This window comes from Triticum dicoccoides, chromosome 7A (genome assembly GCF_002162155.2).
Source record: "Triticum dicoccoides isolate Atlit2015 ecotype Zavitan chromosome 7A, WEW_v2.0, whole genome shotgun sequence".
In the NCBI taxonomy this organism is placed as follows: Eukaryota; Viridiplantae; Streptophyta; class Magnoliopsida; order Poales; family Poaceae; genus Triticum; species Triticum dicoccoides.
Window position 1 is genome coordinate 34,565,045 of NC_041392.1, and position 55,399 is coordinate 34,620,443.

Below are 55,399 nucleotides of genomic sequence, written 5' to 3' on the forward strand. Positions count from 1 at the left end.
CCCCGCGCCGGCCCTCCTCCACCGAGAGGTACTCCTCCCTCCTTCCTCCTCCTCCCTCCCTCCCTAGTTATAGTTATTAGAGATTAGTTAATTATTTTGAATCCTAGTTAAAAAAAATGTAGGTTCTTAGAATAATGTAGGCATTTTAGTTGAATTTGTAGGTGTTTTAGTTAAATTTGTAGGTGTTTTAGTTAAAAATGCAGGTTTTTAGAATAATTTAGGTTATGCATGATCTAACCCTTGCTTGGACAGATTAGGTATGAACCCTAGTTAATTCGTATGAACCCTAGGTTTCTAAATTTAGCTAGGTTTTAAAGTTAGGATAGAAATTTAGCTAGGTTTTTAATTAGGTGTAGTTAATAGAATTTAGGTGTTTTAAGTATATTTAAAAGAGTTTTAGATGTTTTAGTTGTTTTAGGTGTAGTTAAAAGAATTTTAGGTGTTTTAGTTGTTTTAGGTGTAGTTAACAGAATTCTAGGTTATTTTTTAGTTAAAGCAATTGTTGTTATTTTTTTAGTTAAAGCAATTTTTCCTGTTAATATGCAAATTTGCAGCGGACATGTCATGCATATTTTGAATATGTCACATTTTGGACATGTCATATTTTTCCGAGTGGCCTATGTTTTGCCAGAAATGTCAATTCGTTTACGTTCTGGCAAATTTCAGGTGCTCGATATGTCCTGTTTTTAGCAAAGGTCATGCCAAATTTTGCTAAATGTTTATTAATTTTGTTTTCATAATTAAGCATTTTGTTCTCGACGTCGACGATGCCTATCCCGCATCCTCGTCGTCGACTCGGCGGAGGACTCCTGGTTGAGCCAAGGGGCCATGTCTGGGACTGGGCTCCGCCGGGCTGGCACTGGGTTGTGCTACCTTCTGGTGAGCGCAGCTTAGTGAGGAGCCAGCCCGTCGTCGACCCGGAGCTTCTTTGGTGGCGGTCACGTGGGCCTGCATCGGTGGAGAGGCTTGAGTCCCCCGCGCAGGTGGTACAGCACCGTGTCATGGAGGAGAACGCGCACGTCCAACGCTACTTGGTTGCGTTGGCGAACGGCCGGTTCTCCAATACCTGGCAGATTCTTTGGGGATCTCACCGGAGCTATGATCCATTGATGGTTCCTTCTCTTTGGGTGTCCACCGCGGCCCACTGAACCTAGAGGAGCTATTATTCGAGATGTATTAGTGATATTATATGATGATCTTTGCTACAAACTACTATATATGTATTCGATGATGGATTATTAATTACCTATTAGTTATTTGCTTATTGAATGCAAAAGATGAGCGCGGTTTGTGCTACAAACTACTATATATGTATTCATGATGGATTATATGATGATCTTTGCTACAAACTACTACAAACTACAAATTTTAGGTGTTTTAGTTGTTATATGATGATCTTTGCTACAAACTACTATATATGTATTCGATGATGGATTATTAATTACCTATTAGGAAATGTCTGGCGACGAAAGGGAATTCGCTATGTGCGACTACTGCAAAGATGAGCGCGGTCTGTGCGACATGCCTCACTTGGTAGAAGGTCGGCGCTTCAGCATCAAGCTCCAAGAGACCTTCAATGTTGAAACGGTACGCAACGATGACAAGTGTTTTTTGTTATTTTTTGCACGACTTCTCTGCTTCTTCAACGTGTAATTTCCGTCTTTTACAATTCGACTAGCTTATCCCATGCCATGCAAGACGCTATGTCTGGGAGCAGATGGGTTTTGAAGATCATGAAAGAATGGAGACAAAGATAATTCAACTAAGGACCCATCATGGTTATGATTTTGCTGTAAATCTATACAATTCTGTGAACTCATCCAATTTTGGTTGCCTGAATTGGGAAGCCCTTTGCAAGGTGTAACACCCCATATGTAACTTTTCCCAATTTGGCATTATATCCATCTTGTTCGTCATCAATTCGTAGTGGTTTCATCTTTTCGGTTTCCTATTTGGGTTTTGTTTTGTTTCTCATTGCTTTGTTTTTGTCTTGTCTTGTCATTAATTGTTGCATCATGGCCTCCTCACATGTTGCATTATGCTTGGTGTGAGTTCATACGTGTTGTGTTGTTGCATGCTTCATGCATTTGATCTTGCATCATCACCTCCATCTTCTATCCATTCCTTGCTTTCATTTTTGAAAGATCATATATCCTCACCCCATTAATGCCCATCTCTTCCTCATAAATCTACCTGTTCTAAACCCCCCTGCTAATTTCCATCAAATTTTAAGTTGTTTTGGTTAGGTTTTAAAATAGCTCAAGTTTGATCTATATTCACACTTGACTTATTTTCTTACCTCTAAAAATATCGAAGACAATTTATTCAAATAGAGCACTATCTCAGGTTCATGAGAATATATTTTATTTTTATTGTGCCCCTTTCCTTTGACCCTGGCCTTTTCAGTTTATTTTTCGTTTGAAGAAAATAGCAAAGAAAAGAAAATGGCTCACCTCTGCTTACCTGGGCCAGCCTCCCTGCACGCAAGCCGCCGTAGCCCAGCAGCAGCATACCGCCCCCCAGCCGCATGGGCCTCCTTCCTCACGGACCGGCCCACCTGCGTTCCAGCAGGCCCAGACCACGCGCGCCCTAACCCTCGTTCCCCATCTCTCCTTCCTCTCCCTCTCATCCTCCCTCCAGCGCTGCCAGAGAGAAGCAAAGCGCACGCCCTGCCCGATCCCATCTCCCTCTCGATCTCTTCCCTACTCGCTGCCTCTCCTTCCCTCGTCCTCCTCCCAACACTTGCACGCAGAGGAGCAGCATCCCATTCCCCTGATCCCCTTGTCACTACCTTGGCCTCCGGCCATGGCGCCCACACCGACCACCCTGCAGGCCGGTGCCCTTGCCGGAGCCACCTTGCCTCGCCTCCTCCTGCAGGTCCCGATGACACACGCCCCGACGCGACCGCCCTTGGCTCGCCTGCCTTACCTCGCGCGACCCGCATGGCCGCCGGTCATTGAGGCCACCATGCTGGCCTACAGTTTCGCGCACACCGCCGCTGCCCTCCTCTGCTCCGCCTCCGTTGCACCAAGGAACCCCGACCATCTCCTACTCCTCGCCGACCTTCGCTGTGTGCGCCGCCGCTTCACTGCTTCAGGCCAAGGCCGACGCCGGCCACTGCTTCTAGCCGCGGCTCGGCCATGCACCAACAACCAGTAGCTCAAGTTGCCTCCATTCATCTCCGGTGACCTCCTGAGGCAGAGCCGTGCAAACCCCAATGCACCCGTGGGCGTCAAGTACCTCTGCCGAAGACTCCCACCGAAGACACGTGAACGACTACTACATGAACGAGCACCACGACGACCCTCGAAGAGTTCGGATTTGTCAAGTTCATCTACGTGTGTACGACTACATACCCGGGATTCATCTAGTACCTCTACGGGAGACCCGAACGTCTACGAATGATGCACGACGCCCGGAGCCCTCGGATCCATCAAGTTTGACTACCTTCGTGTGTACCACTACCGTCACCCCGAAGACGTTGGAGTCATCAAGTACCTCTCTGAATGAACGTGAACGACTACCGTCGCAAGAACGGGACCGGAAAGTCCGAAGACCCCAAGTACCACGACACCGATAACATGGACATCTACGGAAACTCGGGCAACGATAAACATGTACCGCTACCGTCGTCGAGATCGCGAGAACCTCTACCGTCGACCCTAGAGCATGCGAGAACGACTACTTCCCCTACCGCCGTCACGAGAACTGTCCCGTTTGCACGCTTCGAAGGTATAACCCCGAGACGAGCGCCCGGGAATGAATGCTTGTGATGTATGAGATGCTCGTGCTTGCTCCGTGCTCGAATTGTCGGTACACGTTGCCCCTCTTTTGCCTTGTCACCGTGGTCAACCCGTGGGACACCCGGTATCCGGGATCACCCCCCGTAACTCTTGCATGTTTCACGCACTCACACTTGTCCTTTGCACTAGCATCTCATTTGAGTAGCCGGATCACCGGAATGTTGCCATGGTAACATTTCCATTTCGTCACCGTGGCACCCTTTCTTTCCACCACGGTGACAAATGCTTCATAATGCTCTTGTCAACTTTTAATAAACAATTGCATAAACTTGTCCATGTCATCCGCATCATAATAACAACAATTAAAATGTTTAAATTGTTGTTTGCTTTTAAATTACTAATGCATATGGGGATTTACCGGATTTGTTGTTTGTTATATCCGGCCCCATTTAAATTGCTTAGTTAGATAGTTTCTTTTATGCTTCACCTCTTGCCATGTTAACCAACATTTAATATTGTTGAGTACCTAAACGAGATCGAACTAAATAATCAAATGTGGTGTTTCGGCAATATGCAACTCGTTGCATATTGAGCTCCACTTAATTTGTAGAATTGTTTGTTGCATATTGCCATGCCTATTTAAACCGGACATGCATCATACTTGGTTGTGCATCATCCCATGTTTATGTGGTGGTTGGTTACCATGTTGTTTGCTTTCTTTCCGGTGTTGCTTCTTCGGGTTAGTTCCGATAACGTCGTGTTGTGAGGATCCATTCGACTTCGTCCGTTTGTCTTCTTCATGGACTCATTCTTCTTCCTTGCGGGATCTCAGGCAAGATGACCATACCCTCGAAATCACTTCTATCTTTGCTTGCTAGTTGCTCGCTCTTTTGCTATGCCTATGCTGCGATACCTACCACTTGCTTATCATGCCTCCCACATTGTTAAGCCAAGCCTCTAACCCACCTTGTCCTAGCAAACCGTTGTTTGGCTATGTTACCGCTTTGCTCAGCCCCTCTTATAGCATTGTTAGTTGCAGGTGAAGATTGGAGTTTGTTACTTGTTGGAACATGGATATTTTGTTGGGATATCACAACATCTCTTATTTAATTAATGCATCTATATACTTGGTAAAGGGTGGAAGGCTCGGCCTTATGCCTGGTGTTTTGTTCCACTCTTGCCGCCCTAGTTTCCGTCATATCGGTGTTATGTTCCCGGATTTTGCGTTCCTTACACGGTTGGGTTATAATGGGAACCCCTTGATAGTTCGCTTTGAATAAAACTCCTCCAGCAAGGCACAACCTTGGTTTTACCATTTGCTTCACCACCACCTACTTTTCCCTTGGGAGTCGCGCTCCTGAGGGTCATCTTATTTTAACCCCCCCCCCCCCGGGCCAGTGCTCCTCTAAGTGTTGGTCCGAACCAAGTAGACTGCGGGGCCACCTCGGGGCAACTTGAGGGTTGGTTTTACTCGTAGGATGTCTCATCTGAGTGTGCCCTGAGAACGAGATATGTGCAGCTCCTATCGGGATTTGTCGGCACATTCGGGCGGCTTTGCTGGACTTGTTTTACCATTGTCGAGGATGTCTTGTAACCGGAATGCCGAGTCTGATCGGATGGTCTTGGGAGAAGGAATATCCTTCGTTAACCGCGAGAGCTTGTGATGGGCTAAGTTGGGACACCCCTGCAGGGATTGAACTTTCGAAAGTCGTGCCCGCGGTTATGGATAGATGGGAATTTGTTAATGTCCAGTTTTAGAAAACCTAAACCCTAACTTAAATAAAACACATCAACCGCGTGTGTAACCGTGATGGTCTCTTTCCGGCGGAGTCCGGGAAGTGAACACGGTGTTGGAGTAATGCTTGATGTAGGTTGTTCTAGGATCACTTCTTGTTCATAGTTTCTCGAACGTGATTTGCCTTCTCTTCTCGCTCTCATTTGCGTATGTTAGCCACCATATATGCTAGTGCTTGCTGCAGCTTCACCTCACATACCTTTTTCCCTGCCTATAAGCTTAAATAGTCTTGATCGCGAGGGTTTCAGATTGTTGAGTCCCCGTGACTCACAGATACTTCCAAAACCAGTTTGCAGGTGCCGTTGAAACCGTACAGGTGACGCAACCGAGCTCACGGAGGAGCTCGATGAAGATCGTATTCGTTATATTGTTCCGTTTTTCAGTTGATCAGTAGTGGAGCCCAGTTGGGACGATCGGGGATCTATGTAGCTTTTGGGGTAGTCTTCTTTTATTTTGGTTCCGTAGTCGGACCTTGATTGTATCTGGATGATGTAATGCTTTATTCATGTATTGTGTGAAGTGACTATTGTAAGCCAACTATGTACCTCTTATTCCCTTATTCATTACATGGGTTGTTGTGAAGATTACCTCACTTGCGACATTGCTTTCAATGCGGTTATGTCTCTAAGTCATGCTTCGACACGTGGGAGATATAGCCGCATCGAGGGCGTTACACAAGGCGTATGATTTTCATGAGGGTATGCTTCTCACCTTCGATCTTGGTGATCCTGACATCGACGGAAATGATATGACCATTTGGGTCCTTGTTGACACGCTTCCAGTTCTACCGCTATGTGAGTTTCTTAAACATATTTACTACGTAATTTATATTGTTTATTTCAAAATATTTGACAGTTTATTTCCATCGACAACTTATTTTCATTCTTCAAAAAATGTATGGAAAATGCTAGAGAGAACCTACTACTATAATGATGAAGCACAATTAACTTATAAGGAGCAAGATGGTCTTATTGCATTTTTTACTGATATTGAGAATTACAATAGCTATTATCAAACTCCTCCACATTATGGTCAATACGTGCCACTAGTGCACGTGTTGAACTACGGTAACATCAATGGAGATATCATGGTAAGATTTTCTACTATTACGACATCCGTGCATCTTTTGCATAAATTTTTCTAAAACTAAACTATGTTGCTAACTACAAAGTTATTACTATGTTTTTGAACAGAAAAATCCCGATGGATTGTGTACCTCATCTGATGTTGACGAGAGGTCGCGTTAATGTTATGAGCTTACGGTCACCACGGCCAGGCCAGCCGCAGTATCCACATCACTCCTGTCCATACCGGATTTCTAAAAGCATGGAAGCCATGATAATAGATGATTTCAAAAAATGTTTGAACCATCGTAGAGAGCTACTTGGAAGCAACATTGTGCGTAGGCCAAGACTTGGAGACAAGATGATCTCCATTCTTTATTATGGAGAGTCAATTTTCCTTAATGCAGCGTCAATGTCTATCTTGTTTTATGATATTTTACCTAAGAGAGGGTAGAGTAGGTCCTATGAGAGGAGTAGGTCGTAGATAGAATGTGTTATTATGTGCTACAATGTGTTAGAGTTGATGATGAGGAGGAGTTGTGATTATGACTAGTGACCAACTTGTTATATGATGTCTCATTGACGAACATTGTTTGATGGTGATGACAAGTGGTAATGAATATGCTATTTAAACAGACTAGTTCATGATGAGTTATTATTGTATAAAAGATATATCAGTTTAAACATGTACAACGCCAAAATGCTAAAAAAAGCATGTTAGCAGTAGCGCGGGTCTGAAAACGCACTACTAGTACTTGAACTTACCAGTAGCGCTGGCCTAAAAACGCGCTACTGTTACAAAATAGTTGTAGCGCCGTAGCAGTAGCACTGGTGCCCGCGCTACTGGTAGCTCAAAAACCAGCGCTACTGGTAAGCATTTTCCTAGTAGTGAAAAAAAGAAATATTGTTTCAACATGTTGATACTAATGACACATAGAATGAAGAGTTATGATAACTTACACAAAATCGTAGATCCATCTAGTGTACAGGAGGGTCTGTGAACAGTACTCCCTCGTCACATGCCAGCATACGCACGGCGGTGTTGAAGCAATCATTGTCCATGGGCTGGTCCATGTTAAGTATGCACTAAAGTTTCTTAAGACTTAAGCCCATTGTCTCGGGTGTCGAGCTCCGGACCCATATCTTCCTAAAAATTGGACGATAAGAAGAACAATAATATACATCCGCACATTAAATATTGATACATGATACTTACTTCAAACAACCGGCATCATCGATCGACATGACGTAGTTGCAGAGGCCGGCAAGTAATTCACGTTGGTCCGTGGGTATGATAGTGATTGGGGCAGGACGTTTGTGTTTTACTACGTCAGATGGATTCTCCAGGATCTCGAGATCAGAATTAGCTAAAGTTTCTTCATCATCAGGTTGATGGTATATGGGACCTCCTTTTAGCTTATTCAGCTCTGAATCGAGGAAAAAGACAGCTAATTTTTATCGAAAATGTTTCATATCCTCCTACAAAATATATATATAAACAATTTATATAAAATTTTGAGATAAAATAACGAGATAATGTATAAAAATGAAATACCTGGGTGAACTGGTCTGACAGTCCATGTGATGTCCAGTATTCCATATAGTTTAGCATAAACAGTCCATATGATACGCTAAAATATTATAAAATAATGCTTTAGAATATCACACAGATAAATCAAATGAACAAACCATTGCAACTGATCTTTCACATACAAGCGTGTTTATTGATGAAATTTTGCACAACTATACTACTAGTATTCTATATACGCAGGTACACAAAATTTCAGATTTTTTGGAGCCGTAAGAATCATTTTTTAGGTGTACGCGTCCCTGATTTAAGACAATGCAAGTGCTGGAATCAGAAGCTTTTGTGTCGGCGCGTGGACCGACTGACTAATTAGTGCTGTGCCGCACCGTGCAAATGTTCCATTGTTCCGCGGATTAGTTGGACGGGGACACACCACGTTTAGTCAGAAGAATCGTGTCGACGGTTATCCCATCCCCGCCGCGCGTCGTCGGCACTAATCGTATCCTCAAGATCGTTTCGCCGAATTTCTCAAATGGGACCTGTCGAGCGCTTTTGTCCGTGGAAGCATTAGCTGCACCATTAGGCGGCGCCAAAGGAGGAATAGCATTTTCTGCACAAGCCAAGTGCGCGTGGCGAGCAGGAGCGCTGTCGAGCTTGTTCTTGTGCCTTCACCAAGGGAGAGGTATCATTTCCGAAAGGTGAATGCTATGCTATTTGTGTTGTGCTGGTCACGAATTTGGCAGAGACCATAATCAACCTCGCATTTTTAGCTTGGGCCTATATATGCTTATTCTCGGCTCTCTCGATATGTTTTCACAGTCATACTTACTGCTAGTTCAGACAAAGAATATGGTAAAGCAGCTGATGCATCATGCACCGAGCCAAGTGTTTTTCCACTGGTGTTGCAGTGGGTCGATCTCGTCATATCGTCTCCGTTGTGTCGTGCCAATAATGGTTGGACAGACTCGGCGGGTGTCCGGCCGGCCTGGTCGAGGACATGTTCACGTGAGCCGCATCGTCCGGTGCACGCAAGCACGCACGCAAGTGGCGTTCTATTATCACTGCTTTGCTTCGACAGAGATATACTTAAGCATATATGTATATAATTCCTCTGTAAAAAATTATAAGAGCGTTTAGATAACTAAGTATATTCCAACAGTTGAAAAGATGAGCAGAAACACTGAACATCTCGCTTTTTTGTAAAGCAGAGAGAGAGGAAGGTCAGAGGTGAAACCCAGGACAACTCAAACTGCAATCCGTAATCTGAAGGCATAAAGCTTCACAGTAGCAACGGAATCAATTACGGGAGCACCAAGTTTCCTCTCCCTCTCTCTCTCCCTCTCTTTTGGGTTCGCATGTCATAATGCCGTCCTCATGTTTCACATGGCCTGTTTTGGAGTTTCAGCTGACTTTTTTTTAAGAAAAGGAGAAGACAGTGGACTTAGGGCGAGAGCAGGGCAGCTTCCTGATGCATGCATGTAAGACAAATTCAGGAGTCGTGAACGCGGTCAAAGGTCAGACGTGCTTAGGGAACACACACAGCGAGGCAAAATTTTGTGTTTTGACCCTTGTGAAGAAGTTGTTCGAGATGTGAGCCTCGTTTGCAAAAATCTCGGGATCCGATCCTTTTCCTACACCAAGGGTCATGGCGGCAAGGTATAACAGCCTATCGTCAAGGTCCCCAGGGACCTCGGCGGTAGGGTTGCACACAGACGAATGAACACAGTGGCTCATTAACAACATCTTAACTGTTTTATTTTTTAAAAAACAGCCTAACTGTTTTTTAATTCTTCTTTGTACTACGTGACTGTCAGTGCAGAATCTAGATACCAGCAGCATATTCTACTTCTATCCGTAAAAAAAGCATATTCTACTTGTACAGCGCGGCTACCGATTTTTTTATAATTAATAATTAATAATTCAGTAATTGCAGAACTGGTAAAGGATATGTGAAAATTCTAAAAATAGGAAAGACGCAAATAACAACAGCCTCCACGCTTGGACGCCATTAAAAACCACGTTCACTTCTGGACGCTATTGCCAACAGCGTCCAGTTATGTGGTTCGGCCCGTGCTCTAATTAAACTGAACGGAGTCGTTTCTCGTTGATGTTCCATGATCCGTAAAACCTAGTTCGCTTGCAATCATTGCTCTTCGTCCTTGACGTGCGTCAAGCAACCTCGGCCCATGTTACAAACCCACCTACTACTCCATCAAACACAACGGATTACTACTCTCTCGTATTGATTCACTCAAGCATCATGCCTGGTTACGTAGGGAAAAAACTAGAGAGGAGAGGTCCAGAGGAAGAGAGCTAAGACCATCTCTAGGCGATCCCTTAAAATATAGTACAGTAAACCGCGGAGTAAAGCTAGTGGACAATTTTTTACTTCACTAAATTTTTGCCCAACCTAGCTGATCTCGTAAATTGAGCGGAGTAAAAAACAAATTCGGATATGATGAACACAAATTTAATTCAAACAAACTTACTAACCAAAATTCGACACCTATTAATAACATTTAACATTTTCAACAACTAAAACATAGTCTACTAACGGAACTAAACTTACTGATCTGATTGATATCTGTATCATGGACAAACGACATCCAGTCCGCCATGGACATTCCACTAATCATGGGGTTGGTCGGGGCATGTGCCGTCGGCTGGGTCGTCATGGAAGATTCTTCTAAATTTGGTCCTGAAGTCGCCATTTTTGCCGCCTCCGCTTCCACTACTACCTCTGTTGTCGTCGTTGTCTTCATCGCTTGACGTCACGATGCCCTCCCTCCCCCCCCCCCAGCTAGCTGCTCGGACAGGCGGCGCTCCGCCTCCACTTTCTCTATGTAGAGGCGGTGGAGATCCGCCATGTACGCCTCGTCGTAGGACTCCACCGCAAGCCTTTCCATCGCCTCCCAGTCCTCTCTTGCCTCTTTTGTCAAGGTCCTTCACATTCTTATAGGAATAAGAGCGACACTACTAATAGCCACATCAACAACACAATTAACTTGCATATCCATCTTCTAAGATTCTGACCCACTCATTACGAGTGCACCGCTCGGGCCATCTTTAGTTTCATCAAGCATGCACGTTATTGGTCAGTCGTTGTTCTTGCGCTGCTCATTCCGCTTCAGCATGCTTGGCCATAGCATGAGTGTGACGTTGCATTCGGGACATGACAGCCGACAACGCCAATCATCACATGAGAGACATCGTCTCACCGGCCGCTCGCTGTTACGATCCACCAATCGACATTTCTTTGAACAAGCAAGCTGATTAGTTTGGGGACAGCCGATTCAGAGATTTCTGGGTTGGTTCAATCATGCATTGTACGCGACTAACACTAGCGTCGAAACCTGGACATGGTTCACAATAGCGGCCAGCCTGGACGCTGTTACTCATAGCGTCCTTCCCATTTTTTAAAATTTCAAGTTACATTTACCAGTTTTGGAATAATTGAATTATCATTTATTATTAATAAAAAAATCGGGCGCGGCTATACTGTGGCTGGCAATGCACACTCCACCCCGGCTTGGCGGGAAAACTGGACTCGCCTAATCTTATCCGGTTAGTTGTTTGGAATTCAGAAGAAAAATGCACATCTAGTCCAATTCTAACGCGGTGTGCATTCAGGTTGTTTGAATTCAACTTGGAAAACAGGGTGCATGCATGCGTGCTGGCGGACGGGAGATAGATAATTAGTCTACCACTCGGTTGTTGGGACGCCTCTCAACTTTTGGATCTCGGCCACAGAATCGACCTCAACGCCGCTTAATTATTTCCTTCTTCATAGTCGCTGGCGAGAGCGAGTGAGATGCTCGGATGCGACAATGCCGTTCCGCTGTGTTGGACTAGCCACTGCATGCGGCGGCCGCAGCCTACCTAGTTGGTATAGTAGTTTTACACTGCACGTGTGTGAGTAGTAGTTACACTGCACGTGCAAGTATTTCCAAAATCAAATGAATGATTAGCTAGAGGTTCCAAGACCAGCGAACGCGTGTGACCCCGTGTCACTACTGCTATATTGTACTTCCTCCGTTCGGAAATACTCGTCGGAGAAATGCATAAAAATGAATGTATCTAAAATTAAAATACGTCTAGATACATTCATTCCTCCGACAAGTATTTCCGAACGGAGGGAGCGGTTGTAGTCGAATCTGCCAGCAAGAGTTGAATAATGCGAGACATTAAGAAATGCGCACAAGAAGCTGAAACATTTTGATTGATGCTTTCTTGGAAAGGGCATGGACAGAAACATGTTTGATGCTTTCTTGGAACGAGGATACAAGTTGTGCGTCGTCCCGTTCCACCATTGTACAAGTGGTGCTAGAAGTGCAAACTTGCTGGGTCACCAACTTGTTGCTATATATTTATACTCAGGAATCAAAACAGCATTTCTTTCTTGCTCTTTTTTTTTGCGAGGAATCATTTATTTCTTGCTGACAATCTGACTTCAGGACGACATGATGTTGGTAAGGTTTTAGGAGTTGGCATTTCTCACTGTGTTTGGTAAGATAGAGACAGCATCAATACATATACGACGGTGCCGACTTGTGCTATTTATTACATGCTCGTACAGTTAAATGTTAAATTATGACCCCGATATAGAGGCGTTGGGAGTTAGAGTACTGGATAACTTTTGTGCGGACCTTGCACCATCCTTTCCTGAGTCAGAGGAAGAGGATGACACCATAGAGGGTGAAGTAGTTAGATCCACAGAGCCCGGTATTGAGGACCGGGTGGAGGATCAGAACAAACCCAAACGCAAGTGGAAGCGGAAAATTTACCCGACTTCGGCGGTTCGCAGGAGTGCTAGGATTCGTACCTCTAAAAAATTTCATGACGAAATATGAGAGGACTCTTTTGGAATAGCAGAGGTCTGAAAGACTTGGCTAAAAGAAGGTTTCTTGCAGATGCGTCGATCGATCATAGGTTGGATTTCATTGCTCTTTCGGAAACTGGTAGAGATAATTTTGTGCCCCAGTTCCTCAATACTTTATCGGGCGGTGTCGATTTCGATTGGCACTGCCTGCCTTCGCGAGGAAGATCGGGAGGGATCTTACTTGGAGTGAGATGTGATTCACTGGAAGTCCGAAGTGTAGTGATGGGTGACTTCGCGGTTAAGTTTCTGGTTAGGTCCAAAGCTGATGGGTTTAACTGGGCTCTGGTAGCGGTGTATGGTGCAGCGCAACCCGAGTTTAAACCGGAGTTTTTGGCGGATCTTGTCCGAATTTGCGGCTCCGAGCAGCTCCCGATTTTAGTTGGGGGTGATTTCAATATCATTAGAAGGAGAGAGGAAAAGAATAATGATAATTTTGATGGCAGATGGTCGTTTCTGTTCAATACCATTATTGAAAGCTTGGATCTGAGAGAGATAGAGCTTTCTGGTAGAAAATTTACTTGGGCTAATAATTTGCCAAACCCGACGTTTGAGAAGCTGGATCGAGTCCTAGCGAGCGTCGAGTGGGAACAAAAATTCCCTTTGGTAACGGTCCAGGCTCTCTCGCGTGGAATTTCTGATCACACACCCTTATTCATGGACTCGGGTGAGCCAAACCTCGTAGGAAACAAAAATTTCTTTTTTTTCGAGCTGGCATGGTTTGAGCGTGAAGGATTCTTGGATCTGATAGCCAGGGAATGGGCTAAGGATGCGGGAGGTAGGACTTCTGTTGAGCGCTGGCAGAATAAGATCAGGCATTTGAGAAGTTTCTTACGTGGGTGGGCTAAACACCTTAGTGGGATTTATAAGGTTGAAAAGGAAAGGCTTCTTTCGCTTATTCAGTCCCTAGATTTAAAAGCCGAATCCACGATTTTGCAAGCCACGGAGCTTCATGCTAAAATTGAAGCAGAGATGAGGTTGAAAGAGCTCCTCCGTGAGGAGGAATTAAAGTGGGCGTTGCGGGCTAAGGTCCGCAAAGTTGTCCAGGGGGACGCGAACACTCAATTCTTTCACTTGATTGCTAATGGCAAGCACAGAAAGAAGAGAGTCTTTCAGCTTGAACAAGCTGAAGGAACTATTTTAGGACAGGATAACCTCAAAATATACATAACCGAGTACTATAAGAAGTTGTTTGGATCTCCGGAGGATAGTTCTATATCCCTGGATGAGTCCAGGGTGGAGGATGTGCCTCAACTCTCTGCTGATGAAAATGATATTTTGGTTGCCCCGTTCTCAGAGAAAGAGGTGTTTGAAGCTATTGCGCAGATGAAGAACAATAAGGCTCCAGGACCGGATGGATTTCGAACGGAGTTCTGTAAAAAGTGTTGGCATATTATTAAGGGGAATTTGCTACCAATGTTCCATGATCTATTCTCTGGACAGCTTCAGTTATTTCATTTAAATTTTGGAACCATAACATTTCTTCCTAAAAAAACGGAAGCTGTGAGAATTGAGCAGTTCAGGCCGATATGTCTCCTTAATGTTAGTTTCAAAATCTTCACCAAGATTGGGACTAATAGGCTCACACAGATTGCGCATTCTGTGGTGCGGCATTCCCAAACTGCTTTCATGCCGGACAGAAACATCCTAGAAGGGATGGTGGTCCTTCATGAAACGCTCCACGAAATTCACACAAAAAATTAGATGGAGTTGTTTTTAAAGTGGATTTCGAGAAAGCGTACGATAAAGTCAAATGGCCATTCCTTCAACAGGCCTTGCGTATGAAAGGTTTTGATGAAGCCTGGCGACGCCAGGTAGAATCGTTCATGCAAAAAGGGAGTGTTGGAATTAAAGTGAATCACGACATAGGTCATTATTTCCAGACACATAAGGGCCTGAGACAAGGGGATCTGATGTCTCCCATCATGTTCAACATTGTAGTTGATATGTTGGCAATTTTGATAGGAAAGGCTAAGGAGGCTGCCCAGGTGGGTGGCTTGGTACCTCATCTAGTTGATGGAGGTGTGTCCATCCTTCAGTACGCCGATGATATGATCATCTTTATGGAGCATGACTTGGCCAAAGCGAGAAATATGAAGCTTGTGTTATGCTTGTTCGAACAATTGACCGGGTTAAAGATTAACTTTCACAAAAGCGAATTGTTCTGCTTTGGTAGAGCCAATGACGAACAAGAGGCATATAGGCAATTGTTTGGGTGCGAATTGGGGACTTTACCTTTTACGTACTTAGGTATACCAATCCACCATCGTAAGCTGACAAACAGAGAATGGAAGTGCATCGATGACCGATTTGAAAAGAAACTGAGTTGCTAGAAGGGCAAGCTCATGTCATACGAAGGCCCATTAATTCTGATTAACTCGGTTCTCAGGAGTATGCCTATGTTTCTTTTATCGGTCTTCGAAGTACCAGTTGGAGTTAGGAAACGACTGGACTTCTATCGACCCCGATTCTTCTGGCAGAGCGATGAATTAAAAAGAAAATACCGACTCGCCAAATGGGATATCATCTGTCGACCAAAAGACCAAGGGGGTCTTGGTATTAAGAATCTTGAGGTCAAGAACATATGTCTTCCGTAGCAAGTGGCTGTGGAAGCTATCTATTGAGACTGATGCCACTTGCGCGCAGATCCTCCGTAGCAAGTATCTTCACTCCAAAACTTTGTCGCAGGTGACAGCAAGACCGACCGACTCACCTTTTTGGAAAGGGCTTATGAAAGTCAAATTAACCTTGTTTAATAGGACAAAGTTTATTATTGACAATGGTGCTAGTACACGATTTTGGGAGGATACTTGGCTCGGAGAGACCCCCCCTTGCCTTTCAATACCCGTCTCTGTATCGTATTGTTCAACGACGTGAGGTTTTCGTTGCAACAGTACTTCAATCCAACCCCCTTAATATTCAGTTCAGAAGGACGCTAATTGGCAATCCTTGAGAAGAATGGCTCCATCTAGTAAGTAGACTGATGGAGGTTCAGCTAACTCAACAACCGGATAAATTACGCTGGAAGCTTACTAGGTCTGGAGAGTTTACTGTTAAATCAATGTATGTTGATGTTATCAATTCAAGCTCCATTCCTAGTTCCAAATATATTTGGGCTGTTAAAGTTTCTTTAAAAATCAAAGTGTTTATGTGGTTTATCCATAAACAAGTAATATTAACCAAGGACAATTTGGCAAATCGTAATTGGACAGGATCTACTAGGTGTAGTTTCTGTGATCAGGATGAAACCATCAAACACCTCTTTCTTGATTGCCCGTTAGCAAAAGTCTTATGGCGGACTGTCCATATTGCATTTAACATTACTCCACCGAGTTCTGTCAACACGTTATTTGGAACGTGGCTTAACGGGATTGAGACCTAAACAGCGAGACATATTCGAGTAGGAGTTTGTGCTTTATTGTGGGCAATCTGAAACTGCAGAAATGATTTGGTTTTTAACAGAACAACAAAGATTCATTTTTTGCAGGTTATTTTCCGAGCCACTGCGTTGATCCGTATGTGGTCGCTACTCACTCCGACGGAGGCCAGGGAGCGTTTGGTTACTGGATCTATCCGCTGGAAGATGGTAGTACGGGATATCTTCAACCGGTTTGGATGGCGGTCATGTAATAGGATAGGCAATTAGTTTACCTGTCTCTCTTATGCCAGCCGGTTGTGGCTTTTCATGGCCAGTTTTTTTTTTGGCCCTTTTGGCTCTTAGTGAGCTCTTTTTAATTTTCGTTTTGAGATTCTAAGACTTTGTTGAATCTTTTTGGCTTTATAATAAGTTGGCCGTATGCATCGTTCTGATGCAGAGACCGGGGAGTCTTCCCTTTTCGAAAAAAAAACACATTCAAATACTAGATAGGGTTGAATGGAAAAATTAAAGGGCAAGAGAATTGAATCGGAACTCGCATGCAGAATACCATGACCAAACTACGATGACCTTTACGTAGAAAAATTCTAGCACGCCGCGTGTGCAGTGCACCGAAGCATGATAGATGAGGCATACCCATTTTGTTGCCCAAAAAATCAGTTTTTATTTTTATTCTTTAGTGTTTTATTGTTCATCTCATGTGCATACGCTCGGGAATATACATGTACTTTCATTGACGGAAAGGGTATGAGAGTGCTCAGGTGGCGTTTGGTTCAATGGCGAGGCGGATCGGCTGAGGGTATTGTTGTCCACCTGGTTGGGGATAGCCTACTTTTATTTTTTGGTTGAGAGGATAAATAGTGGTTGGGGATAGCCAGCTTTATGTTTGGTTGCAAGAATAACAAGTGGATGGATTGTTGTGATTACCTTTGAAGCAGAATACCTAAAATATATACAAGAAATGAAAAGAAATTGGGATTGAATACAAGGCCGTGCAAAGACATACGCGGCTGTGTTAAGCATAAAACCATACAAGTAGGCTGATTACACTTGTTCATACATTGAGACATGCATATATGCCACTACCCCATAAATTAGCATATTTGTCTCGTTGTCCATCTATGGTACAAATCCACCAGAACATTCCTCCCTGCCTTCGCCAAGGTATTAGCAGCATGGAAGCTAGCTTCCTGTGACCACACAGTTCAACAAAATCACCAAACTAACTAATCAGGTCTGGAGTCACCGTGCTGCCTATCCTTTTCTAGTCGCCGGTTCATTTGTCGTTTGCCGTCATGGTGCTAATACCCGGGTCCAGGTGAGATCGAGCGGACTGTTTTACCTGAAGCGGGGCTGGCAGCCACCATCCACCATATTTTCACGGACAAGGCCAACCAGCTTTTGACACGAACTAGATGACCCGTTGCGCCAATGGCGCAAAGGGCGATAGCAAGCCAAGTATTGTAAGAGGGGTGATAGGAAAATTCAGGCACATATCGAAATAATAAATACTTACTGCTGGTAGATAGATACTTAGTGATGATACAGTGTTATAAGAAGTTTTTTATCAATTATTTACAATGTTATTAGGAAGCAAGGTAGATAGCCAGAGATACATCTTATGAGGCAACGAACATTAGATGGAGTCATCGTTGCACGTTTCATGAATATTGAAAACGGCTTTGTTGTCCAGGCAACCTTTATTAGTGCTAAAGCCTGGGTTTGTTCAAAACACTGAAAGTACAAGCGTATGAGGAAAGCAACAGGGTAGCAGTCTTCACTTGTCCTTGCGAGTGGTGGTTTTAGTAGCCACAGCAAAGGCTTGGGATATACTGGAAAGCAAGCGGACATCCTTCAAACTGGTCTAAGAGGCAGCAGATAGCAAGTAAAACAAAACAAAAAATCAAACTGAATTCAGACCATAGAACATCTAGTTCGCGCCGAGGGCCAACGACCTGGCCGCCACCCCATACGTCCGCGGTCGCCGCAGCTTGCCAGCTTTCCTGTCGCTGCAACTTGCCAGCTTTCCCTCGGTGACCTCCTTCGACTACCCACCTGCACATAGAGCAGCGCAGCCTCCAGCTCCAGCCCACGGAGGCATAAGTCAAGCTTTCACATTTCCACAAAGTAGTTTCTATCCAGAATTTAATCATGTACAACTAGATCACTCAACTAAGTTACAAACAAAGGACAACTAATGGAATTACTATTTATAAGAACATCATATGTGTATTTCACACAAGACACACTGCCAAGGTAAGGGTAAATCTGGTTACAACACAACAGAAATTACATAAAAGCAAGTTGTTAAAGATAGAAACAGAGAAATATATAGATATATTCATATCTATCAAAACTGCTACATTCAAGCCGATTCCAAGAACCATGGTTATATGGTTTTGCATTAAGTTGCAATGTACTTCTTCTCAAACCTTCATACGTTCCAACAAAGCAACATATTCAGCTATAAAATTGGTTCAACTGAAAACTGATCTCACACTAAATTGATCTGGTTGGTATCCGATAGCAGAACAGGTTTGAGGGGTTGATAACCCATGATACCAACTATGTAGGGATGCACGAAGCAGAAACAAAAGTAACAGTGATACATAAAGAGAAATGATTTGTACATACAACAAGATATCTGAAAGGATCTTATTTTGCCAACAAAATATTTATGCATCGGTTCGCTTCATCTGAAATCTGCATACCCAAAAAAAATATTAAGGTAAGAAAACAGTAAAGTCGAACAAAGAACAGATCTAATGATAATATAAAGGGTATACCTTTGCCACCGCATCTTTTGCCACATGCAGAACTTTTTCAAGAAGCAACTCAATAAATTCTTCTAAAGCATCTTTTTGAGAGCAAACTAATCATTACTATAAAAAAGAATGATCAATTAAACTAATCTTCCTGTGCATAGGCATGAATAGTGGACCTGATTATTGAGCATCTCGGCAATTAAAAACAAAGCAATCTGCCTAGCAGCCAGCACCTCATGTACTGAAAGGCTGGAATTAGAATGCAAATAGTTTGAACCCTATTTTTCAAATACACATTATTGTTTAGCTCAGAAATTAGAAGATTATGCTTCAGAAAAAACAACCTGAACTATTATAAAATTAAGTACTTTGGGTTCCCCTAGTAACTACATTTTGTAAGGAAATCAGGTTGCAAACCTTTGACCACATGGAGTTGTCATTACCAAGTGAAGCCTTAATCAACTGTTTTATTGTTTCGTGCTCTTCCGAACTTGATATTTCTACATCAGTGCTTATCTACAAAGTTGAGAAAATAAATTAAAGCACTTCACAAAGATTTAGAAAAGGAAAAAAACGGCAGTACACACAATCAAGTAAAAGGATTTTTCGTCAGTACATGATGAAGTTGTGGTATGCTCAATCCGTTGTCAGCATGCATGTTTGTCTTTATAGAACTAAGGTTTACAACCATATCTCCTTCTTCAACATAATTTCCTGTAGTTGAACTCACTGGTTGAACTAACAACATTATGCCCATCAGGGGTGTGCAGACTGAAGGAACATAAACACTAACACGGTTATTAATGTAATGCAAATTAGTGCAGTTATTGCTTTGCGGACATATGGACACCGTCCGCCTGCATCCCTACTCTATGGTATATAAGTTGGGAACCATTTTGAATTTTGCGTTTAAGATGAGGTAGACACAATAAGCAAGGTAGAGTGAAAAGAATATAATAGAAACAAACCTTTGCATCCTCTTAGTATGGTATATCTCCCTGCTATGATCATCATTATAATTGAAGATCCATACCTGCAAAAGCAGTAAAAAATAGTGAGACATCACCTAAAAATGATTACCGTGTGAATCTGGATCTGCAAAAGTGGCATGTAACAAATTCCCATCCTGTTGGGTTGTAGTCAACATCCATCCTGACAACTCACCTCGTGTAAGACTTGACTTCTAAAAATCAAATATAAATCAAAAGGAAAAGAATACTGCATGTTGCCAATTGGCTTGATACATACCTAAATGAAATGGTAACTTTCAGGTGTACATTGTATAATGTAAGGCAGGAACTGCACATCTCACTGAGTTCAGTGACGCATTACACTACAATGAAATAGCACCCCATGTATAAAATCCTTCCTTATTGCAGCTTCAGTTTTGCTTGATATATCCTTGAAGTGTTTGTGTGCTATTCGTATTGACAGGAGATATGCATATGCTAGCACATGCACTTACCATACAGATCTATATAAACCACTCGTTTTCTCTACCAAGCGAGTGACCTTCACAGATATCTATATTTGCTACTGACAATTTGAGTTCCTCAAACAGAAGGAATCATCCAAGAGTGATCGAATGAAGAATGGTGTACTCTTTTAAACAGAAGAAAGGCATGGACTTACCATACAGATCTATATAATAACCACTCGTTTTCTCTACCAAGCGAGTGACCTTTACAGATATCTATATTTGCTACTGACAATTTGAGTTCCTCAAACAGAAGGAATCATCCAAGAGTGATCGAACGAAGAATGGTGTACTCTTTTAAACAGAAGAAAGGCATGGCTGAAACACATTTTTTTTCTAGAGCATATTTTTTTTCTATGAAATAAGAAAGAAGAAAGAACGCAATAGAACAGCTAAAAAGAAATTAAGTATGCACACATACATTGTTCTTCAGTCTTCCTCAAGGTCCTTCCTCTTGTATTCTTCATCCGATCTGCACACATCTTGTTTAGAAAAAACACAAATCAAGAAATTAAAATCTGGTGGGCTGGGTGAGTCAAAAAATCAGTGCTCATCCAAACGACTTCACCAGCCTGGTCAACGATCAATATTTTGGATGGGCAGCTGTAGGCATCAATCCAAACAGCCGCTGAGTTCTTCACAGTAAAATCCGTAAAATGCAACAGCTTACCAAATTCTATGGTCAATCATGTCATGAGCAAACTTCGATAACAATTTTGGATAGACTGTTCATGCCCTGCTGCACTCGGGCGGAAACAATAACTTACTGACAGCTGTGCTATTCAGTGTTAGAAAACACCCGATATAAAGTTAACTGACATTCCTAGTTTTCTTGTATAGTATGATCGTATCAACAAATTCTGAAACTTACGAATTGGCTGACTTAACCCAATATATAGCCCATGCTAAATTGGTCGTAGTTGGTTTCAGTCTTTCAGTTCGTAAAATCCCAAAGGGATCGCAAAACTGATTTGCAGAAATTCACATGCTACACTTCATTAGATGAAACAGGACCCACTACCTAATTAGCATGTCGCATTTCAATTCAATAGTCTGTACGTTATGTTTGTGAGCAGGATGCCCAAAAAAAAGCACTAAGGATCATGAAATAGCTTCTACATAGTCTATCAGAACCGCACCTCAATATGACCAGAAAATCAGAGCATTTGTGCCAGGTCAAGAACCTAAGAATATCCAGGCATCAGCATTTAAACAAAGCTACACAACAGCGACAGTTGTGGTGGCATCAAGAACCAACAGCCAGGTCAAATGGCACAACACGAGAATGCTAAGAGAGATCCAAGAAAAAAGCAGAAGCCGTCATACCATCAGTACAGCGAGTGCGCCACTCGAAGAAAAAAATCGGCGAGCAGCGAGATAAGAAGGGGCGAAGCGAGTGGGCAGCGAGAGCGAGACCTAGCCCGCGTCTCCCCCCGCGACCCTCTTTCCTCTTGCCGCCGCCGCCGCCACTGCCGATGGAGAAAGTGGGAGGAAATAGGAGAGGGAGGTGCAGCAGACGGGAGAGGGTCATCGGCTGCTGTTGGCCTGCACCCGCAAGGTCGGGCACGACCTGGCGGCGTCTCGATTCGCTCCTCACACTGCCGGCTGCAGGATCCAGGTTACTCCCGCACGACCGCCATCTCTCTGCCCAGCGTCCTACCTCATCACTGGCCGCCCTCCTAATCCTTTGTCTCAGGTAGCTTTGCGAGCACGAGAATGCTAAGCGAGATCCAAGAAAAAAGCAGAAGCCGTCATACCATGTGGCACGTCGAGCCGATCCTGGGGAGGACTTCTGCCGCCGCCAGCAGCAGCCGCTGGTGCGGCCCGTGGTGGAGGCGGGGGAGGGTGGGCGCGCGGGGGCCTTGCCGGGGGCGGAGGCGGGGGAGGGGGCCTCAGGCGCCCCAAGGCGCGGCGCAGGGTCTGACCCACCTATGTGTCGGCGCCGGCGAGAGGGAGCGGGTGGCGAAGCAGAAGATGTGTAGCATAGATTTGGATGAGCCACGACTTCCTACTGTCGGCTGCCCTTTTTCATAGCGAGGAATAGCGAGGACGTGGAGGCAACGGTCCTGCCTAGCACCCTCTTCATCATTTATATGTTCAATATTCCGGAATCATGGTTTGCCCTCATCCAACTCTATCCTGCAATGATGGAGTTTGACGTCCGCTGGCACGTCTCCTTCGCGGCGGACCTCGTGTCCGTACGCACTGTCCATTTCACCGACGGCGAGATCCTCCTCCGCCGAGGAGCGCTCCGGATCGTGCTGATCGACGACAAGGGTGTGTCGGTGGATGCGTGTTACTTGCGCGAGGGGGAAACCATCGATATTGGCCAGGTCATCTCCTTCCCCTGCCACTTTGCTAGGGTTCATGACCGTATTCCGACGAGCGACACAGGTGCGGGTACACGGGGACATTCGGCGTGTGGTGGCGTGTGCGGTGCACCGAGCCGCGTCCGGGACGAGCGATGGCGGGGCCCTGGGGTCTTGGGGCCACATCCAGACGCGAGTGGGGCGGCCGCCATTGATGCTCGACACGTGGGCGGAGATCCGCGCGGCCATGGGGCGCTACAGGATGCTGTGGGTACAAAAGCGGCTCCCACCCCGATCCGTGACCTAGACGCCGCTCTATCCCACTTCTGGGAGACACCGAGAAACCCTAGATCGAGATTCCCCTCCTCCTTTCTCTGGTGGGAGGGGAAGATTGGAGGCGACCACAGATCTTATGCAGCGATGGCTGCTTCCTCGAGCGAGCCGAGCGAGATGGAGAACCGCGGCGGCCACGCCTTCCGCGGAAATCGTCGGGAGGGCTTCGGATCTGGGCGGATGGGGTGCAGAGCTGGTCGATTTGACCAAGGACATGGTCGGGGCCGTTTCTCGTGGTCCAGGGACGTCGACGGCGACGACTTCTCCACCAACAAGAAGACGGCGTCGGCTTCAGACGACACAGAGCGGTGGGACGAAGCTGCAGAGAGAGCCAAGAGGGCCAGATCTGGGGGGTTTGGGTGGGGAAGAACCCTAACCCTCCTTGAGGGAGTCCTGGATTAGGGGGTATTCGGGTAGCCGGACTATACTTTCAGCAGAACTCCAGGACTATGAAGATACAAGATTGAAGACTTCGTCCCGTGTCCGGATGGGACTTTCCTTGGCGTGGAAGGCAAGCTTGGCGATGCGGATATTCAAGATCTCCTACCATTGTAACCGACTTTGTGTAACCCTAACCCTCTCCGGTGTCTATATAAACCGGAGGGTTTTAGTCTGTAGGACAACTTCATCGTACAACAATCATACCATAGGCTAGCTTTAGGGTTTAGCCTCCTTGATCTCGTGGTAGATCTACTCTTGTACTACCCATATCATCAATATTAATCAAGCAGGACGTAGAGTTTTACCTCCATCAAGAGGGCCCGAACCTAGGTAAAACATCGTGTTCCTTGCCTCCTGTTACCATCCGGCCTAGACGCACAATTTGGGACCCCTTACCCGAGATCCATTGGTTTTGACACCGACATTGGTGCTTTCATTGAGAGTTCCTCTGCGTCGTTGCTTTTAGGCCCGATGGCTCCTTCGATCATCAACAACGATGCAGTCCAGGGTGAGACTTTTCTCCCCGGACAGATCTTCGTCTTTGGCGGCTTCGCACTGCGGGCCAATTCGCTTGGCCACCTTGAGCAGATCGAAAGCTACGCCCCTGGCCATCAGGTCAGGTTTGGAAGCCTAAACTACACGGCTGACATCCGCGGGGACTTGATCTTCGACGGATTCGAGCCACAGCCAAGCGCGCCGCACTGTCTCGATGGGCATGATATAGCTCTGCCGCCAAACAGCGCCTTGGAGGCCGCACACGCATCGGTTCCGACCATTGATTCGGAGCCTACTGCGCCGATCGAGGATCAGCGGTTAGACGCTGCCTCAGGGTTTGCGATCTCAGAGGCGATCGAACCAAACTCCAGCCCCGCACTCCGCATGGCCCGTGACTCCGAGGAGCCGGATTCCTCTCCGAACTCCGAGCCCCCCGCGCCCCTGCCGATCGAATCCGATTGGGCGCCGATAATGGAGTTCGCCGCCGCGGACATCTTTCAGCACTCGCCCTTCGGTGACATCCTGAATTCTCTAAAGTCTCTCTCTTTATCAGGAGAGCCCTAGCCGGACTACGGTCAATAAGGTTGGGATACGGACGATGAAGAAATTCGAAACCCACCCACCACCCACTTCGTAGCCACTGTCGACGACTTAACCGACATGCTTGACTTCGACTCCGAAGACATCAACGACATGGACGACAATATAGGAGACGAACAAGAACCAGCACCTGTAGGGCGCTGGAAGGCCACCTCGTCATACGACATATATATGGTGGACACTCCAAAGGATGGAGATGGCGATGGAACAGCGGGGGACGATACCTCTAAGAAACAGCCCAAGCGCCGGCGTCAGCGGCGCCGCTCTAAATCCCACCAAAGCAAAAACGGTGATTCCGGCACGGGAGATAATACTACTCTGAGTAGCGCTGAAGAACACCCCCTCCAGCAAGATTCAGCATAGGAGGACAGAGAAGCCAGCCCTCACGAGAGGGCGGCGGACCAAGAGGTTGAGGACGATAATTATACGCCTCCCTCCGAAGACGAGGCAAGCCTCGACGATGACGAGTTCGTCGTGCCAGAGGATCCCGCCGAACAAGAGCGTTTTAAACGCAGGCTTATGGCCACGGCAAGCAGCCTCAAGAAAAAGCAGCAACAGCTTAGAGCTGATCAGGATTTGCTAGCTGTCAGATGGACTGAAGTCCTTGCGGCCAAAGAGTATGAACTCGAACGCCCCTCCAAGAGTTACCCAAAGCGCAGGCTGCTACCCCGACTAGAGGAGGAAGCACCTACATCACTAGTGCATGACATGGCCGACCGGCCACCTCGTGGCCGCGACAGAGAGGCCTCTCGGCTCTCCACTCAAGCCATGCCCCGGCGCCGCGTCAATCATACTAAGGCACGGGAAAATGTGCCCGACCTGCGTGACATACTGGAGGGCAAGGCAAGGCAAACAAGATCGATCTACGGTTCGCGCAGGCGCCCCACGACATGTGATGGTGATCGTCACTCCGGATGCTATGAATCCGGCCGGGCCGAACTCAACAGACAAAGCTCCTTCGAGTTGCGTCGTGATATAGCCCAATACAGAGGCGCCGCACACCCACTATGCTTCACAAATGAAGTAATGGGTCATAAAATCCCTGAGGGCTTCAAACCCGTAAACATCGAATCGTATGATGGCACAACAGATCCTGTGGTATGGATCGAGGATTATCTCCTTCATATCCACATGGCCCGCGGTGATGATCTACACGCCATCAAATACCTCCCACTCAAACTTAAGGGACCGGGCCGGCATTGGCTTAACAGCTTGCCGGCAGACTCAATCGGTTCTTGGGAGGACCTGGAAGCCGCACTCCTTGACAACTTCCAGGGCACTTATGTGCGACCACCGGGCGCCGATGACCTAAGCCACATAATTCAGCAGTCAGAGGAATCGGCCAGGCAATTTTGGACACGGTTCCTAACAAAGAAAAACCAGATAGTCGACTGTCCGGACGCAGAGGCCTTAGCGGCCTTCAAGCATAATATCCGTGACGAGTGGCTTGCCCGGCACCTGGGACAGGAGAAGCCGAAATCTATGGCAGCCCTCACGACACTCATGACCCGCTTTTGCGCGGGAGAAGACAGCTGGCTAGCTCACAGCAACAATTTAACCAAGAACCCTGGTAATTCGAATACCAAGGACAAAAGCGATAGGTCGTGTCGAAACAAACAAAAGCGCCGCGTTAACAGCGACAGCAACGAGGATACGGCAGTTAATGCCGGATTCCGAGGCTACAAATCCGGTCAACGGAAAAAGGCATTCAAAAGAAATACTCAGGGCCCGTCCAGTTTGGACCGAATACTCGACCGCTTATGCCAGATACATGGCATCCCCGAAAAGCCAGCCAATCACACCAACAGGGATTGTTGGGTGTTCAAGCAGGCAGGCAAGTTAAGAGCCGAAAACAAAGACAAGGGGCTGCATAGTGACGACGAGGAGGAGCCCAGGCTGCCGAACAATAGTGGACAGAAGGGATTTCCCCCGCAAGTGCAGACGGTGAACATGATATATGCAACCCACATCCCCAAGAGGGAGCAGAAGCGTGCGTTACGGGATGTATATGCGATAGAGCCAGTCGCCCCAAAGTTCAACCCATGGTCCTGCTGCCCGATCACCTTTGATCGAAGGGACCACCCCACTAGCACCCGTCACGGCGGCTTCGCCGCATTGGTTCTAGACCCAATCATTGATGGATTTCACCTCACAAGAGTACTCATGGACGGCGGCAGCAGCCTGAACCTGCTTTACCAGGATACAATGCGAAAAATGGGCATAGATCCCTCGAGGATCAAGCCCACCAAAACGACCTTTAAAGGCGTCATACCAGGTGTAGAAGCCAACTGTACAGGCTCAGTCACACTAGAAGTGGTCTTCGGATCTCCGGATAACTTCCGAAGCGAGGAGTTAATCTTCGACATAGTCCCGTTCCGTAGTGGCTATCACGCACTGCTCAGACAAACCGCATTCACAAAATTCAATGCGGTACCGCACTATGCATACCTCAAGCTCAAGATGCCAGGCCCTAGAGGAGTAATCACGGTCAATGGGAACACTGAACGCTCCCTCCGAATGGAGGAGCACACGGCAACGCTCGCAGCAGAAGTACAAAGCAGCCTCTCTAGGCAGTTCTCCAGTTCGGCCTTCAAAAAGCCAGACACTGTCAAGCGCACCCGGAGTACCCTACAACAAGACCACCTGGCACGTTCTGAGCTAGCGTAGCAATGCGGCCCCAACCCTAGCCCTCGCGATATAGCGAAACCAGTGCTTCACATACATAACTATGCTCTTGAAATACCATGGGCACAGGGGAAGGGGCACTATCACGGCACGCCCGAAATACGGCTTAAACCGCACCAGGGGCTGCCGGATTCCTTTTTTTTCTTACTCTCGGGACTCCATACTTCGGACGACCCGTTCGGCAATTCAACTGCCGCACAAACGATGCAAGATCCAGGAACGTAGACAAGTCACGCCGCATTATGGAACTTCCAGGTGGTCTCTATTGCGAGCAGTATACCTGTTTTTTATACAATTCCGTGGCCTGCCCCTGGCCAGGACATGTTAAATAGTCAACTTTCTTTTGCTTATCGCACTATTTGTATCGTTCCGCTTTCATAGCAACCTTTCTATAAACAATGCATAGCTTTTTGTCTATTTTTTGCATTATACTCTTTATATATATATATATGTTTATTAATAACATGTTGCATCCGCACACTGTGGTACGGAAAAAATACGCCAGGGGCTTCAGTACCCATCAATATGCGCGTGAGAAGTCCGTACACTTTCACAAGTGCGGCACCCCGAACTTATAACACTATATGCATCGGCTCCGAATCATGATTTGGGTCAATGGTTGGGTTTGCCCGGCTCCTATGTTTTGGTGCCTTACGTTCCGCTATATCGGCTAAGGTAGCACTAGGAGAACTACTGCGATTGTGCCCCAGTTGAGCTGGGCTGAGCACCTCAGTAGAGAGAGCTAAAACCGACTGTCATGATGAGGCGAGAGACTGGTCGCTGTTCGAGAGGATTTTCGAGTCCTTAAAGGCTTATGCCGCTTCGAGCGAGGAACCGGCTTTGTCCGGCCAAGGCGTGGATAGCGCCCCGAACTCGGTCTTCCGAATACTAGGGGCTTCGCCGAAATTTAAAATTATAGAGTTCTATGGCTAAGTGAGAGTGTTCAAGCATTATAGTCCGATTGCCTTGTTCGTTGTGCTGATCGCCTCCCTCGACGGACCCAATCATGGGAAAAAGAGCGCTCAGGTTTATCCTGAACACCCCATCACTAGTGGCATGGGGGCAGAAGCCGATGACTGGCCATCTCTCAATTTTTTGATAAACGGCCGCACAGAAAGTAATATTTTAAATTCAACAAGCATTGCTTAGCGCATATGAATAAGTTTTCAGCGCACAGGATAACACGAGCGAGTTCATTCAAAAATTACGTCCTTGGTACATTCATCCACCATAAGGCGGCACCAGCCAGAACATCCTTGTAATAGTTCTCGGGCTTGCGATGCTCCTTCCCCGGCGGTGGCCCGTCCCTCACAAGCATCTCACCGTCCAGCTTGCCCTAGTGCACCTTTGCACGGGCAAGGGCCCTACGGGCACCTTCGATGCAGACGGAGCGCTTGATGACCTCGAGCCTGGGACAAGCCTCCACCAGCCGCCGCACCAGTCCGAAGTAGCTCCCAGGCAGGGCCTCTCCAGGCCACAGCCGAACTATGAAGCCCTTCAAGGCCTGTTCGGCCACCTTGTGGAGCTCAACCAGCTGCTTCAGCTGGTCGCTCAAGGGCACAGGGTGTCCGGCGTCAGCGTACTGAGACCAGAACACCTTCTCCATCGAGCTGCCTTCCTCGGCTCGATAGAATGCGGCGGCATCGGATACGCTGCGGGGAAGATCTGCGAATGCCCCTGGAGAGCTCCGGATTCGGGTAAGTAACAAGTAGTTTACTTTTATATGTCTGCTTTGCATAGAGAATGCCTTACCCGCCGCTATCTTTTTCACCGCATCCAATTCCTGGAGGGCCTTCTGGGCTTCGGTCTTGGCAGATTTGGCAGTTTTAAGGGCCGCAGCAAGCTCGGACGCTCGCGTCTTCGAGTCGAGCTCCAAACTCTCATGTTTTTTCATGAGAGCCTGAAGCTCTTACTGCACCTCGCCGACCTGCGCCTCATATTTCTCCCGCCCGGTACGCTCCGTGGCCGCTTTCTTCTCGGCCTCGAACAGCGCCTGCTTGAGGGTCGCCACCTCAGTTGTGGCCCCTACAATAAGCAGTATACTCCTATCATTTTTTGCAATTGCGTCTTCTTATAGGCATTTTTTCTATAAGGTATCTCTTACCTTCTTTCTCCTCAAGCTGCCGTTTGGCAAGGCTGAGCTCTTGCTCGGTCCGCTCGAGGCCCTGCTTCAGGGCACCCACCTCCGCAGTCAGTGCGGCGGTGGCCAGCAGCGAAGCCTGCATACGTATATTGACTCCTTTTTAGTTAGACTCCTGCGATATTTAATAGATCCTCTATTCGGCTTTTCTTTCCGAACCCCAAACAGAGCATCAGGGGCTACTGTCTATGCGGTAATATTTTTACATACTTTTTACTTACCTCGAAGCCTGTTAGAAGGTTAGCACAAGCTTCAGTCAGTCCGCTTTTGGCGGACCGAACTTTCTGGACCACCGTACTCATGATGGTATGGTGCTCCTCATCGATGGAGGCGCCCTCAAGCACCTCCAGCAGATTGTCCGGCGCCTCCGGTTGGAGGGAGGACGCCGGCTCAATAGGCTTGCTCCTCTTGGCAGGAGTTCGCCTGCCGCGGTCCGGAACCGTTGATGATTCCGGCGCGGTGTCCGGCTTAAAGCCGGACTTGGAGCCCTGGGGGGTCTTGTCCCCTTTACTCATGGAGTCCGAGAGGTCGCCTCGCGGCTCGTCCTGGACCGCCTCCTCTGGCCCCGGAGTTTGTCGCGACGCCACTTCGGCGTCATCCGCAGCACAGGGGGAGGCAGCAGGCGGAACTGAATTCACGTCCGATGAATCCAGGGAGCCGCTCGACGACTCGTCGAGCCCGTCCTTGGGCGGGCTGCATGATTACATTCGACATTAGGGAAAGCTGTGCAACAAAAGGAATATCATGAGTTGCTCTGGTATCCAAATACTTACGATTTCGCCGGACGCTTGGCCCTGTCCGGCCACTCCTCTTCATCCTCGTCGGCGTCGGGGGCGTAGTCCGGCGAAGGGGTTTTCCTCTTCTTTGACCCCTCGGCCCCCCTACTGGGGCGGCCTTCCTCTTCTTTCCTCCCCCCGCTGGAGGGGGAGAGGCTTCTTCTTCCTCCTCCTCGTCTTCACGGGAGGAGTGCGTCTCGGACTCGTCGGACGACCTTGAAGGGGTGGCCTTCTTCTTCTTGGCCTTCTTCTCCGGCACCACATAAGGTGCCGGAACCAGCAGCTTCACTAGGAGAGCAGGGGCTGGGTCTTCAGGCAAGGGAGCCGGACAGTTAATCAGTCTGGACTTCACCTGCCAAGCCTGTCAAAGGTGAGGGAGTTTAGATCCCGCATAGAGTCAAACTATGAAGAAAACTTAACATCCTGTAAAAGATGAAAATATTTTACCTCGCCAGCAGGACGCTGCGAGCTGAATCCGCGGTCTTCGGAGGCGGATGTGGGAGCCTCGGCGCCTTTGGTTAGCCCCTTCCAGACATCTTCGTACGTCGTGTCGAAGAGCCTGCTCAGAGTTCTGTGCTGCGCCGAGTTGAACTCCCACAAATTGAAGTCCCGTTCTTGACACGGAAGGATCCGGCGGACGAGCATGACCTAGACTACGTTGACAAGCTTGAGCTACTTGTTCACCAGGGACTGGATGCATTTTTGTATTCCGGTCACCTCTTCTTCGTCGCCCCATGACAAGCCCGTCTCCTTCCAGGACGTGAGCCGCGTAGGGGGTCCAGATCAGAATTCAGGGGCTGTGATCCACTTCGGATCGCGTGGCTCGGTGATGTAAAACCACCCTGACTGCCACCCCTTCAAGGTCTCCACAAAGGAGCCCTCGAGCCATAGGACGTTGGCTATTTTGCCTGCCATGGCACCTCCGCACTCCGCCTGGTTGCCGCGCACCACCTTTGGCTTGACGTTGAAAGGTCTTGAGCCAGAGGCCGAAATGGGGGCGGATGCAGAGGAAAGCCTCGCACACGACGATAAACCCTGAGATATTGAGGATGAAGTTCGGGGCCAGATCATGGAAATCTAGGCCATAGTAGAACATGAGCCCGCGGACAAATGGGTGGAGAGGAAAACCCGGTCCGCGGAGGAAGTGGGGAAGAAATACTACCCTCTCATGGGGCCTTAGGGTGGGGAGAAGCTGCCCCTCCTCAGGAAGCCGGTGCGCGGTGTCTTTGGACAGGTATCCGGCCTTCCTTAGCCTTTTGACATGGCCCTCTGTGATGGAGGAGATCATCCGTTTGCCTCTCGCTCCGGACATTGTTGGAGAAGGTTGAGGTAGGAAGTGCGGGCTTGGGCGCTGGAGCTCGGGTGCGCAGAAGATGGATAGGCAAAGGAGGAAGAAGGCGTAGGTAAAAAGGTGGATCCTTATCCCCTTATATGAGAGATGCGACCATGCGTCCCCACCAGCCTAGTAAAACTCGCTTGCCTCCCAAGCGCCGTGATAAATGGCGCGGTTGGGTTACCCACGTCCGTATTGATGAGAATCCCGTAAATGGGGGACACGATCTCTGCTTTGACAAGACGTGCCAAGGAAACCGCCTCGCAAAACACGCTGAGGTGGAAAAGTGAAAACAATTCGAATAAAGGCTTGGCCGTAGTGTGATGTCACGCTGCAGAATACGTCAGCAGATTAGATTTGTGTTAATATTATTCTCTCTGTGGCAATACGTGGAAACTTATTTTGCAGAGCCGGACACTACTCTTGGTGTTTACAAACTTTTATGAAGAATTTGGAGGAGGAACCCGCCTTGCAATGCCGAAGACAATCTACGCGTCGGACTCGTCGTCATTGAAGCCTAGTTCAGGGGCTACTGAGGGAGTCCTGGATTAGGGGGTGTTCGGGTAGCCGGACTATACCTTCAGCCGAACTCCAGGACTATGAAGATACAAGATTGAAGACTTTGTCCCGTGTCCGGATGGGACTTTCCTTGGTGTGGAAGGCAAGCTTGACGATGCGGATATTCAAGATCTCCTACCATTGTAACCGACTTTGTGTAACCCTAACCCTCTCCGGTGTCTATATAAACCGGAGGGTTTTAGTCCGTAGGACAACTTCATCATACAACAATCATACCATAGGCTAGCTTTAGGGTTTAGCCTCCTTGATCTCGTGGTAGATCTACTCTTGTACTACCCATATCATCAATATTAATCAAGCAGGACGTAGGGTTTTACCTCCATCAAGAGGGCCCGAACCTGGGTAAAACATCGTGTTCCTTGCCTCCTGTTACCATCCGGCCTAGACGCACAGTTCGGGACCCCCTACCCGAGATCCGCCGGTTTTGACACCGATACTCCTGGTCTCAACGCTGCTGATATTCACAGGAAGAAGCAGATCTACGACCCCGTCGCCCGTGCTGAGTCCGCCTCTCAGGTGCCCCCATCCAAAGCTTATGATCCCTGTTTAATCTACAAAGCTACTAGCCATACTCCTACTAGTTGTCCGCAAGCCTTTTGTGAGAGATGCAGTAAGATGGGACATCTAGCCTCGGTTTGTGTTACTTTCCTACCATGGGAGTGTGTGGCACCGATGTGTGCTTTTCAGGCCAAGGGCCAGGGGTTTCTATATCCCAGACTCATGCACTGCTAAGCAATTAAAAGAGAGAGCTACTAGTGTAGTTATCACAGTGATAGAGGGAGAGGCTAGTGTGGAGGAGCTTGAGGATGCTTTCTCTGACTATATTGGGACCAAATGGCACTGTACTGCTCGCTCTATTGGTCCCAATACATATGTCATGCGCTTCCCTAATCAGAGAGATGTTAAAAAAGCATGTTATAATGATAAAATGACGTTGAAATCTTGTGGAGTTGTGGTGAAAATTGTCCCCTGGTCGGCTAATGTTGGGGCTAAAGGTGTGATGGAAATATCTTGGGTCAAGGTTGCTAACGTTCCATTGGAGAGGAGGAACGAGAGAAATTTGGCTTATGTTTCATCTCTGGTAGGTGTACCACTTGAAATCGACATGGACACCCTACATAAGCCAGAATTTGTACGGGTCCGGCTGGGATGTCGCAATGTGGATGAGCTACCTGGAGTTGCAGAAGCAGTCTTGGGCACACATTTCTTTGACTTCTTCTATGAAGTTGACAAGGTTTTGGTGAGAGACCCAGAAAGAGAACTTAAGAGTGCCCAGGTTGGCAATGTAAAAGGAAATTCATCATATGATAAGCAGTTCTCTTGGACATGCCCCAAGTCTAATGAAAAAGAGAAAGGGATTGGACCCAGTAAGTTTATGGACAATGGGAAAAATGCCCCGATTGAGTCGGTGGAAGAAGAACAAGAGAAATCTGAAGGAACTGACGATAATACTCTCCTGATTGAAACTATTGCTGATGAGGCATGCGAAAGAGAGGACATGTTTAATCCATCATAATTCATGTTGTAAAGAAATTTGAGCAGCATATGGATGTGATACAGGTAGTTAAAAGTAATTCTGATAATGACTTGATTTCAAAAGATATATCTGCTTTGCATATATCTCATTTGGATCAACAAAAAAATGAGCAGGTCGAGGAGCTTGAGGGAGAGGAGTTTGAGAAGGAAGGGGGGAGACTGATTATATGGTACAGTTCCCTACATCCTCAGATGATATGGGGGAAGTGATTCCTACTCCTCCTCTTATCCCAGAAGCTGGCCTAAGGCTCAGTGTGAGGACTATGCAGAATATGGAGGCCAAGATGCAGGATAAAGCTATTGCTATCTCAAAAAAAAAAAGAAATCTGGAAGGTAATGAACCGACCGGTAACTCTTTTGAAGTTTTGTCTAATCATGAGATGATGCTTAGAGCAACTAAAATGGGAGTGTTGATCCCTGATAATAATTTTGCTAGTATTGATATCTTAAGAGAGTTGGAAAGGATCAGGAGTGAGGGGGGAAAACAGATACAATATCTGAAAATGGTGTAGAAGGTAAAATGTTATACATCACTAATGGCAAAGGAGATATGACTCCTATCAGTGATGATTGGGCAGAAGATGTAGATGAGTTAGAAGAGGAATTTACCTTGGTCAGGTCTAGGAAAAAGAGAAGCCCAAAAGCCCATGTGGTTATCTCTAGGCAAGTGACTAGGAGTCAAAACCCTGATAGGGGTGGAAAGAAAAAACCTGGTAGCCCTGTCCATCATTCCAGGGCCGCCAAAGGGAGGGGTAGAAAAAATACTGGTATTAAATGATATGTCTCTTTTGGAATTGTAGGGGGGCAGGAAAGAAAGGAATGAGCTCCTGCCTCTCTCACATCATTAGAGATCATTCCCTGGACTTTATTGGTCTACAAGAGACTCACAAAAAAAGTTATCTGGATAGTTTCTTTAGAAAAATTGAGCCATACCAGACATATGAATGGAATTTTGTTCCATCTATAGGCAGATCTGGGGGAATCCTTTGTGGAGTGAGAAAAGAAAGGTTTGAGGGAGTAGTGTGGAAAAAGGGTAGGTTTATCCTGCAAGCTTCTTTCTTTGATAATAAAGAAAAAAAGAAGTGGACTCTTTGCACTGTATATGGTGCTGCACATGATAAAGATAAGGATCACTTCCTAACTGAACTGTCTGAGTTCTGTAGCCATATATCATCCCCTTTACTTATTGGGGGAGACTTTAATATTCTTAGGCATGCTGGGGAAAAAAGCAAACCATGGAAACATACCCCTTACTCTGATTTATTTAATTCTTTGATCAATGCTATGTCTTTGAGCGAGGTTTATATGAGTGGGGGATGTACACCTGGACCAATGGCCAATCCCATCCAACTCTGGAAAAATTAGACCGTATCCTTATGAGTAGTGACTGGGAGGACATTTTCCCTCAAGTCAACATTAGGAAATTGGTCAGAGATGTATCAGATCATAACGCTCTTTTGCTGTTCTCTGACAACCATGTTGTCAGATCTCCACAGACAAGAGAGTTTAGATTTGAATTAAGTTGGTTGAAATCAGATGAGTTTCTTCCCTTAGAGGAGAAAATCTGGAATCAGTATGTGAAAGCCACTGACCCAATTGATATTCTAAATATCAAATTAAAACGGTTCAAAAAATTCTTCAAAGGATGGGGTTCGAATAAATTCGGTCATGAAAAAATCAGAAAAAGGAAAATCAGAGAAGAGCTGAGACTGATTGAGGAGGAGGAAGAGAAAGGAAATATGGATCCTGGTATCTTTTGTAAGAAAACTGAGTTGTTGGTTGAGCTAAATGAGATTCTGATCAATGAGGAACTATTTCTGCTACAACAATCTAGAGAACGCTGGTTGCTTAAAGGAGATAGTAATACTGCCTACTATCAAAAAATTGCTAATGGGTATAAGAGGAAAAACACCATTCACTCAATGAATGTAGGTGATGTTACTATTGAAGGAACAGATAATATTTTAAGGCATGCCACTGACTTCTATAAGTCTTTGTTTGGTCCAGCCCCTGGGAATTTATTTTTACTTGACCCTGAAATCTGGGGGGATAACGAGAGATTAGATGAGGCTGATAATTTGATCTTGACTAGACCTTTTTCTGAAGAAGTTAAAACAACGCTGTTCTCGATGAACAGTAACAGAGCCCCAGGGCCTGACAATATACCTGCTGAGTTTTACCAGCATTGTTGGGAGATTATTAAAAAGATATAATGAATCTTTTCGTAGCATTTTATGAGGGGAGATTGGATGTGCATAGGCTTAACTATGGCATTATCACCCTGCTCCCAAAAGTTAATGGAGCTAACAAGATTCAGCAATTCAGACCCATATGCTTGCTTAGATGCCCCTACAAACTGATCGCCAAAGTTCTAGATAATAGAGCAGCTCCCTTCGCTGATGTGTTGTTCAGTAAACACCAGAATGCCTTTATTAAAAACAGGCACATCATGGATGGGATCATGTCCCTCCATGAGATCTTACATTACACCCATATTAGGAAGAAAGTAGGGATTGTCATTAAGCTAGATTTCGAGAAAGCCTATGACAAGGTGAATTGGGAATTTTTGCTACAAAGCTTAGAAAATAGAGGTTTCGGCGCCACTTGGTGCGGGTGGATGAAGAAAATCATTCAAAATGGTACGGTTAGTGTCAAATTAAACAACACCTTGGGCCCGTATTTCCAAAGTCACAAAGGAGTTAGACAAGGAGATTCTATCTCTCCCTTCTTGTTCAACATTGCAGCTGAATGTTTGTCCAAAATGGTGCGTCAAGCGCAGAATAATGGACTGATTACTGGGCTTGCCCCTGAATTGGTGGAAAATGGTGTGGCTATCTTGCAGTATGCGATGATACGGTGATTTGCATCGAGCATGACCCTGAGAAAGCTCTAAATATGAAAATATTGCTCTATATGTTTGAATTAATGTCAGCATTGAAAATCAATTTCCAGAAAAGTAAGATTTTGCGTGTTGGTGGGGATGATGATATTCTGACAACATATGCTGATATGTTTAATTGTCAAATTGGACACTTCCCCATGAAATACTTGGGAGTACCAGTAAGCTACTCGACTTTAAGAGGAGTGGACTGGGAATTTTGGAAGAAAGGTATGTTAAAAGATGTGAATCCGGTTTGGGGAGTAATGCTTCTTCGGGTGGTAGACTAACTTTGCTTAATGCTAATATCTCTAGCATTGCCTTTTACTATCTATCCATGTTCTTGCTGTCAAAAACTATGATTGCAAGATTGGATAAACACAGAAGGAGATTTTTTTGGCAAGTTTCTAAGAATAGGAAAAGGTATTATTTGGTCAAATGGACCAGGATCTGTCGATCTAAAAACAAAGGGGGGCTGGGAGTTAAAGACTTGCATAAACAGAATCTCAGTTTGCTTGCCAAGTGGTGGTGGAAACTGGAGACCAAAAATGGTTTATGGCAAGATATTATTAAGGATAGATATCTCCGAAGAGATACTATTGCCTCGGTTAAAGGGAAAACCAGCGACTCCCCATGCTGGAAGGCGATAATGAAAGTAAAAGATCTTTATATGGCAGGTAGACGCGTGGTGATACAATCTGGCAATATTGCCAGACTCTGGAGGGATCCTGTTGGGGATCAAGTGCCATTTTGTGAACAATTCCCCAGATTGTTCTCTATATGCATTTACCCTGAATGTACTGTCAATACCTGTCTAACGGCTCCTGTCTTTCTTTCGAAGAAGGCTAAACTATGAAATGGGGGAGCAGTGGCATCAGATAGTAGATACAGTCAGTAAGATTTGTATTTCTAGTGAGGATGACAAAATCAAATGGGGGCTAGGGTCTAAAACCTACTTCACCACTCGCTCAGCTTATGCTTTCTTGGAGAGACATATTGTGGGGTGTGACTATAACTGGATCTGGAGGGCGAGTATACCTCTGAAGATCCAAATCTTTATGTGGCAATTATCGCAAAATGCAATCTTAACCAGAGATGTAATGAAGCACAGGGGGTGGAAAAAAGATCCCAAATGTTCATTTTGTGCAGCAAAAGAGACATCCTAGCATCTCTTCTTTACCTGCCCAGTGGCCAGGGTAACTTGGAGAGCGGTGGCTTGTATGTTTGGGACTGATTTATGCCCAAATAATCTATGGCAAGCATATGCATGGTGCCACTCGTTTTTCCCAGAAGGGGAAGTATTTTACACGGTGGGGCATTGCTGCCATATGTTGGGCGATTTAGACGTGTCGTAACAGAGTTACTTTTGAATTTGTACCTCCCAGAAACCCATTTGAATGCACTTTCTCTGCTTGTGCTCTCCTTTGTTATTGGGCAGGGTTGATGAAACAGCAAAAGGATGCGAAGGACCTGAGGACTGGAGCGAACATGCTGAAGAGCAATGCCTCAAGACTGATGCAGATCTGTGCGTGGCGCATCGGGAAGATGGAGCCTGCTGAGACCAGAACAAAATAAGAAGACAAAACAAAGGGGTGGTTCCTGCTGCTATTGCTTGGAAGGAAAGCTGTTTTTGCTGGTTTTGTGTGGGTTGGGTGCTTAGGCCCTTTTGTCCTTGATTACTAAACAGTCTGTTGGTTTCGGTCTGATGCTGTGATGTGATGGTGTCGTTGGGTTTTCGCCCCACAGTAGGTAATCTTGATGGCGAGTGCTTACAGTGGGTTTCCCGGCGATGCCTGAACCCGCTTTCTCCTTTCCCGCCTCTTTCTCGGGAGATTCGATGTATTTCCGTTATGTCACAATAATGGAAAGGGGTAATGCCCGGTTCAAAAAAAACTCTATCCTGCAAGCCAAACGCGTGGTATCGTCGCCAAAATTGGCTATCCCTCATCCAACCAGGGATACCGGCCAACCAAATGCCACCATTACCATGAGGTGGCGGGCTATCCAGGGTTTGAGCCCGGTCTCTATTTCCCCTTAGGACCAAGTCGTTTTTTTCATAATGAGAATGCCAGTTACTCCTTTTTATTTGGTATTTCGATTTGAAAAAAAAAGTGTCAGATTTTAGTGAAAAATTAGTGGGTGTTCTAAAAGATAAATATTACAGACTATTTCGCAAAAAAGGGTATCATTAGCGTGCTTTTGCTTGTTTCCTAAAGATCGTTTCACCGAATTTCTCGAAGGGAGGAGGACATATGGTCCTGTTTGTCGTGTGATTTTTTATTTCAAAACTGAGGCAAAAGATTTGCCTCATATAGAATGAAAGATTACTCACGCAAAATAATAGACCCTGGTTTTTTTGCTCCGGCGGTGATCCAAAGATTTGCCTCGTTAGTGATAGTAGTGAGTGAAATTGGCGATGGGGCGCTCTTATGCTGGAAGACCCGGGCATTTCTTTCGTTCCAAATGATCCATGACACGATCATGGCCAGCAAGGCCATCGCCTTTCTGTTGGGGACTCTTGTGCCGGTTCGATTTGTCCACCAATTCTTGAAGGAAACATCCAGATGCCACAAGAAGGAGTCCATTTGTTCCAGCCGGAATTTCTCATGACCATCTTCCAAAGCCGAATGGAGTAGCGGCACTTGAAGAAGAGATGTGGCCCACTCTCTTGCTCCCTTTTGCAAAGAGGGCAAAGACCATAGTTTGGCCATCCCGCTTGGAAAGCCTGTCAGTTGTTCAGATTCTATCTTGGATAGCCAACCAAGTAAAGAACTTTGCCTTTGACGGTGCCCAAACCTTCCAAATCATGTTCTCCATGGGAGAGAGGACCAAACAAAAAAAATTGTGCCTTATAGGCGGAGGCTGCGGTTTAGTGCCCAACGGCCGTGTGCTTCCATATAATAGTATCCTTGAAAAGCTCATCGGAATAGAAGTTATGCACGAGCGTCCAAAGCGTGAAGAATTGCCGGATGTGCTCGATGGAGATGACTGTGGAGGGGTTGATCTTGAGGGTCCAAGTGTTGTTTTTTAGGGCCTCCCACACCTTCCAATTTTTTCTAATGGAAGCCTCAAAGATTAGTGGAGCAATATTCTTTTGGCTTGGTTCGATGTAGCCAAGGGAAGTCCCAGAAAGATGTTTTGGCCCCATTCCCCACAGTAATGGTAGTTGAGGCGTAGAAAAAATATTGATCCTCCTTGTCACATGGATTGCCCAATCCGCCCCACATCTTGCTTGGCTCTGCCCATTCAAACCATGGCCATTTCAGGGGCTGATAATCTCCGTTGTGTTTTGCCAATAATGGCTAGACAGACTCGGCAGGTGGCCGGCCTGGTCGAGGACATATTAGCATCGTCAGCTGCACGCACGGAAGTGGCGTTCTATTACTGCATCCGTTCGACGGAGGCAGGGCCGTACCCGACAAAATGGAGGCCTGGTGCGAAATCAAAAATTAGACCCTCAATATAACAAATAGCTCCCCGCAAAAAAAAATATAACAAATAGCAATCAGAAAAATCAAAGCTTGTATCTGCACTCTGGTTTTCACAAGAAACTATGATTTTCACAAGTAATTTTGATTCTTTTGGTAAAAACTTATCAAGAGCACATTTCCGAGGTTGAATTTTGTGCTTTTTCTTACGTTTTTCATAAATTGACTCGAGATTCGTAATTCTAGGACCAGAATACATTTCAGAAATAAAAAACAGGATGCGAATATCATGCATTAAAAGTTAACTTAGGAACAAAAATTGATGAAACAACCTTCGATTTATTTGGAAGGAACACCATTCGGCGGCAGCGAGGCTAGGGTCTTCCGGTTCCTCATCTCGGTTAATCGGCAACCTAGCGTTTGTGGCATGCCTCCAACTCCGATCAATGCACCCAGGTCGCAGGTCCAGCAGCAAGCAACAATTGGGATTAAAAGAAGCAGCAAAGATGTGTGAGAAGATGAGACAAAAGAGAAACCGGATAAATAGATTGACTGAGTGTAGAAAAATACCAATTCATTGAATAAGGAGATTTGTTTTGGGGAAAATGCGAAGGATTTGATCCGCTGGAATGGAATAGAATCAAGACTTTTGGTGGTGTGATTGGATCATGGGGAGAGAAAGGGATTTGCGCTAGAAGCGAAAGAGAACGGAGAGAGAAGAGGAGACGTGCGTGAGATGAGGCCTCCGCCTTGGAGTTATTTCGTTCCAGGTTCCAACGTATTAATATTTGCTGATGCGTTGATTACCCACCTTTGAGTTGGATTACCCACACCTAAACTAGTCATCAATGTTCTATATATAAAATTTGGCCCTGTCAATTTGGGGGCCCTGTACAGTCGAACACTCTGCACAGGTGTGCCGTACGGGCCTGGACGGAGGTGCACTATAAGCATATATTCCAACAGATGAAAACATCGGCAGAAACATTGAACATACGTAGTATCATTTTGTTTTTGTATAATAAAGCAGAGACTGGAAGGTCAGAGGGAAGCAATTGTTCGACAGGGAGAAACACAAGACAACCCAAACCGCAATCCGTAATCTAGAGGCTTGAGGCTTGACAGCACCAACGGAATTACCGGAGCGCCAAGCTGCCTCTCCCTCGCTTTTTTGCTTTGTTTATTACATGTCATGTCATGCGATCCTCGTGTTTCACAAGCATGTTTGGAGTTTGAGAAGAGTAGAAAATTAGAAGGGGAACAGAGTGGAATTAGGGCAGCTTCCTTCTTGATGCTCCAGACAAAATTAAAATTGGCCGAGGACTTGTTGTGAGCCAGGTCAAAGGTCAGGCTCGCAGGAAACAGACACATGGACGTCTCGATCGACCGTGCTGGGTCACTTGCTCAGGCAGGACCGGGTGAGTCCCCAGTTCCCAAAAGCGAGACAGCAACAGCAACCACCGGCAGTTGTAACAGCGTTTTGCTTCTGCACAGCAACTGCGGAGTAATCATGCGGCGCGGGCAGACCCAGTGGATCATTAACAACAGGTTAACTGTTTTTAATTGTTGTTAGTACGTGCCTGTCTGTGCAGAATCTAGATACCAGCAGGCAGCATATTGTACAGCGCGGCTATACTCTGGCTGGCAATGCACACTCCGGCTTGGCGGGAAAAATAGAGATCGAGATTGGGAGGATAAACAAATGTCCGGAAGCTTATCCGGTTAGTTGTTGGGATTTCAGAAGAAAAATGCACCGATCGATCATCCGGTTCCGGTCCAATTTGAACGCGGTGCATGCGTGCTGGCGGACTCGGTTGTTGGTTGGTCTCTCAACTTTAGGATCTCCGTACATCCTCAACAAAGCTTAATTATTTTCTTCCTGATAGTCGCCGGCGAGAGTGAGACGCTCGGACGCGACACCGGGGCTGGGCATGTGTGTTGGACTACGGCGGCCGCAGCCTGCACGTGCGTAGTGCAGTTGTTGAACTATTTTGGTCAGTATTTGTAAAATGAATGATTAGCTAGAGAAGACCAGCCAACGATTGTGACTGATCTGCGCCATTGCTGTATTGCAGTCCGCCAACAATGGTTGAATAATTAGGGAGGATTAACAAATGTCCGGAAGAAGCTGCAACTGGCCTGATTGTTTACGTTTTAGTAAGGTCTTCGTAACATGTTCATTGATGTTTTCTTGGAAATTAAGGGTACGGACAGAAACATGTTGATGCTTTCTTGGAACCAGGATGCAAGTTGTGGGTCGTTCCAACATTACTACTGTTAAAAGGGAGAGAGGGATTTGGTGGAATAGTTCGTTGTATTGCTTGAGCCTCGTGGGCATCCAGCAGTCACAACGGTAGCGACGCAGACGGTGAGACTGGAGAAGAATCTGAAGGCAAGCCGACGGACACCCCCCACAATCGTAACGGTCGATGCATCACGGAATTGTGACTGGAGTGGCAACCGACGAGGTTGCTCAAGCAAGGCGGTAGCCCTTTGTGCCGTTTGTCGATGTAGCCGAGAGCGTGGGTGGTGGAGCCATGGTCGAGGTAGCCGTGCGACGAATGTCGTGATCGATGTCGAGTCGGGGTGGCCGGTGTCGAGGAAGTCGCCGTGGAGCCGCGGGCGCAAGAGGGCGCCGAGTTAGCATGGGCGCAGTGGTGTCGAAGTAGGGGTGCGTCGGGAAGAAAATGTTGTTGATGACGCGTCGCGGCGGGTTTGCCATGTCTGGGGACACATCATGGACGAAGTCACGCACCGGTATTGCCAGCACCGGGCATGCGTAGACGGACGAAGACGAAGTTGATGAATCGCCGACCAGGCTTGCCAGGCCCGGGGACACGTCGTGGATGAAGGCACGCATCGGTGTTGCCAGCACCGGGCATGCGTAGGCGAGGGACCTGCACGAGCTGTACGCCATGTCGGAGAAGTCAGAGGGGCCAGCAGAGAAGAACTCGACGACGATTACGACGTCCATCGGCGCGGTGCCGATGTCACCAACGATGGTCGGAGTAGACGAAGTGGTCGGGGTAGATGACGGCGACGATGGCGACGGGCTGGTGCTGGACGAAGACGAACGGGGTGGACAGGCGGCGGCGGCGGCTACGGAGGTAGCCGCGGCGGCGGCCAAAGAAGAGCGGCGGCGGCGGCCTGACGGCGGCGGCGGCTAGGTTAGAAGTGCCGCAGCGGTGCTCGAAGTAGGCGAAGAACCCTGACAGCATGACGAAGACCGGCGCGGACGGTGGTGTTCCCGCACCAAGGAAGACGGCCGACGCATACCACGGGAGGTAGACCCGCGGTGACGGTGGAGCTGACCGTGGGCCGCGGCGCTACAGCCCGAAGGGGCAACGCAGCGGCAGCAGGCGGATCGGGACAACGGCGGGAAGACCTCGGTGCGGCGGGTGGGACCGCGCGCCGCGAAGCTGTGGCCCGAAGGGGCGACGCAACGGCGGTGCAGCCGCGGGGACGGCCTCGGGGCGGCGACGGGGACCACGTATCGCGGCACTAAAGCCCGAAGGGGTGACGTAGCGGCGACACACGAGTCGATGCAGCCGCAAGGCGAACCACGGGGCGACGGCGCTGCAGCCCGACGGGGCGACACAGCGGCAGCCCGATGCTCGATCGGTGGAGAGGCGCGCTGAATCCGGGGACGATCTTCACGGGACCTGCGGAGGCGCGCATAGCCGACGGGCCAGGTCGGTCGCGCGGCATATATGACGCGGATTGCGGCGGCGAGCGGGTGATCAAGCCGATTGCGCGCGAGGTCGGGGATGCCGCTCGGTGGAGGCGTGATGGCGGCGGAGTCCGAGATGAAGCCGGCGACGACGGACGCCGTAGGACGTCGCGGACGAGCTTGTCAGCACCGGCACCCGAACTGCTAAAGCAGCGCCGGCGCCCGGGCAGAGAGGCCCGAGCGACCAACGGAGCAGCGGCGTCCGAGTTGAGACAGCCGACGAGCATGACGTAGCCGTCCCGACGCAGCCGAGAATGAGGCCGGCGAGGTAGACCGCCGGGCCGCTATGCAGATGCGGCGGAAGCGGGTGACTTGGATCGATGGGCGGGTTGGCGCGCGAGCGACGGCTATGATTGGCCGTCGCATGGCGCGAGGCCGCCGGGTCGGGGCGATGCAGGTGTTCCGGTCGGAGCAGGGCGGTGACGGTCGGTGCAGGGCAATGGGAGGACCGACGCGCGGACGGCGGCTGGCCCGGACGGGCCGCCATGACGCGCGTAGCCGCCGGGTCGAAGGAGAGGCTGGCTGGTCACGCCGGGGTCGGAGTAGAGACGCACGGAGGTAGAAGGCGGCGACGGGCGACGCAAACCGATCAAGATTAGATCGGAAAATCGAAAAGAAAAACGCCGATCAAAACGACCGGCGAGAGAGCGAAAAAACCCGGAGCAAAGCTCGGGAAAAGACTCTTTAGGGCAGTCGGCCAACACGGCCGGCGAACGAACCCTAGGTACGGGTGGCGCGGCCCCGGGCAGCGGTCATGGAGGCCGACCGCCCTGAGGGCGGCGCGCAGGTGCGGAAGCGGCGGCGGCTAGAGTTTAGGATCGACTTGCGGTAGATACCATTTTAGAAGGAAGAGAGGGATTTAGTGAAATAATTCGTTGTATTGCTTGAGCCTCGTGGGCATATATATAGAAATACAATGATCTACTTGGAGTACAAGACAAGCCAGAATAAATTCTAGTCTATCTCGTCTTTCCTAATAAACATTATACTCAACAACTACAAGTGGTACTAGAAGTGCCACTTGCTGGATATATCACCAACTTGTTGTTATATATTTATACTCCGGAATTGAAACTGCATTTCTTTTTTTCGCCGACGATGGGATTTCAGGGTGAAATGATGTTGGTACTTGCATGGGTAAGAGGACCAGTTTTGTCCTGTCAAAATAAATAAATAAGAGGATCAGTTTTGGAGTTGGTTACTTGTCACTGTGTTTGGTAAGATTTCTACTATTAAAGGAGAATCGAACGTCGTAATGGTTCGACCTCCCCCTCCCATCCCATCGATACGTCCTCCCATCCTTTCGCATCCACTGATTTTTTTTATCATGGTATACGTGTTTTGATTTTAAATCAGAGATACAGCATGATGGTATATCTCGCTAGATGGTACCTCTTTTAAGCAATGCCGATGCTAGATCAAGGGGGAGGGGGGGTAAAGAGAATGGAAGTCGGTGGGTGTGAGGGATCGGGCTAAAGTTGTTGCTAAGGAGACATTGTCATTGTCATCGACTTACCATTATTTTAGGTGATAGATGAGAAGTGTTTGCATTGTAAGTTAGAGATACACCGTGATGTTATGTCTCGCTAGATAATATCCCTTTTAAGCAATACAAATGCTAGAGCAAGGGAGTTGAAGAAAATGAAATTGGTACAAGGGGACATGCTAAAGATGTTGCTAAGGAGACATCACAAGTGTTAATGATGTAAGAAGTGACTGAGAATTGCATCTTATCGATATATAAATAGAAACCACACATGCCGTCAAGAATGACATACATTTTGGTGTAAACTTTTTTTATTCCGTGGCAACGCACGGACATCTAGCTAGTAGAGACAACAGTAATACATACATACATACATACATACATACATACATACATACATACATACATACATACATACTAAATGTCAAACTATGCTGGCCGTTTCTTCTGATTTTATCCATTATGCATTCGAATGGATAGGATTGAATGGAAAATTTAAAGGGCAAGATATTTGAATGTGAACTCCCATGTAGAACACCATGACCAAACTAACATGTCCTATACGTAGAAAAATTCTAGCACGAGGCATATGCAGTGCACTTAGGCATGCCTGACTGGCTCTTTGGATTGATGTCTAACTTTGCCATATCTAATTAATCTAATCATAGAACATGCATGATACAGGCAGACATTCTCTACAAAAAAAAACCTGCATGTGAATATGTATTATACACATGCACTTCCGTTTTCAATTTGTTTGGACAAGAGGGAAGGGCAAAAGGGTTAAATTTTTGGGTTTTTCTTTTCAGTCCATGTGTGTTTTTTTCCACCAAGAGAAATGTCATTCCCTATTCACGGAAAACAAAGTAACAGACTCCACAAGTATACACGCATCCACAACTGGTACCATATGGCTGACTCCAGGGGTGGAGCTAGAAAATTTGACCATTGGGTTCACTCACTGAATTATTGTGAGAATATGATATAAATAATTTACGTGCAAGGTCTGATTTTAGACAATATTATAACAAAAGTATAACATTCAAAGAGAACATAACGAATAGAATTATGATATCATTTATCACATGTTGTATGACGGTAAAAACTGAAGAGTGTTGTACATACCTATTGACTGAAATCATAAAACCTCTTTTTTACATGTTATAAATAGAGTGGTGCCAAAATAACTTCAAGTCTTAGGTTTATTTTCTCATGTCCTTGAAAACATTGAAGCAAATGACAAATTAGTTTAAAAAGTTCAAAAATAAAGACCAGCAAGCAAAAGAAGTATGTTAAGTCACTCACATTTTGAGTACCCCATTAGATTTTCATCATCTCAAAAAGATCAATCAAAACATTTAATACTAATGATAGAAAACATAGTTTCAACACATGGCAAATTAAAGAATCACTCATGAACCGATTACCCATTTTGTTACGCAACTTTTTCTTCACAACATTCATAACCGAAATGCATTTCTTCATTGATGTTGTGTCATCTCACAATACCTTTAGACGATGACAGATAAAAGAAAAAGTAACATGCTTATTGATCAAACCGTTCTGGATTACTTTTTAGGAAACATCACCAATGGCCCTTTGTGGATAATCAAAATTAGATGGTGGCCTTATTAAATATCTTTGCCTAGTATCACCATCCTCTAAAATTCTCTTCTGATTAGTCGAATCGTAAGGCAACACATCTGAATTAATCCATCTGGCTTTAAAACCCACTTGCAACAATGATATTCGATGCACTTTGCGTACACCTAACGGCTGGCTTAATGGCCTTGATGTACCCGCATCATTTTTTGGATCTGGTGATCGACTCGACGACTTCCCTTACAGAAACTCCTTTGGATAGGCTAAATCAATCAGAATTTCTGGAATACACAATTAAGAAACTAGGGGATGTGCAAGAGATGTGATGATGCAATCTCATCACCTCGATAGAACTATAATAGTCTGCTTGGCGCCGTCGACCTGTCGTTGTCAGCTCGTCGGTGGTGTCTCAAGTGGTGACCAATTGATGGCGAATAGGAGAGACCAGATCGGAGGATTGTGGAAGCGAGCAACTAGGGCAAGAGATCATGCGGCTGGGGTTTACATACAAGAGATTAGGATTAAGGGAAGCAGATAGGAGCGCATGAACAGGCTTTCACGTGGCAATTCCCTTGTGGGCTTTTGGGCCTTGCATTGAGCGTCTAATTTTGATGGGGTCAGCTCTTATTTTTTGTTGGGGTCAAAGCATGTACGTATCTGTATACTGTATATGCGGCCATAAAAATTCGTCGGGTTCAGCTGAACCCAACGCCAATGTGCTGGCTCCGCCGCTGGCTGACTCCCTCTCGTTGTCAACTTCCTGGCGAGCAGTGTCTAGTTTCTCCCTCTCATTGTGATGTCTGCAATTCGTTGAAGCGTTCTACACCTACACCCATGCTTACACCAACATGTATTTAACTTTTGGTACGTAGTTTGAAATGGAGTGGATACTGTAGTTTAGTAGTATCTGCAGTTTTCCTCCTGTAGTTGGTGAGATTTCCATTGAGTCGTTGACCTCCACCCATATATTGATAAAAATCTCTATCTCTATCTCTATCTATACTACTCCCTCCGTTCCTAAATACTCATTTTAGAGTGGAGTATATTGTACTACACATGAACTACATACAGATGTGTATAGACATATTTTAGAGTGTAGATTCACTCATTTTGCTTCGTAGGTAACTAGTAGAAAACAGGGCTTTGGTCCAGGCCGGGTCAGCTCATTAGTCCCGGCATTGGTCCCGGTTCGTGAGCCCAGGGGACCGGCCGGGCCACGTGGGCCATTGGTCCCGGTTCATCTGGACCTTTTGGTCCCGGTTGGTGGGATGAACCGGGACCAATGGGCCTCGCTCCTGGCCCACCACCATTGGTCCCGGTTGGTGGCCTGAACCGGGACCAAAGGCTCCCCTTTAGTCCCGGCTCATGTCACCAACCGGGACCAATGAGATGCCCATATATACCCCTCGCTCGCGAGCAGAGCACCCCAGTGCTCTGTTTTTCTCTGGCCGAGGGAGAGAGGGCTTGGTGGTGCTCTAGCTCACCTCCTATGCACACAAGGTGTTCGATGGAATGCCCGAGCCATACTACTTAAGCTTTCTCCTCTCCAAGCTCGACCTCCAAACTCCATTTTCCATAATATTTGTCTAGGTTTAGCGGTCCGTCACGCCCCGTCCCCGTCTTCACCGCCGTCGATCACCCGCGCCGAGCTCATCGCCGGCACCACCGTGGTGAGCCTCTTGTTCTTATCTTCTTTCTGAAAGGAAAAATATTCTTACTTGTATGTTTACATAGATACTTGTATTATTTTCTTACTTTTATTATTGCATCTTATATAGTGCGATGGTTTTGGTATCCGCCCCCGTCGGCCCTCGTCCTGTCTATGATTTGGATGTGGTATATATATTATCTTTATAACTATTGGTTCATTTATTATTTATGAAAATTATGCCGACCAACGTGACATAGATTTTATTTATGTAGGATGTATGTGAATCGGAAATGCCAACCGACCCTATTGTCGAGAGGTTAAATTTAGTTGAAGAAGAAAACAATTTGTTGAAGGAAAAAATAAAAAAAATTGAGGAGGAGAAGATGATATTGGAGTTGCATGTTGCGGATGTCGTCGATGATCACAAGATCAAGATGGATGCAATGCACTTGAAGATTAGAAAGATTAGAAAATATGCCTTTCATATCGAGGCTTGGTATCATTATGCTGTTGGATCAATTGTTACCTTGGTTGCGATTATGATCGCATTTGTTTTTGCATTGAAATGTTTTACATAGTTTTAATGTATGGTTTAATTAATTAGATGCTCTAGAGAGCTATATGTTGTTAAATGAGAACTATGTATGCACTTTGGTTTTAATGTGATGATGAACTTCTATTAATTTGGACACTTAATTATATATAATGCACGCAGATGAATCGGCAATGGATGTACGGTGACAGACACACCCGCGAGTACATTAAGGGCGTGCATGAGTTTCTCGATGCGGCTGAGGCAAACAAGCAGAATGGTTTTATGTGTTGTCCATGCACTGAATGTGGGAATACGAGGTCTTACTCTAACCGGAAAATCCTTCACTCCCACCTGCTTTACAAGGGTTTCATGCCACACTATAATATTTGGACGAGGGACGGAGAAATAGGGGTTATGATGGAAGACGGCGAAGAAGAAGAGTACGATGACAACTATGTGCCCCCTGAATACGGTGATGCTGCAACGGGGGGAGCTGGTGAAGATCAAGAGGAACCAGACGATGTGCCCAATGATGCTACAACGGGTGAAGCTGCTGAAGATCAAGAGGAACCAGACGATGTGCCCGATGATGATGATCTCCGCCGGGTCATTGTCGATGCAAGGACGCAATGCGAAAGTCAAAAGGAGAAGCTGAAGTTCAATCGCATGTTAGAGGATCACAAAAAAGGGTTATACCCCAATTGCGAAGATGGCAACACAAAGCTCGGTACCGTACTGGAATTGCTGCAGTGGAAGGCAGAGAATGCTGTGGCTGACAAAGGATTTGAGAAGCTACTGAAAATATTGAAGAAGAAGCTTCCAAAGGATAACGAATTGCCCGACAGTACATACGCAGCAAAGAAGGTCATATGCCCTCTAGGATTGGAGGTGGAGAAGATACATGCATGCCCTAATGACTGCATCCTCTACCGCGGTGCATACAAGGATCTGAACGCATGCCCGGTATGCGGTGCATTGCGGTATAAGATCAGACGAGATGACCCTGGAGATGTTCACGGCGAGCCCCCCAGGAAGAGGGTTCCTGCGAAGGTGATGTGGTATGCTCCTATAATACCACGGTTGAAACGTCTGTTCAGAAACGAAGAGCATGCCAAGTTGATGCGATGGCACAGTGAGAACCGAAAGAAAGATGGGAAGTTGAGAGCACCCGCTGACGGGTCGCAGTGGAGAAAAATCGAGAGAAAGTACTGGGATGAGTTTGCAAAGGACCCAAGGAATGTATGGTTTGCTTTAAGCGCGGATGGCATTAATCCTTTCGGGGAGCAGAGGAGCAATCACAACACCTGGCCCGTGACTCTATGTATGTATAACCTTCCTTCTTGGATGTGCATGAAGCGGAAGTTCATTATGATGCCAGTTCTCATTCAAGGTCCTAAGCAACCCGGCAACGAAATTGATGTGTACCTAAGGCCATTAGTTGAAGAACTTTTACAGTTGTGGAATGGAAACGGTGTACGTACGTGGGATGAGCACAGACAGGAGGAATTTAACCTTAAGGCGTTGTTGTTCGTGACCATCAACGATTGGCCCGCTCTCAGTAACCTTTCAGGATAGACAAACAAAGGATACCACGCATGCACGCACTGTTTAGATGACACTGAAAGTATATACCTGGACAAATGCAGGAATAATGTGTACCTGGGCCATCGTTGATTTCTTCCGACCAACCATCAATGTCGAAAGAAAAGCAAGCATTTCAAAGGCGAGGCAGATCACCGGAAGAAGCCCGCCATGCGCACCGGTGATCACGTGCTTGCTATGGTCAATGATTTACACTACGTAATCTTTGGAAAGGGTCCCGGTGGACTAGCTGTTCCGAATGACGCTAAGGGACACGCACCCATGTGAAAGAAGAAATCTATATTTTGGGACCTACCCTACTGGAAAGACCTAGAGGCCCGCTCCTCAATCGACGTTATGCACGTGAAGAAGAACCTTTGCGTGAACCTGCTAGACTTCTTGGGCGTGTATGGGAAGACAAAAGATACACCTAAGGCACGGGAGGACCTGCAATGTTTGCACGAAAAAGACGGCATGCCTCCGAAGCAGTATAAAGGTCCTGCTAGCTACGCTCTTACGAAAGAAGAGAAAGAAATCTTCTTTGAATGCCTGCTCAGTATGAAGGTCACGACTGGCTTCTCGTCGAATATAAAGGGAATAATAAATATGCCAGAGAAAAAGTTTCAGAACCTAAAGTCTCATGATTGCCACGTGATTATGACGCAACTGCTTCCGGTTGCATTGAGGGGGCTTCTACCGGAAAACGTCTGATTAGCCATTGTGAAGCTATGTGCATTCCTCAATGCAATCTCTCAGAAGGTGATCGGTCGAGAAATCGTACCAAGGCTAAGGAGTGATGTGGCGCAATGTCTTGTCAGTTTCGAGTTGGTGTTCCCACCATCCTTCTTCAATATCATGACGCACGTCCTAGTTCATCTAGTCGACGAGATTGTCATCCTGGGGCCCGTATTTCTACACAATATGTTCCCCTTTGAGAGGTTCATGGGAGTCCTAAAGGAATATGTCCGTAACCGCGCTAGGCCAGAAGGAAGCATCTCCATGGGCCATCAAACAGAGGATGTTATCGGGTTTTGTGTTGACTTCATTCCTGGCCTTAAGAAGATAGGTCTCCCTAAATCGCTGTATGAGGGGAGACTGACTGGAAAAGGCACTCTTGAAAGAGACTCAATAATATGCAGGGACGGATATTCTTGGTCTCAAGCACACTACACAGTTCTACAGAACTCTACCTTGGTGACCCCGTATGTCGATGAACACAAAAACAGTCTGCGCTCCAAACACCCAGAGCAGTGCGACGACTGGATTACATGTGAACACATCAGGACTTTCAGCAGTTGGTTGGAAACACGTCTCAGAGGTGACAACACTGTTTGTGATGAGTTGTACTTGTTGTCCAGGGGACCATCTTTGACTGTATTGACTTACAAAGGATACGAGATAAATGGGAATACATTTTACACGATCGCCCAAGATCAAAAGAGCACCAACCAAAACAGCGGTGTCCGCTTTGATGCAGCAACCGAGAGCGGAAAGGACACATATTATGGTTACACAGTGGACATATGGGAACTTGTCTACGGACCTGATTTTAAGGTCCCTTTGTTTAAGTGCAAATGGGTCAATCTGTTAGGCGGCGGGGTACAGGTAGATCCACGGTACGGAATGACAACAGTGGATCTGAAAAATCTTGGGTACACTGACGAACGGTTCGTCCTAGCCAATGATGTGGCACAGGTTATCTATATGAAGGACATGTCTACCAAACCGAGAAAAAGAAAAGATAAGGAAGCGAATACATCATACGATGAGCCAAAGCGCCACATAGTTCTTTCAGGAAAAAGGGACATCCTGGGAGTGGACGGTAAGACAAACATGTCTGAAGATTATGAAAAGTTTCATGAAATTCCTCCCTTCAATGTCAAGGCTGACCCAAGCATCCTGATAAACAATGAAGATTATCCATGGTTACGGCGCAATAAGCAAATGACACAAGCGAAGAAAAAGTGAAGACTTTCTCCCGCAACTATTATGATGATACCATGCCAACTTTGTAACATACGAACATGCTACCATTGTCCGTTTTGTACATGCACATGCTATGTGGATGAAATTATGAAACCATCCCAACTTTCAACTTTTTCAGAGTTCATTTGAAATGCTTTCATGTCTTATGGTTCAAGGTTTTATGTGTTGAGGCAAATGGATCAATATGTCAGGAGGCGGGGTACAGGTAGACCCACAGTACGGTATGACAACAGTGGATCTAAACAATCTTGGGTACACAGACGAACCATTCGTCCTAGCCAATGATGTGGCGCAGTTATTGTCCGAAACTTTGATACTTCGAAAGTGATTGTCCATTTTGTACACAAAGTGCATCAAGTTTTTGTCGTAACCCTCTCTACTTTTTGGAACATGCCATGTGGGTGAAATGATGATACCATGCCAACTTTCAACCTTTTCAGAGTTCATTTTAAATGCTTTCCAATTTCAGGGTCATTTAGCTCAAAGAATGAATTAATAGCAAACAGAATGAACTACAAAACTTTTATGAAAATAAAAACAATCAATTAAAATATTATGTTATGATCAATTAAAATAAAGCTATAATATTCTTCAATAGCAAAAAGAATATAATTTTTGTGACCTAAAATCAAACTATAAGTATTTAATTGTAAGTATAAATAAAAAATAAATAGCAAAAAAGAAAAAAAATTCTATTTTTATAGTAAATTTATTCATAAACTAGTGATTCACACAAAATTTAAAAAATACAAATTTAAACTATTCAAAATTTTAAAACTAATGGCACTAACAGAAAGTTTATAATTTTTGTGACCTAAAATCAAAAAGAAATCATTAAAAAACTATAAGTATTTAGTTGTAAGTATAAATAAAAAATAAATAGAAAAAAAATTCTATTTTTATAGTAAAGTTATTCATAAACTAGTGATTCACACAAATTTTTAAAAATTCAAATTTAAACTATTCAAAATTTAAAACTAATGGCACTAACAGAAAGTTTATATTTTTTGTGACCTAAAAGCAAAAAAGAAATCACTAAAAAACTGTAAGTATTTAGTTTTAAGTAGAAATAAAAAAATAAAAAACAAAAAAATGTAGAAATAAAAAAGAAAAAACCAAAAAAATGCCACCTACTGGGCCTCCACGGCCTGAATACGACTAGAAACCCTACATGGGCCAGGATTCAGGCCCGCAGAAGGCCCAATAGGCCCACAGGCAGTAGCAAGTTTAGGTCCGAAAGCCTGTATAAGAGAGGAGCTCGAATGGGGAGGCACACCAGCGCTTATAAACAAGTGCCGGCGCCCTTCACCTAGCGAGGTGGGACTAAACTTTTGGCCGCGCCAGCGCCAGCACAAGGCCATTGGTCCCGGTTGGAGGCACCAACCGGAACCATAGGGGGGGCATTGGTACCGGTTCGTGGCACCAACCGGGACGATTGCCCCCCTATGGTCCCGGTTCGAGCCACCAACCGGGACCAAAGGCCTCTGCTTCCCGCCCTTTCGGCTGCTGAAAAGAGACCTTTGGTCCCGGTTGGTGGCTCCAACCGGGACCATAGGTAGGCATTCGTCCCGGTTCATGCCACGAACCGGGACCATTGCTCTGGGTATATAAGGTAGCACTTGTGAAAATTTCGCCAACCGCTCCCATTCCGCCCGACGCCGCCAGGCCATTCGTCGTCGTCGTCGCCGCCCCGAGCCCGTCGTCGCCCGCTCCCCGTCGCCGTCGCCCCGTGCCGCAGCAGGCCTTCTCCCCGTCACTGCATGCGCCCTCGCCGGCCTCCTCCTCGTCGCTGCGTGCGCCATCTCCGACCCCCTCCCCGTCGCCCTGCGCCGCGTCGCCGGCCTCCTTCCCCGTCCCCGGCCTCCTCCCCGTCGTGCCCCCAGTGAGCTCCCCCATTCCCATCGATCCCTGTCGCTCTGACCATCGCCGCCGCCGCCGCTGCTCTCTGTGTGTGATAAAATTTTTCATATGTGTATATGTATATGCTCATATGTATTTGGATTTGGCTATGTATGTATGTATATGCTCATATGTATGTATGTATGTACGTATATGCTCTCTGTATATGGATTTGGCTATGTATATGCTCATATGTATGTATGTTCATATAGCATTTTTTCTATATATGAATTATTTTTTTTGTTCATGGATATATGCTAAAGAAAACAAGGGGGGTGATAGATGATGATGAGGGGTCGAGAGGGGGACGAGAGGTCGAGAGGGGTCGAGGGGAGAAAAAAAATGTTATCAAGGACGAGGGTCGTCGAGGGGTTGGGAGAGGGACGAGGGGTCGAGAGGGGTCGAAAGAAGAAGAGGAGAGGAAGAAGAGGAGAAATAAATAAGAAGAAGAAAAAAGAAGAAAAATAAGAGGAGACGAAGAAAGGAATAGTGGAGAAGAAGAGAAAATAGAGTATATTCTATTTTTTCTTCTTCTCCACTATTCCTTTCTTCTTCTCCTCTTTTTTTCTTCTTTTTTTTCTTCGATCTTCTCCTCTAGCTATTCCTTTCTTCTTCTCCTCTTTCTTCTTCTTCTTCTTCTTCTTCCTCTTCTTCTTCTTCTTCTTCTTCTTCTTCATTTTTATCGGGAACGAGGGTGTCGAGGATCGCCGAGGGGTCGAGGGTCGGGAACTAGGGTAGAGGGTCGAGGGTCATTAAGGGGTCAAGGGTCGAG

The 55,399-nt window shown here is 46.4% G+C and overlaps 1 long non-coding RNA gene across 1 annotated transcript; it reads right to left on the reverse strand.

Annotated features, from left to right (window-relative positions):
- Positions 1–17,818: 17,818 nt before the first annotated feature.
- Positions 17,819–22,570, reverse strand: LOC119333536. Its single transcript, XR_005161210.1, has 3 exons — positions 21,046–22,570; positions 20,116–20,180; positions 17,819–19,663 (listed from the first exon to the last, which is right to left on the reverse strand). It is a non-coding gene; the product is annotated as an uncharacterized LOC119333536 (long non-coding RNA).
- Positions 22,571–55,399: the final 32,829 nt, after the last annotated feature.